The sequence below is a fragment of the Mirounga angustirostris genome, unplaced genomic scaffold (genome assembly GCF_029215605.1).
Source record: "Mirounga angustirostris isolate CCGP_5_RB_7025 unplaced genomic scaffold, mMirAng1.0.hap1 SCAF_8, whole genome shotgun sequence".
NCBI classification, from domain to species: domain Eukaryota; kingdom Metazoa; phylum Chordata; class Mammalia; order Carnivora; family Phocidae; genus Mirounga; species Mirounga angustirostris.
This window is the reverse complement of record NW_026991716.1, coordinates 20,541,510-20,613,598: the sequence shown is the minus strand read 5'-3', so window position 1 is coordinate 20,613,598 and position 72,089 is coordinate 20,541,510. Positions and strand designations below refer to the sequence as shown.

Genomic DNA, 72,089 nt, shown 5'->3' with positions numbered 1-72,089 from the left:
ATGTTCCTGTCCTTAGGGGCAGTCTGGATTCTTTGGGAACTTTGAGACCCAACAAGGCATGCATGTCTGATACACAGCCAGGTACAAGGAGTGCATGGCATGGGAAACCTGCCTTCTCACCTGTCCTGTGCTTTAACCCTCAGCACCCCTGAAGAATTTGAGGCCATGGGGAAGACGAGCACGTTTCAGTCCTACTGCTCCTCAGCCAAGAAGAGGGCTTGACTCTAAGTAACATCGGCATTCTCTTCTCCGTTGTCTTTTGTTTTCTTCGGGCATATAAGATAGGACTCAGACACATATGTCCCACCGTAAAATGTAGGTGACTCACCATTAGACAAGAACTGGTACTAATGCCTAACTGCTGACCCCGGATGAAGTTATAGACCCACATTTCTGAAACATCAGCCTGAAGAGGGAATGAAGCTTTACAGAGAGAACATGACACATAAAATGGGTCCCTGCCCAGAAGAGCTTACACACTAATACATATACAGGCAGGAGCAAAACATGTTTTTCCCATATGGCATGTTGTTGAGATCTTGCTCTTAATGGTATAAATCTTTGTAAATCCTCCAGATTGAAAGATGAATTGAGGGAAGCTGGTGTGTATAGCAGGAAGCATTTCAGGCTGCCTGTGGATAATGTGACAAGCCCAGAGACTCATGCTCAGAGTAGCTGCATGGAGGGTTCTGCCAGGAGGGGCAGGTGTTGCTACTGTGAAGGATGTCCTCTTAGACTGTCCTCTCTGAGAGCCACTAAGCCTAGGCAGCCACCTGGCCCAGCCCAGGCCACAGCCCACCTCCATGTATCTTCCCTTTCTAAGAAGAGCATGCCAAATGTGAGTTCTGTTGAGACCAGGCTTGAGTTATCATTGTGTTCCCAGCACCTGACACCAAACTGGGCACACACAGTTTGTGCTCAATAAATATTTGTTGTATGAAGAAATAAACTAATTAATGCATCTGCAGGAAATAGCCTTCCTCAGAGAACTTTCCTTACAGGACCAACATGAGCTGCATCCTTGGTCACCTTTATAAATGAGTGTCTTAATCATGGCACACTCACAATGTGTGATCACTGAGTTGTCATTGGTCAAGCGGAAAGAATCTTAGATACCAGCTAGTCTGTCCATTTCCTCTTCCACAGGAGAAACCTGATGGATTCCACCAAGCAAGGAACATCATTATTTGCCAAAAGAGGACCTTATAACCTGAAGGCAAATGATGTCCACAAGCTAGAGTAAGGACCACCAAAAATCTGGCTAAACCTGTTGATGGTCTTCGGTAAGAGGTTTTTCCCAAGTCTTTACATTGTAAATCCCTGTCTTGTGGTAAATTCTACAAGGTTAGAGAGCATATTCATAGGTGAGAAAGAGATCAGTTTGGATTTTTTTATTTTGGGGGGTTATAAAGATATATGTAGCATCAAGCAATTCTTTTAAATTCCTTTTACTTTTTTTAAAAAGATTTATTTATGTGAGAGAGAGAGAGAGAGGGAGAGATTGAGGAAGGGCAGAGGAGAGGGAGAGAGAGAAGCAGACTCCCCGCTGTGTGGAGCCCTACGTGGGGCTCAATCTCATGACCCTGAGATCATAACCTGAGCCAAAATCAAGAGTAAGTCACTCAACTGACTGAGCCACCCAGATGCCCTTAAATTTCCTATAAGCTTAACATTTACTGAATAGCTGTTATGTGTAAGGTGCTCTGTTAGGGACTCCAGAGGGATCCAAAGGTGGATCCAACATCCCTGCCCCCAGAGGCTCTTGATTTCATGAGAAGACAGACAAGTAGGTACAAATGATCCAGATACATCCTGATACAGGGTAGACAAGGGCAGTCACTATAACAGAGGAACAAGAGAGCAAACAAAGTGGATGGATATGGGCCCAACAGGTAGACAGGGAAGGTACCTTGAAGGGTGGGCGGAAATTCAACAGACAGATGGAAGAAACCAAAGGTATTGCACAGGAAGGAATCCACATTAGCTAAAGCAACAGACGGAGGGGAGTATTTTTTATTTTGCACCAACTGTGTGTTGGGCACTTTAAAGTAGAAGAATTTACGCCTCTAGCAAGCCAGGGAATTAGGTGCTTCCATTTTGTTTTCCTTGGGAAGATTAATAATGTGCCAAGTGAGGGTCAAGATTATATAACAATATGGGGCAAAGCCAGGATTTAAACCCCTGAGTGGCTGACTCCATGTCAGTGCTTTTTCTACCTCAGGAGGCCGGCTTGTAGGGGGGAGGGAGACAGTAGGCATATTCCAGGGACACTAGCTCAGCGTGGTTAGTTCCTGGGGACAAGGGGAGGAATCCCACTTGCGGGAATGAAGAAAATGATAAAGAAGGTTGGGGGGCAGGCAGGCGGAGGGCAAAGTCAGGGCTTTGTGACTGCTCGTTCCTTATGGCAAAAGGAATTAGGGTGAGTCTCAAGACTCAGGGCCCAGAGGAAATGGGGTTCAAGTTAGAAGACGTGATAGTGGAGCAAGATGGCAGAGAAAAGAGATGACACAGTGGGGGGCGCAGGTGGAAGGCTCAGCCTTGGAAAGAATAAAAACTGGTTCTTCCCCAGAGCGGGGGTGGGGGGGGCAGTGCAGGAAGAGAGGGAGACATGATCTCTGTTAAAAGGCAGAAGGGAAGAAAGAAGTCCCTGCAGCACGCAGGGCCAGATTTCTCAGCCAGTCCGGGGAAGAGGCCTGTCCCGGGGAGGCGAGGCGAGCGGGGTCAGTCCAGGCTGGAGCCGAGTGGGAAAGATTCGCAGCAGCTGTCGTGGCAATCTGATAGGGAGCTAAAAATGGAGCGAAAGGAAGATGGCCGAGGGCACAGAGTCCGACGGCAGCAACAGGCTGTGGGTCCGATTACTTCACGAGCTCGGCATCTCCTCCACAGAACGCAGGAGTTTGGGATCCGGAGGGGATGAGAAGACACACTGGAAGGTCAAGTGGGGAAGGGAATGGGGTACCTTTGAGAACTTCGCCAAAATGGCTCACCAGGCCACCAGGGAATCCAAAGGCAACAGGGAGGGAGGGAATAGATGCAACCAGGGTGGGTCCAAGATGCCCCCCGAAAGAGGGAGGGCTCCCGGGGCCCCAGTGCCAGCCAAGAAGAGGTTTAGTAGGAGGGAGGAAGTGGGATCACAGAAGGACACAGGTCCTGGTGACAGAGGGCATTTCAGAGATGAAGACTCCAAGGATGGAGCCTCCTGCGGGGAGATGAGGTCCAGGGTGTGGCTGGGCACTGCGGAGAGAGATGCAGGCGACAAGGAGGTGAGGGAAAAGGATGACCAAAGGATGCCCCACAGGCTGGGCAGGGAGGGAGCATGAGAAGGACCGGGAGCCACGTGTTGACACCATGTGCCAAATGCCCAGCAAGGGAAGTGGCTGAATGCGCCCTGGACAAATTCAAAAGGGCGAAAGAAAAGTCGCCTTGTTAAAAGGGAAGTTCAGTTTGATTTCTAGTGAAATAGTGTCATAACACCCCGAAAAGGGTAGGGCAAGTAAAATAGGCTTCCTAGGCGTCTCACAAAGCAGACGAGGTACAGTAGGAAACCACACAGTGCAAAGGGAGGTGAGGGGCAGTGAAGGTGGGGTGCAGTGACAAAGAACAGTACCGTGGGGGCCGCAGGGGGGCAACCGCAGAGCTGAGGTTCAGAATTGGAAGGTATCCATCCACTCGTCTGACACTCTGCCTTAAACAAAGCCAACCTATCCATCTCTGTGGTGTCCAGAGCTCAACTGAAAGAGCCCAGAGGCATACCAGCGGTATTCCCTGCAGGCATCCCAGACGCAGACCCTCCCACCCTCGTGGCTGGCTTCTCCATCAACTCCTGCCCCAAGCCTGCCTGGCCCAGCCTCACCTCCTTGACTCGAAAACAGGTTTGACTCCACCTGGTTTCACCTTGGTCCTCTCTTCAACACAGCTTTAGACTCACCTAGGACGTCCCCACCAACCCTGCACGTCCTCATCCATGGCAAGAGAACATCCAATAATGGCTGACATTCGGTAGTACTCAGGACATGCCGGGCACGGCTGGAGGAGGTCCTGGGGCGTCATGTAGTTCCATCGTGATTCCTTTTACAACATCTCCACCAAAAGCTCTCCCCCTCCTGCATGAATACTCCCAGAGTCTGGGAACTCACTCCCCATGACACAGTCCCACCTTGCTGCTAAATGGCTCTGTTGGAAACTTTCCGTTCCTGAATCTGTGTTCTTTCCTTCACAGTCATGCAAAACCAACCACATTCCTTTTCCATCTGATAGGAATCTGAAGACAACCATCATATTCCAACAAAGCCTCCTCCTTTTCAGGCGAAATAGTTCCAATTCTTTATATCTTTTCTCAGGTTCCCGCACCGTCCTGCCCATTCCACTTGAGACATGCTCCCCAGCATCGTAAATGGCAAACCCTTATAAAACCCTCAGTGCCTATTACCTCACTGAATCCTCGCACCAACCCTGTGGGCTCCTGCGGCTACTGTTATTATTCCCACTGCACAGATGAGGAGACTGAGGCAGAGAGCAGTCCCTAACTTGCCCCAGGCTGGTTCCAGCAGCAACAGAGCCAACGGTCAAGTCCAGGCCATTGGATGTGCTCATAACCCCATGCCAGCAACTCTCAAACTTGGCCCCCATTGGAATGACCCTGGGAAGTTCTAAAATCTCCTGAGCCTGGGATCCCCCCCTAAAGAGTCTGCTGTTATTGGGCCATGTGTTATCGGGCACCTGATGGTGCCTGGTGATGCCAGCGAGCAGCCAGGGTTGACGACTCTCCGCGGTGACACTACAGTACCCCGGGGCGGTCTGGCCGATTAGAGGGCAACGATGGAAACTTCCAAGTTCTCCTTATGAAGGATAACCCAGGGACAGGCCCAGACGTGAGTGACGAGAGCCAGCCTTGCAGGAAGGCTAAGTCAACAGTCACTCAGCTGGTGTGAGTTTGGAGGTACTGGGAGGCCCTTATTCTCAAAAAAAAAAAAAAAGACAAGGGAAAGAAGACACAAAAACCTCCCCTGACAGGACACTTGGCTTCAGGGGCTTCCTCTGGGAAGGACTTTGACCCATCACGAAGCCCACCTTGGGCACAGAGCCATCACTTTCTCAAAGGGACAGCTTCCTCCGTGGTCGCCAAACGACAACCCCTGACCTCCCTTCAAGAGCTGGAGGCTAGAGAGGGGCCGCCGGTCCTTCTTGCCCCCTACCCTCCCGTGCTGATTTCGTGAATTTGTTCAAGAAAGCACTGGGGCTGCAGGCTTCACAGGCTGAGGAAGAGCCTGACCGCAGCCTCCGGCCCCTGCCTCCCAGGGCCTCACGGGCCACTCTGCACTGGGGCTCTCCTAGCCCACCGCTCTTGGCTTTCCTGCCCCACCCCTGGTACTCTCTGCTGACCCTGAACTTGGATCATTGCTTTTAAAGCATGAGGGGGTTTCACTGGTTAAAGACTGGCCTCCACATGTTCTCTGGTTGCTGCTGGAAACTTCCATGTCTTTCAGTTCCTCGGACTTGCTCTTGATGGTCTGGGCCACAGTGTGAGGGCGCAGGACGGGGGCCTGAACCCTGAGCTGTGTGCAGGGGTGTGGCCGCCCTTTTCCTCCCTTCCACCTGTCTTCCCCGCTCCTCCCAGAGCCAGCCCTGCAAACCCCAGACAGCCATGGCAACCTGAGTGTGAATAAAAGAGAAACTACCCTCACCCTCAAGCCTGATTAATATTTAATGCAAACATCTGAATGCAAATTGACTCCACTTTTGTTTTATGCCTTTTCCTCCACATCCCTCTCTAATGTGAACCGCCTTTCTTGCAGACGGGGCGAGGTGAGGTGCTTCCCTCTGCTAGAAACGGGGAGTCCCACCACTGCAGAGAGAAGCATAGAGACAGGGCTGAATATGGTTGGAGCAGATTCGGCAGCTCTGGACTCCATATTTTTAGAATATTTCCAAATGAGAGTGCATCTCAGGGACATTGATTCTCTGTGGAGGTCACAGTGACTCCTAGGAATCTCAACCCTGGTGAGGAATTATGCAAACAGGGATAGAATATTAGTAGCCTGGAAGCCCCTAAAAATAATCTACCCCCAAACCTGTAAATCCTCTTTTTCTACCGCTAAGAAACAGCAGATGGTTCAGCAGACAGCTTTGTTCCGAGCCCTCCACAGCCTATGAACCAGGCTATTTCCTGGTCTGTGTTGCAAGACTGAGAGAGGTTCACAGGGTTTAAAAGGGGGGTATTAAATTTTTAAAGGAGCGCAAGAGAGGCAAATGTTGATATAGACATATTTAATTGCTTGGGATGGCAAAAGAATAAGTAGGTGCCTGAGGAATAAGAAAATTGAACAGATGTGGAGTATTTATTAATGAGTTACTTCAATTTCTTGGGACTGGCTAGAGGCAGTATTTTTGCAGAGATGGGGATGACAACAAAGAAGCAGCTCTGGGCAAAAGCCTGTTGACTGTTGATGCGTTGTTTCTGCGTGTCTCTCTGTTTATGAATACACCTGTGCCTGCCCACATGCACAGATCTGGGAGCTGAGAGACTAGAGCCTCTCTCATGTGAGGGGTGTGAGTTTGAAGAAACAATGTGCATAAGGAACAGAGACCAGATCTGTTAACAGAGTTCTTCCTACATCCTCACTGAACATCTATGGAGACAAAGAAGTAATCATTCTTTGGGAACGGCTTTCTAGATTTATAGCGGACGGGGGTACTCATAGCCAAGAGATTTAGCCAAACAGGCTAAATGGCATACCCAAGGTCACACAATGAGCCAGGGAAGTAAGCCACGGAGAGAATCCCTTCCCACTGACCCCTCACCCCAGCGGATGTGTTCACGCATTCATAGGAGGTGCTGATCACCCACTAGCATGAGCCTGGGATCGTGGTGGAGGACCTCACTTTCCAACGGTCCATCAGAATGGTTCCACAGCAACATGGAGCTAGGAACACAAAACCGGGCAAAGAGAGAGAAGGCTGGGGGAAGAACAAAATGAGGCAGAGGTAAAGAGGCGATTCTCAGATTGTTAGATCTAGATGCTCATTTTTAAATTAGAAAATATTATCAGTAACCAAAGCAACTTATGCAAATAGGAACTGAATGTACGTTCTGGATACTTTTTTTAAAGATTGGTTTTATTTATTTATTTTTTTATTTATTTATTTGTCAGAGAGAGAGAGAGAGAGAAAAGAGCACAAGCAGGGGGAGCGGCAGGCAGAGGGAGAAGCAGACTTCCCGCTGAGCAAGGAGCCCGATGCAGGACTCAATCCCAGGACCCGGGGATCATGACCTGAGCCAAAGGCAGACGCTTAACCTCCTGAGCCACCCAGGCATCCCCATTCTTGATACCTTTTTAATGGGAAGTGAGGGAGAGAGAATAAAACCAAAACACCTTGACTTACAACCATAGTAGAAAGGTTTTCTTGGTTGACATGTGCAAAATATGGTCATTTCGGTGGAAACGAAATGATGTCTGAAAAAGGAGGCTTTCTAATGGCATCGAGAATAGATGCCATTTCCTTCCATGGGAGGCTCGTTCTACAGCGAGACCCAGCTGACAGGGTGCCTGACTCAAGCTCTGAGAATCATGGAAACAAACAGCAAATGCTAACCTTTGGTGAGGACCTGTCTCCTCTGTGGTGTAGTGGAATCACACCAGGTCACCAAACATTATCTGAAACTCTACATTATCAAGGCCCTGCATCACCTCCACAGGTCCTTATAAAAATTCATGAAGTTGGGGGTGCCTGGTTGGCTCAGTTGTTTAAGCGACTGCCTTCAGTTCAGGTCATGATCCTGGAGTCCCAGGATCAAGTCCCTCATCGGGCTCCCTGCTCAGCGGGGAGTCTGCTTCTCCCTCTGACTCTCCCCCTCTCATGCTCTCTCTCTATCACTCTCTCTCTCAATAAATAAATAAAAATCTTTAAAAAAAAAAAAAAGAATTCATGAAGTTGGAAGGATTCAAGGAGAATTTTAAGTTTCTCACATGAAGATAGTGTGAGAACTACATGATGATAATCAGAGAAATAATTGTGACTTGGAAACAAAAGCAGCGGTAATCGTATGCGGTTTGAAATTCTTTTCCACACGATAATATTTATATCAGGAACACTAAAGGTATCATTTTTGGAATGCCTATTCTAAGAAAGGAAAATTCAGCCAGCTCTTTCTGGCTGGTAGAGATGCCCAGAAGATACTAGGATTCTCGACCAGAGGGCCAGCACTCTGTCAGAGGTGTGTCAGAATCTGGAGGCTGTGGTGGGTGACAAAGAACATGTAATTGGCACATTTGTCAACAGCAGGTATGTTTTAAAAGGTGTAAAAAAATAAAGAGCAAACAAATAATCCCACTGATTAATTGGCTATTCAGAGGGCGGTCAAGCCCAGCAAAGTTCCCATCTTCTGGGATGTTGTTCAGAATTGGAAGTCTTAGGTCCCTCCCAGACCCAGAGCAGCAGAATCTGCATTTTATCAAGATCCTCCAGGTGATTCATATGCACATGAAAGTTTGAGAAACTTTGAAGACCCTTTGCTGTTGTGTGGGCCAACAAATTCCTCCCAAAACCCACCACAGGGTATCGGAAAAGGAGTTTCATTACCAACTAAGAAAAGCCAAGCGGCTTTTCCCAGCAGACCCCCCTAAAATAAGCTGCCATCCTCCTTCTTTTGTATTATGCATTGTCCTAACTATTCTAGGTACTTCGCAGTAACATTTGTGACAAATTCAACCAGAACTTTGCTATTTTCTCTTAAATTCTGGGATATGACCTTTGGCCAGTGTTTCTTTCTTTCTTTTTTTTTTTTTTTTATAAATCACATTTCTTTTTTTTTTTTAGATTTTTTTATTTATTTATTGGACAGAGAGAGAGACAGCGAGAGAGGGAACACAAGCAGGGGGAGTGGGAGAGGGAGAAGCAGGCTTCCCGCTGAGCAGGGAGCCCAATGTGGGGCTCAATCCCAGGACCCTGGCATCATGACCTGAGCCAAAGGCAGACGCTAAATGACTGAGCCACCCAGGTGCCTCTTGGCCAGTGTTTCTTAGCTATTGTGAAGGTACACGACTTTAATCTCTCCCTTTATAGGACCCATCTACACTTTGTGACAAATTTATAATCAGCAGGATTGGCTTTTGTCACTTGTTATCCTGTGACCCCATTTACATGTGTAAACAGAGGCCACCCACACGTCCGGGGCAACTTGCTGGATTCCTGCCCTACTTGGGGGCATTTCTAATCCTCCACTATTATAAATGATGCTGTGAATTGCTGTGCACATTACTGACTTTCCCCCTTTTATGTTATTTCCTGGGGATAGATTCCCAAAGAGATAAGGCATGGTTCCCAATTTCAAGGATCTTTTGTGAGAGTGTGGGATGCACATATGCGGGGTCATACAGTTGGGCAGGGGCTGGACAGGAGAGGGCTAAATGCTGGACACTCTGCCCTCCAGGTGCACGCCCCTCCCCTCTTCACCCTGCTCTGAGCTCCAGGATGCTGGCCTTTCGGAATCCTGCCCTTGCCTCCTGGCTTCCATGGTGCTGATGAGCGGGAGGATCCCGCAGGAGATAGGAGAATGAGGAGAGGCCACGGAGTGTCAGCTTATGTGCCCCCCTACCAACGCTTCTGTCAGGAGTCTTCTCTGCACCCCAGGAACCCTTCTTTTCCTTTTTCCTTCAGGCTGACAGCCAGTTGTGGTTTCCCTTATGCTAGCCCGGAACCCTCTGCCTTCCCCTCTGGGTTTGCTGTCACCCTGAACGCAGTGACAGATACACAGGGACAGGGTGTATCTGTCACTGCGTTCTCCTCAATGACCTGTTTAGACTGCACCTTCTGTTTGCTGCCAGGAGCCTGAGTGATATTGCGAGAGTGCTACAGGACCACCGATGAGGGACTCGAATCAATGGGGGGTGGGGGTATGGCAGACTTGCTAGAAATGTCTGCTAAGCTAGACTCTAAAAGGCAAGGACAAGTTACTGAGGCGGGGGGTGGGGGGCAAGGACAAGGTACTGAGGCGGGGGGGCAATTTACTGAGGCAGGGGGTGCAAGGGGGCAGGGGGCGGAGGACACAGCAAGTACAAAACAGAAAGAGTAAGGAGAACCCGTGCACTCCGGGTCCTCCCAGACATTCAGGATGGTTGAGGCATGGGAAGACACGCAGCGGGGGAGGAAGATGGTCTCAAATGCTTCTGTAAATTAGGCCACGTCTGTAAGAACTTCGTGCAGCTATTCAAAGTTGTGCTCACAAAGACTTTTAATGACCTAATTCACACGCATTCAACAAATAAGCTCCTTGGGTATCTGCCAGGCATTGTGCTAGGTATATTCCTGATCACATACCTTAATCACACAAGAAAATGCCTATGGCATGACAACGATGAAGAAGGCAAAATAATTACTTATCTATACAGATTCTATATGCTCTCGGATCATGGGGGAAAAAAAAGGAAGAAAATACACTAAAAAGTCAATTGGAGTTATCCTGAAGGGATGGAATTTTTAGTTGTTCTTATTTATTTCTTTATATTTTTCTTTATCTTCCAGGGCAGATTTTTTTTTTCCAGGTCAGATTTTTGGGTCAACATTTTGTTTTTCTTTTTAAAATGAGGATTATTTTTAAAATAATAATAAAAAATAAAAATTTAAAAAGAATTATTTTTTAAAACTTTGGCTTAAGATGATTCTTCCTTTATAAAAGATGAGAGCACCAAATAAGAACTGAGAAATACTGTGGGCGCCTGGGTGGCTCAGTTGGTTGGGCGACTGCCTTCAGCTCAGGTCGTGATCCTGGAGTCCCTGGATCGAGTCCCGCATCGAGTCCCGCATCGGGCTCCCTGCTCGGCAGGGAGTCTGCTTCTCCCTCTCCCGCTCCCCCCTCTCGTGCTCACTCTCTCTCTCAAATAAATAAATAAAATCTTTAAAAAAAAAAAAAAAGAATTGAGAAATACTGTTGTGTGTCTTATTCAGTAGTTTTCACCCTGCTTATTATTCACAGATGCCTATCAAATTCTGTCTTCAAGACAAACCAAAAGAAGACAAGGAAGCAAGTTCTTGGGTTTTTAACAAGGAATGGTAAGCCAAGGGGATTACACTGGACCACCCATATCTGCTTCTCAAGCTCCATTTCTTACTACCTCACTCACCTGGTCTGGCCCATGACCTCAGCTGCAGTTTACCTCCAGATGCTGGTATCTGTTTCACAGGTTTCTACCCAAAGCCTGGTGAGGGATCTTACTGGCTTCCACTCTCAACTCCACCCTTGTCTTTCAGGCTCACATTGACAGTTTGATTGATGACAACTGGTAATCTGCTCTCCTCACCCTACTTCCTGGACTCTACCCGAGTGCTCGCCCATATCCTTCAGAAATGACACGCTCACCTCCACCCCTCATTGTAAGGCCCCAGTTTCCGTCTTGCTGTGCCCTGCCCCATGGTGTATAAATGACATCTCCAAGCTGACACCCTCCAGGGCCTCCAGAGGATACAACAGGTTATCAAAGTTGGACATCCATGGTGAACTGTGGAATTTTCATTACCAGCTGATAGCAACAATTTTAAAGTGGGGCTCTTAAGGGGCACCTGGGTGGCTCAGATGGTTAAGCGTCTGCCTTTAGCTCAGCTCATGATCCCAGGGACCTGGGATCGAGCCCCACCTCAGGCTCCTGGCTCAGTGGGGAGCCTGCTTCTCCCTCTCCCTCTGCCTCTCTCCCTGCTCATGCTCTCTCTCTCCCTCTCTGTATCTCTGTGTCTCAAGTGAATAAATAAAATCTTTAAAAAAAAATAGAATAAAATAAAAAATAAATTGGGGCTCTTAAAAGAACAATCTGGTGGTTACGAGAGGGGAAGGGAGTAGGGGGACGGGTGAAATAGGGGATGGGGATTAAGGAGTGCACTTGTCATAATGAGCACAGGGTGATGTATGGAAGTGCTGAATCACTCTACTGTACACCTGAAAGTAACATAATGCTGCGTTAACTAACTGGAATTAGAATAAAAACTTTAAAAATTTTTTAAATAAATAAAATAAAGTGGGACTCTTAAAGAGAGGTTTATCTGGAGAGGGGCATATACTATTAATATTGGAGAAAAACAAGCAGTTGATAAAAATCAGGAGCTAATCCTAATTTTTTAAAGTGTGATAAAAACCCACTTACCAAAAGCCAACAACAAACATTGAAAACAATGAAATACCAAAGCTACTCCATTCAGATCTGGACTAAGACATACACATGCCTCCCTCATCAAAATTATTCAATTTACTTTTACAAGTTGTCGCTAATGTAATAAAACAAGAAAATTAACTAAGGAGTATAACTATTAGAAAAAATAAGAATATATATAATGACTGTACACCTAGAAGACCAAGAGTCAATTTTTAAAACCTATTATAAGTACTAGAATTTGACAAGGTAACTAGAATTTGACAAGAGCACAAAATTCAAAAGCTCTTAATTATGCTAGCAATAACCAGTTTAAAATGGAAATGGAGTTGCAGGATATAAGATTAATATACAAAAATCAATCATTTGCCTATGTACCAGCAATGAATAAGTGGAATTTGAAATTAAAAACACAGCACCATTTATATTAGCTCCCCAAAAAGAAATACTTAAGTATGAATCTAACAGAATATATGCAAGATCTATATGAGGAAAACTACAAAACTCTGATGAACAAAATCAAAGAAGAACTAAATAAATGGAATGATATCCTATGCTTGTGAATAGGAAGACTCGGTAGTATTAAAATGTTAGTTCTTCCCAATTTGGTCTATAGATTCAATACAATCCCAATTAAAATCCCAGTAAATTTATTTTGTGCATAACAAAACAGATTCTAAAGTTTATATGAAGAAGCAAAAGACCCAGAATAGCCAACACAATATTGAAGGAAGAGAACAAAAATGGATAACTAACACTTCCCAACTTCAAGACTTACTATAAAGCTATAGGAATCCAGATGGTGTGGCATTGGTAAAAGAATAGACGAATAGAGAGCCCGGAAATAGACCCACATAAATATAGTTACCTGACCTTTGACAAAGAAGCAAAGGCAATACAATGGAACAATGATAGTATTTTCAACAAATGGTGCTGGACCAATTAGACAACCACAGGAAACAAAAAGAGTCTAGGCACAGACCTTAAACCCCTCACAAAAACAAACTCAAAATAGATCCCAGACAAATGTAAAATGCAAAACTATAAAACTCCTAAAAGATAACATAAAACTAGATGCCCTTGAACATGGTTGGATGACTTTTTAGATACAATACCAAAGGCATGATCCATGAAAGAAAGAACTGATACACTAGACTTTATTAAAATTAAAATTTTTCGGGGCACCTGGGTGGCTCAGTTGTTAAGCGTCTGCCTTCGGCTCAGGTCCTGATCCCAGGGACACTTCACCAAGAAAGATATCTAGTTGACTAATAAGCATATGAAAATATGCTCCACATCATATGTCATTAGGGAAATGCAAATGAAAACAATGACTTATGAGACTGGTCAAAATTCAGAACATTGACAATACCCAGTGCTGGTGAGGATGTGGAGCAAGAATTCTCATTCATTGCTGGTTAGGAATGCAAAGTAATACAGCTACTTTGGAAGACACCTCGGCAGTTTCTTACAAAAGTAAACATATTCTCACCATATGATCCAGCAATTGTACTCCTTGATATATACCCAAATGAGTTGAGAACGTATGTCCACACAAAAACCTGCACATGGATGTTTATAGCAGCTTTATTCATAATTGTCAAAAGTTGGAAGCAACCAAAATGTCCTTCAGTAGGTGAGTGGGTAAATAAACTCTGGTCTATCCAGAGTGGATAATAATGGCATATTATTCAGCACTAAAACGAAATGAGATACCAAGCCATGAAAAGATGGAGAAACCTTGGATGCATATTACTAAATGAAAGAAGCCAATCTGAAAAGGCTACATCTTATATGATTCCAACCTTATGATGTTCGGAAAGACATCACTGGAAATAGTAGTACTGGAAAGAGTAAAAAGATCAGTCGTTGCCAGGTAGGGGAGGGGTGAATAGGCAGAGCACAGAAGATTTTTAGGGCAGTGAAAATACTGTGTATGATACTATAATGATGGATCCACGTCATTACACATTTGCCCAAACCCATAGAATGTATGACACTGGGAGTGAACCCTAATGTAAACTATGGATTTTGTGTGGTATGACTTGTCAGTGCAGGTTCATCAGTTGTAACAAATGCACCACTCTGGTCGGGGATGTCCATGATAGTGGGGCAGGCTGTGCATGTGTGGGAGCGGAGTATATGGGTAATCTCTGTGCCTTCCTCTCAATCTTGCTGTGAACCTAAAACTGCTCTAAAATAAATAAATATATAAAGTCTTAAGGAAATGGAAAAACCACCTTATTCGTTATAGAGAAGAAAACACAAGATATCTTTGAATGAAGGTAACAAGAAACATGTGCAGCTTAAACTAAATAAGCTACAGAATTTTATTTTTTTTTAAGATTTTATTTATTTATTTGTCAGAGAGAAAGAGGAGATGGAGAGCACAAGCAGGGGGAGCGGCAGGCAGAGGGAGAAGCAGGGTCCCTGCTGAGCAAGGAGCCCCATGTGGGACTCGATCTCAGGACCCTGGGATCATGACCTGAGCCGAAGGCAGACACTTAACCAACTGAGCCACCCAGGTGTCCCCACAATTTTACTGAAAGACATAAAACAAAATGATCCTGGATGGGAAAACAATGAAATAATATGTATCTTCCAAAATTAGTATAATGATTTATTAAGAATACCCATCAGAACACCAAGAAAATGTTTACATGCTAGATAAATCATCTTAACATTTCTGTGGAAGAATACATGTACAGAAATTGCCAAAAATGGTTTGAAATAAATGGTAAGGGAGCTTGTCATTCCATGTATTAAAACTAATGATTAAAGCCATTACAAACACTGTAGAATTGGCACAGGAACAGATAAATAGATCAGTGAAAGAGAAGAGAGGGCGCCTGGGTGGCTCAGTCAGTTAAGCATCTGCCTTCAGCTCAGGTCATGATCCTAGGGTAGTGGGATCAAGTCCCTCATTGGGCTCCCTGCTCAGCAGGGAGTCTGCTTCTCCCTCTGCCTCTGCCCCTCCCCCTGCCCCCTGCTCATGTGCTCGCATGCTCTCTCTTGCACACATGCAAAAATAAATAAACTATTTTTTAAAAAAATGAAAGAGAACAGAAAGCCCAGAAGCAGAGTCAAGGGGTATATGGGAACTTACTATATGATAAAGAAAGTACATCAATTCAAATGGGGGGGGTGGATTATTTCATAAATGATATTGGCATAACTGGAAAGCATCTAGAAAAAAATTTAATTAGATGCCCCTTTCTCCACACCATATTAAAAAATAAATTCCAAGAGGGAGCCTGGGTGGCTCAGTTGGTTAAGCGACTGCCTTCGGCTCAGGTCATGATCCTGGAGTCCTGGGATCAAGTCCCACATCGGGCTCCCAGCTCAGCGGCGAGCCTGCTTCTCCCTCTGACCTTCTCCCCTCTCATGCTGTTTCTCTCTCGCTCGCTCTCTAATACATAAATAAAATCTTTAAAAAAAATAAAAAATAAAAAATTCTGAGAGAGAATAGAATTTTAACTTATTGAAAATAAGCAATAAAAGTTTTAGAATCAAATACCTACAGGGGAAGTTTGCTTGAAATAGAGAAGGTGTTAAGCAAAACAAAAATCTCAGAAGCCAAAAAAGAAAGATTGAGAGATCTGACTATGAGAAAATTTTGCCATGGCATCTGCATGACAGAAGACATCACAAAGTCAAAAGATGAACAAAGACTGGAAGAAAATATTTGTATCATTATGACAGCCTCAGGGTTAATTTCACTAATTTTTTTGATCATACAAATTAACAATAAAAATAGAAGCAACCAAAAAGTATGAAAAATAATATATAGGCACACAATTCACATGAGAGGAAATGCAAAACAACCCATAGTTGACAGAAAAAAATGCTCAATCTCACTAGTAATCAGAGAATTCAAAATGGAGCTGATAATGAGATACCTCTGACAAGCCGGAACAGCATCAGTCTTTGTGAGAATGTGCAGAAGTGGGCACTCTTGTACATTGCTGGTGGTGGTGTGAATTTCTCTATCTTTGGAAAATTAAACTGTTTCAGCATATGTTAAAGTTAAAATTGGGCATACCCAGCAATCCCACTTCAAGATATTTATTCTGGGGGGGGCGGAGCAAGATGGCGGAGGAGTAGGAGACCTGGATTTCGTCTCCTCTCAGGAATTCAGCTGGATAGGGATCAAACCATTCTGAACACCTACAAACTCAACAGGAGATCGAAGAAAAGAAGAGCAACAACTGTCTCAGCAGAAAAGCGACCACTTTCTGGAAGGTAGGACGTGCGGAGAAGTGAATCCGAGGCGATATTCGGGAGGATAGACGGCGGGGGAGGGGCCTCCGTCGGCCGCTTCTGGCAAGTGATAGAGCCGCGGAGCACAAAATCGGAACTTTTGAAAGTCTGCTCCGCCGAGGGACGTCACTCTGGTGGCTCAGCGGGGGGTGGAACCCTCCGGGACAGTGTGGTCTCAGGACCCTCGGGGTCACAGAAAGACCGGGGGTGCCTGAGGGCAGCAGAGCTCCCAGGTAACGCAGCAGGGAAGCCGGCTGCAGAGGCGGAGCCCAGGCGCGGGCTCTCAGCTGGGGTTGCCATTAACCTCGATCCGCGGCCCAGTCGGGCCCCTGCTCCTCCAGCAGGGACCCAACAAGCGGCCGATCCGGGGAGACTCACCTTCCTCCCCCGGGAGGAGCCGCGCGGGAGTGCACCGCAGGGATCTGCTGGGTTTGGAGACTCCAGACCGGGTCCGGTGCCAGAGATAGAAACGCGTGGTCACAGGCCGGTTGAGCACGGAGTGCAGCTGCAGACCGGGGAGACGGGAGTGACTGACGGCTTTTCTCTGGGGGCTCACTGAGGAGCGGCCCCGAGTTCTCGGCTCCTCCGGGGCGGAGATTGGGAGGCCGCCATTTTCACTCTCCGCCTCCAAAGCTGTACGGAAAGCTCGCAGGGAACAAAAGCCGCGGAGAGCAAACCCGAGCAGATTACTTAGCCGGGAGGGGGCAAGGGCGGGGCAATTCCGCCTCCGGCAGAGACATTTGGAAACCACGGCAACAGGCCCCTCCCCAGAAGATCAGCGAGAACAGGCAGCCAAGACCAAGTTTACCGATCAATGAGAACGGCAGAACTCCAGCGCTAGGGGAATGCTGCACATAGAATTCACGGCTTTTTTACCATGATTCCTTAGTCTTTTAAAGTTAATTTTTTTTTTTAACTGTCTTTTTGTCTTTTTATTTCTTTTTGAATTTTTCTTTTTCCCTTTTTCAAACAACATCTTATCAATCCCTTTTTTAAAAAAAAACATTTTTATTTTTCATTTTTAGAGTCATATTCTATCCCTTCATAGTAGTTACCCATATTTTTGGCTTATATATATAAGTTGTTCTCTCTTTAAAATTTTGAGATAGTTTCTTCTAACAGATTAAAATATACCCTAAATCTCTAGTATATGGTGTTCTCTATTCCCCTGCCTGATCACATCCTCTCCCTTTTTTTTTTTTCTTTTTCTTTTTTCTTTTTTTAAATCCTCTTTCTTTTTTCAAACAACTTCTTATCAATTCCTTTTATAAAATTTTTTATAATTTCCATTTTTACAGTCATTTTCCATCCCTTCATCATATCAACCCTTATTTTTGTACATATATAAGTTTTTTTTCTTTAAAATTTTGGGAGACACTTTCTTCTAAAAGACCAAAACACACCCCAAATCTAGTGTGTGGCACTGATCTATATACCATATAGATCATATTTGATCACATTCTGGTTTTTCTTTTGTTGTTGTTCTTTTGTTTTGTTTGTTGTTGTTTTTATCTTTATCTTTTTCTTTTTTTTTCTTTTTTTTTTTTTTCTCTCTTTCCCCTTCTTATCCCACTGCTTCAGGTCTTTTCTGATTTGTTTAGAGTATATTTTCTGGGGACGTGGTTACTCTGCTAGCATTTTGTTCTCTCATTAATCTATTCTCCTCTGCACAAAATGACGAGACGGAAAAAATCACCTCAACAAAAAGAACAAGAGGCAGTACCGACTGCCAGGGACCCACTCAATACGGACATTAGTACGATGTCAGATCTAGAGTTCAGAATCATCACTTTAAAGATACTAGCTGGGCTTGAAAAAAATATGGAAGTTATTAGAGAAACTCTTTCTGGAGAAGTAAAAGAGCTAAAATCCAACCAAGTAGAAATCAAAAAGGCTATTAATGAGGTGCAATCAAAAATGGGGGCACTAACTGCTAGAATAAATGAGGCAGAAGAGAGAATCAGTAATATAGAAGATGAAATGCTGGAAAATAAAGAAGCTGAGAAAAAGAGAGATAAACAACTACTGGATCATGAGGGCAGAATTCGAGAGATAAGTGATACCATAAGACGAAACAACATTAGAATAATTGGGATCCCAGAAGAAGAAGAAAGAGAGAGGGGGGCAGAAGGTATAATGGAGCAAATTATAGCAGAGAACTTCCCTAATTTGGGGAAAGAAACAGGCATGAAAATCCAGGAAGCACAGAGAACCCCTCTCAAAATCAATAAAAATAGGTCAACTCCCCGACATCTAATAGTAAAACTTACAAGTCTCACAGACAAAGAGAAAATCCTGAAAGCAGCTCGGGAGAAGAGATATGTAACCTACAATGGTAGAAACATTAGATTGGCAACAGACCTATCCACAGAGACCTGGCAGGCCAGAAAGGACTGGCAGGATATATTCAGAGCACTAAATGAGAAAAATATGCAGCCAAGAATACTCTATCCAGCTAGGCTGTCATTGAAAATTGAAGGAGAGATAAAAAGTTTCCAGGACAAAAAAAAACTAAAGGAATTTGCAAACACAAAACCAGCCCTACAGGAAATCTTGAAAGGGGTCCTCTAAGCAAAGAGAGACCCTAAAAGCAACATAGACCAGAAAGGAACACAGACAATATATGGTAACAGTCACCTTACAGGCAATACAATGGCACTAAATTCCTATCTTTCAATAGTTACCTTGAATGTAAATGGGCTAAATGCCCCAATCAAAAGACACAGGCTAACAGACTGGATTAAAAAACAAGATCCATCGATATGCTGTCTGCAAGAGACTCATTTTAGACCCAAAGACACCCCCAGATTGAAAGTGAGGGGGTGGAAAACCATTTACCATGCTAATGGACACCAAAAGAAAGCTGGGGTGGCAATCCTTATATCAGACAAATTAGATTTTAAACCAAAGACTGTAATAAGAGATGAGGAAGGACACTATATCATACTTAAAGGATCTATCCAACAAGAAGATCTAACAATTGTAAATATCTATGCCCCTAACATGGGAGCAGCCAATTATATAAGGCAATTAATAACAAAAGCAAAGAAACACATCAACAACAATACAATAATAGTGGGGGACTTTAACATCCCCCTCACTGAAATGGACAGATCATCTAAGCAAAAGATCAACAAGGAAATAAAGACTTTAAATGACACACTGGACCAAATGGACTTCACAGACATATTCAGAACATTCCACCCCAAAGCAACGGAATACACATTCTTCTCTACTGCCCATGGAACATTCTCCAGAATCGACCACATCCTAGGTCATAAATCAGGTCTCAACCGGTACCAAAAGATTGGGATCATTCCCTGCCTATTTTCAGACCACAATGCTTTGAAACTAGAACTCAATCCCAAGAGGAAAGTCGGAAAGAACTCAAATACATGGAGGCTAAAGAGCATCCTACTGAAGAATGAATGGGTCAACCAGGAAATTAAAGAAGAATTAAAAAAATACATGGAAACTAATGAAAATGAAAACACAACTGTTCAAAATCTTTGGGATGCAGCAAAGGCAGTCCTAAGAGGAAAGTATATAGCAATACAAGCCTTTCTCAAGAAACAAGAAAGGTCTCAAGTACACAACCTAACCCTACACCTAAAGGAGCTGGAGAAAGAACAGCAAATAAAGCCTAAACCCAGCAGGAGAAGAGAAATCATAAAGATCAGAGCAGAAATCAATGAAATAGAAACTAAAAGAACAGTAGAACAGATCAACGAAACTAGGAGCTGGTTCTTTGAAAGAATTAACAAGATTGATAAACCCCTGGCCAGACTTATCAAAAAGAGAAGAGAAATGACCCAAATCAACAAAATCATGAATGGAAGAGGAGAGATCACAACCAACACCAAAGAAATACAAACAATTATAAGAACATATTATGAGCAACTCTATGCCAGCAAATTAGATAACCTGGAAGAGATGGATGCATTCCTAGAGATGTATCAACTACCAAAACTGAACCAGGATGAAATAGAAAACCTGAACAGACCTATAACCACTAAGGAAATTGAAGCAGTCATCAAAAATCTCCCAAAAAACAAAAGCCCAGGGCCAGATGGCTTCCCAGGGGAATTCTACCAAACATTTCAAGAAGAATTAATACCTATTCTTCTGAAACTGTTCCAAAAAATTGAAACGGAAGGAAAACTTCCAAACTCATTTTATGAGGCCAGCATTACCTTGATCCCCAAACCAGACAAAGACCCCATCAAAAAGGAGAATTACAGACCAATATCCCTGATGAACATGGATGCAAAAATTCTCACCAAAATACTAGCCAATAGGATCCAACAGTACATTAAAAGGATTATTCACCATGACCAAGTGGGATTTATCCCTGGGCTGCAAGGTTGGTTCAACATCCGCAAATCAATCAATGTGATACAGTACATTAACAAAGGAAAGAACAAGAATCATATGATCCTCTCGATAGATGCCGAAAAAGCTTTTGACAAAGTACAGCATCCTTTCTTGATCAAAACTCTTCAGAGTATAGGGATAGAGGGTACATACCTCAATATCATAAAAGCCATCTATGAAAAACCTACAGCAAATATTATTCTCAATGGGGAAAAACTGAGAGCTTTCCCCCTAAGGTCAGGAACGCGGCAGGGATGTCCACTATCACCACTGCTATTCAACATAGTATTGGAAGTCCTAGCCACAGCAATCAGACAACAAAAAGAAATCAAAGGCATCCAAATTGGCAAAGAAGAAGTCAAACTCTCACTCTTTGCAGATGATATGATACTTTATGTGGAAAACCCAAAAGACTCCACCCCAAAACTGCTAGAACTCATACAGGAATTCAGTAAAGTGGCAGGATATAAAATCAATGCACAGAAGTCAGTGGCATTCCTATACACCAACAACAAGACAGAAGAAAGAGAAATTAAGGAGTCGATCCCATTTACAATTGCACCCAAAACCATAAGATACCTAGGAATAAATCTAACCAAAGAGACAAAGGATCTGTACTCAGAAAACTATAAAATACTCATGAAAGAAATTGAGGAAGACACAAAGAAATGGAAAAACGTTCCATGCTCATGGATTGGAAGAACAAATATTGTGAAGATGTCAATGCTACCTAGAGCAATCTACACATTCAATGCAATCCCCATCAAAATACCACCCACTTTTTTCAAAGAAATGGAACAAATAATCCTAAAATTTGTATGGAACCAGAAAAGACCCCGCATAGCCAGAGGAATATTGAAAAAGAAAAGCAAAGCCGGTGGCATCACAATTCCGGACTTCAAGCTCTATTACAAAGCTGTCATCATCAAGACAGCATGGTACTGGCACAAAAACAGACACATCGATCAATGGAACAGAATAGAGAGCCCAGAAATGGACCCTCAACTCTATGGTCAACTAATCTTCGACAAAGCAGGAAAGAATGTCCAATGGAACAAAGACAGTCTCTTCAACAAATGGTGTTGGGAAAATTGGATAGACACATGCAGAAGAATGAAACTGGACCACTTCCTTACACCACACACAAAAATAGACTCCAAATGGTTGAAAGACCTCAATGTGAGACAGGAGTCCATCAAAATCCTAAAGGAGAACACAGGCAACAACCTCTTTGACCTCAGCCGAAGCAACTTCTTCCTAGAAACATCGCCAAAGGCAAGGGAAGCAAGGGCAAAAATGAACTATTGGGACTTCATCAAGATAAGAAGCTTTTGCAAAGCAAAGGAAACAGTTAAGAAAACCAAAAGACAACCGACAGAATGGGAGAAGATATTTGCAAATGACATATCAGATAAAGGGCTAGTATCCAAAATCTATAAAGAACTCATCAAACTCAACACCCAAAGAACAAAGAATCCAATTAAGAAATGGGCAGAAGACATGAACAGACATTTTTCCAAAGAAGACATCCAAATGGCCAACAGACACATGAAAAAGTGCTCAATATCGCTCGGCATCAGGGAAATCCAAATCAAAACCTCAATGAGATATCACCTCACACCAGTCAGAATGGCTAAAATTAACAAGTCAGGAAACGACAGATGTTGGCGGGGATGCGGAGAAAGGGGAACCCTCCTCCACTGTTGGTGGGAATGCAAGCTGGTGCAGCCACTCTGGAAAACTGTATGGAGGTTCCTCAAAAAGTTGAAAATAGAGCTACCATATGATCCAGCAATTGCACTACTGGGTATTTACCCCAAAGATACAAAAGTAGGGATCCGAAGGGCTACGTGCACCCCGATGTTTATAGCAGCAATGTCCACAATAGCCAAACTGTGGAAAGAGCCAAGATGTCCATCGACAGATGAATGGATAAAGAAGATGTGGTATATATATTCAATGGAATATTATGCAGCCATCAAAAGGAATGAGATCTTGCCATTTGCAACGACGTGGATGGAACTGGAGGGTATTATGTTGAGTGAAATAAGTCAAACAGAGAAAGACATGTATCATATGATCTCACTGATATGAGGAATTCTTAATCGCAGGAAGCAAACTGAGTGTTGTTGGAGTGGGGGGTGGGGTGGGAGGGATGGGGGGACTGGGTGATAGACACTGGGGAGTGTATGTGCTCTGGTAAGCGCTGTGAATTGTGCAGGACTGTTGAATCTCAGATCTGTGCCTCTGAAACAAATAATGCAATATATGTTAAGAAAAAAAAAAAAGAAGAAGAAGAAGAAGGTAGCGGGAGGGGAGGAATGAAGCGGGGGAAGTCGGAGGGGTAGACGAACCATGAGAGACGATGGACTCTGAAAAACAAACAGGGTTCTAGAGGGGAGGGGGGTGGGAGGATGGGTTAGCCTGGTGGTGGGTATTTAGGAGGGCACATTCTGCATGGAGCACTGGGTGTTATGCACAAACAATGAATCATGGAACACTTCATCTAAAACTAATGTTGTAATGTAAGGGGATTAACATAAGAATAAAAAAATTAAAAAAAAAAAAAAAAAAAAAAAAAAAAAAAAAAAAAAAAAAAGATATTTATTCTGCAGAAATAAAAGCTTCAGTACTTATATATACAGGATTTCAGTTGCAGTATTGTCTATAACAGTAAAAAATGAGAAACAACTGGTAAGTCTATCCACAAGAATAGATAAATCAAATTTTTGCATGTAATGTTATGCAACTCAAATGATTTAAGTCTCAATATACAGATCTGGGAAGATAGCCAATATATATTGCTAAGTGAAAAACAAATTGCAAAAATAATAGGTAAAATACGACTCCACTTCTTTAAGATAAAACAATCTGACAGATGATTTGCATTTCTATATAATCAGAAATCAAAAGGATTCACATCCAATTCTGTGATGATGGGGGAGAAACCCGAAGAAAGGGAGAGGATTAAGTTTTTTATGCTGCTCTGTATTGTTTAAAATTGTATCAATCAACATGTGGTACTTTTGTAATAATAAAAACAAATTCTAAAAGGCGTAGAGGATTGCGTGGCAGGTAGAAAGAGGACTGCGTGGTTTTTATACCAATGGCACAAAGCAGCAACCCTGAACAGAGGGTAGCCCCAGCTCTGGTATGGGAGAGGGAGGCACTGAAAGCCCCTGGGCTGCTGTGAGGGTTCTGACTTAGAGATGGGAAGTGTGCGGTCCTGCGTGGTGTCATGAGTCAGTGCCCTATGGTGTCACACAGCACCAAGCCACCAGGCCACTAGGCCACCAGTCCCAAATGCACTATTATCTCCAAGGTCTGTAGGGCAGGGAGGGAGATCCCAGACCAGCACTTGAGATCCTGCTCTTCACTCCAAGGTCACTTATTCACTCCCAAGGTCACATTGAAGCCTATGCCTTTGGCCTCCTAGTCTACCTTTCCCATAACTTCTGTAAAGAAAAATTAAACCTGCGCCACCTGACTGGCTCAGTTGGTAAAGCATGCAACTCTTGATCTCGGGGTCATGAGTTCGGGCCCCACATTGGGTGTAGAGATTACTTAAATAAAATAAAATACCACCTTATACCCGTCAGAATGGCTAAAATTAACAAGACAGGGAACAACAAATGTTGGCGAGGATGTGGAGAAAGGGAAACCCTCTTACACTGTTGGTGGGAATGCGAGCTGGGGCAGCCACTCTGGAAAACAGTATGGAGCTTCCTCAAGACGTTAAAAATAGAGCTATCCTATGACCCAACAATTGCACTACTGGGTAGTTACCCCAAAGATACAAATGTAGTGATCCGAAGGGGCACCTGCACCCCAATGTTCATAGCAGCAATGTCCACAATAGCCAAACTGTGGAAGGAGCCAAAATGTCCTTCAATGGATGAATGGATAAAAAAGATGTGGTTCATATATATAATGGAATATTACTCAGCCATCAGAAAGGATGAATATCTACCATTTACATCGACATGGATGGAACTGGAGGGTGTTATGCTAAGTGAAATAAGTCAATCAGAGAAACAATTATCATACGGTTTCACTCATATGTGGAACATATAGAATAGTGCAGAGGACAATAGGGGAAGGGAGGGAAAATTGAATGGGAAGAAATCAGAGAGGGAGACAAACCATATGAGACTCTTGACTCCGGCAAACAAAGTGAAAGTTGCAGAAAGGGAGGTGGGTAGGGGGATGGGGTAACTGGGTGATGGGCGTTAAAGAGGGCACATGATATGATGAGCACTGTGTGTTATACTTAACTAATGAATCATTCAACATTATATCAAAAACTAATGATGTACTATATCTTGGCTAATTGAATTTATAATTTTAAAAAATTAATTAATTTCAAAAAATAAATAAAATAAAATATTTTTTTAAAAGAAAGAAAGATTAAACCTTAGGATCTTACAAACTACCCTAATAAACTCAAACCCATGCTATGAAATTCCCTTGGAGAAATAAATAATTAATATGTTGAGACTTGGAGGCATTTTGTTTACCCAAAGCTGTGTGTTGGTTAATGACCTTTGGCTTATCCTTGACTTGTTTGAGGACTTGCCAGTTAACCTACTATAGATACAGCTACTCATAAACTGAGGAGGGAGATCGGAATTCACAATAGCACTTAAAAAAAAAATACATATACATATATGTACATATATATATGTATTTTTTTTTTAGTATTACAATTTACCTCATCCATTTGATTATTCACTTGTTGAATTTTAATTGAAGGGAAATCTGAGACTCACACAAAGAGAGGAGCCTTCTATGGAGACTTCCATCTGGGGAGCAGATTTATGAGGCCTTTTGAGACCCAGAATAACTTTACTATGATGAAGAACAAGGCAGGGCTACCCGTCCTCTTCCACCCCAACAAAGCGCACTGCGGAACGATACCCAGATGGAAGGGTTCATGAGGCATTATGGTTAAGACCTGAATAAAGCCAAAGTTTTTAGAGTGAGTTCAACAGAACTGAGCTATTCTCTAAGTACTGATTTCTCTCTCTCTCTCTCTCTCCCTCCCTTTTTTTTTTTTTTTTTTTTTTTGGTTTAATGACTTCTCAACCAGGCAGCTGCTCAGGGCTTTGGAAGCTCAATCTGAAATACAGAGAAGGAAGTGACAGAGCGTGATAGAGCAGGGCAATTGCCAGGCTCAAGCGAACATGTGCAGAATGTTATAAAAGGAGCGAAGAGCCAGAAGCCCCACATCGCGCAGGAATGGACCACTCCACCCTCCACAAACCACATGGTGGCAAGTAAGCAAAAAGATCAATGGCTTGATGTGCCCTGAAGTGGAATTAAACGTGGACAATTAAATTGCAAGATTCAAAGCAGGACACAAAATAGCTTTTCCCACAAGTTTATTATCAGAAACATTTCTCCAATCATTTTTTTTGTTGGGCTTTACAAGAGAGCATTGAAAGAGGACACCCCCCCCCCCCCCCGCCAAGTGCTATTCCAGGAGACTGGAAAGAGTAGGAATTCTCAGGGTGAACGATGACACAGGATATGAAGATAAGCAGACAAGATGGAAAGCGGGGGCTTGAGCAGATATCTGGGCACCCACATCCATAGCAGCATTATTCACAACAGCCAAAAGGTGGGAACCCCCTGAGCGTCCATCAACCGATGAGCGGATAAACAAAATGTGATGGGTACATACAATGGAATACGATTCAGCCTAGAAAAGGAAGGAACTTCTGGCACGCACTACAATGCGGATGCATCTTGAGGGCATTATGTTCAGTGAAATAAGCCGGCCACAAAAGGAGGAATACTGGATGGTTCCACTTCTGTGAGGTCCCCATGGCAGTCCAATTCGTAGGGGCAGAAATTAGCGTGGTGGTTACAAGGGGCTGGGAAAGGAAGAGAAATAGGGCATATTAGTGTTTCACGGGTACCAAGTTTGGGATGATGAGAAAATTCTGGAGACAGATGGTGGTGATGGTCATACAACAACGTGAATGTACTTCATGCCACTGAACTGTAAACTTAAAACCAGTTAAAATGGTATATTTTATGATATTTTAGCACCATAAAAAAAAAAAAGCAGGCAAAGTGACATTCTTCAGGAGTTCAACAAGCCCAGCTTGATCATCTATTCCATGCTAAGCACATGTGTGTGAATAAAGCTCTACATTGAGGAAACAGGATTAATGATCCAATTCAGGTTTGCCTCCCTGCAGCCAAACATCCCAATGAAAACAGAAGAAAGTAAGTACACTCAGGTATTTGAATATCTCTATTCCAAGGTCCGGAGTCCCGAAGACAGGTTATATATTACAAAACTCTGACTTGCTTCTGCCTTAACTCAGTATCCCCGCTCTCATCGCATTTGCCTGTGGCCAAAAACATGTTTGCAAATAATCACTTCAAACGTTTTCAGGATAGCAAGCTCGTACTGTATTAAATATAACCTTGACCCTGAGCACCTTCAGAAGACGCCAAAGTGTAGCTTCCTTGAGCCCTCCTACTGTTCAATCCCAGGGAATGCGCCCCCAGGCGAGAGGGAAAAACCAGCAAGAGACTGAGAAGGTAAGACTCAGCTGAGGGTGATGCCCTAGCCAAAAGTGAGGTTAAAAATCAACCCAGTTCTCTTGAACTTTCAGTGCACAAAACAGCGTCTGGTGGTATCGGGTAGTGGGAAAAGCCAGACAGAGGTGAGTTTCAATCCTAACTCTGCCATGGAGATAATTATGTGATCGTGAGCCAGAGCAAGCAAGGGTCTGACCTTGTACTCTCAGACTTCAAGTGGGGGAAATCACTGTAACTGCATAGGGCAGAGTTCTCAGTGGGGAAGACTCGGGGAGGGAGGCTACCCTCTCACCCTCCCCGCCCCTTCACAGACTCCTGCTGGGGGTGGAGGGACAGATCACAGGTGACACAAGGGTACTTTTTCATTGCCTCTAGTAATTCTAATACACTCTGCATCCAACAGAGGGCCATTATCATTGTAGCTTTGGGAGGCTTTAATAAAGAAAAATGTTGAACTCATCTGGCAGATTAAGATGCAGTCAATATTATTAATATTAGCTTCCCTCAGGCCTCTAAACAAAGAGGTTTTGGGGGTGCCGGGGCGGCTCAGTCGTTAAGCGTCTGCCTTCGGCTCAGGTCATGATCCCGGGGTCCTGGGATTGAGCTCCGCATTGGGCTCCCTGCTCTGCAGGAGGCCTGCTTCTCCCTCTCCCACTCCCCCTGCTTGTGTTCCCTCTCTCGCTGTGTCTCTCTCTGTCAAATAAATAAATAAAATCTTTAAAAAAAAAAAAAGAGCCTTTGATTTAAGTCTGTTCAGATCAGGGTCTATAATTTTTTTGCATCCTTTGAAATCTTCGTCTTCAAAACTCCTACATATAACACGTAAAACACGGAGCTTTGCCTTTATCTTGTATGCATTCACTCTCGGATGCTATTTCCTGATTCCTGAGCATCTTCTATGTGCAAGGGAGGTGGGCCTGGCAGGCTGCTGTTGGCTTCTGAGGCCGTGGAAACTAGACCAGGAGCAAAAGGACTTGTTTCCGGGGGGGGGTGGGGAGCGGCAGGTGGACCCAGGTGTGCAGATGTGGCCTAGCCCCCAGCTGAGTAGGTGGAAGATTGCTTACTTGCTGAGGGCTGAAATGACCCCAGATCTGAGGGAAGAAGGCCCTGGGAGCTTGTCCACTGACTCTCTTGTAGCCACAACTCCTATTTCCTTTCAATTCTTGCATGGCCTGAAAGTAAGCCAAACTGTTGGAAAGTTACCCCAAGTAACTCCAACAGAGTCTGAGAAGTCGTTCCTGCCTGCCTTTAGATCCAGCGCAGAGCCTAGGCCCTATAGGGAGCAGAAGCACGAAGAACCTGGGGAGTAGCTCAGCATAACGGTGATAAGCACAAACATAAAGGTTAGCAAGACGTGGATGTAAATATTGGCTGTGTCACTGAACAGAGGGCAACCTTCATCAAGAACCTCACTTCTCTGGGTCTCCATTTCTTTTTTTTTTTTTTTTTTAAGATTTTATTTATTTAGGGCGCCTGGGTGGCTCAGTCGGTTAAGCGACTGCCTTCGGCTCAGGTCATGATCCTGGAGTCCTGGGATCGAGTCCCACATCGGGCTCCCTGCTCTGCGGGGAGCCTGCTTCTCCCTCTCCCCCTCCCCCTGCTTGTGTTAGCTCTCTCGCTGTGTCTCTCTCTGTCAAATAAATAAATAAAATCTTTAAAAAAAAAAAAGATTTTATTTATTTATTTGAGAGAGGATGAGATAGAGAGAGCATGAGAGGGGGGAGGGTCAGCGGGAGAAGCAGGCTCCCCGCCGAGTAGGGAGCCCGATGTGGGACTCGATCCCGGGACTCCAGGATCATGACCTGAGCTGAAGGCAGTCGCTTAACCGACTGAGCCACCCAGGCGCCGTCCATTTCTTTATCTATAAAACAGGGAAGAAAAAAAAAAAAACTTGCAGTTTTGTGAGGATTAACTGGGCCAAAGCAGGTAACACAAGGCTTACCATACAGTAATTGCTCAATGCGTAATAATGAATAATATCACGTGGGAGTAAGTCTCAGGCTTTCTGCTCACAGTAATAATGCCTACCATTTACTGAGCATTGGCTAGATGAAAGGCACTGTGCGAAAGGTTTTATATATATATATCAATCATACATATTCTCTCAGGTCTCACGATAACTGCATGTTTTCGTAGATGAAAACCCCGGGTGTGGAGAACCAAAGTACCCTGCGTGCAGAAGGCCATGGATGGAGCGGCGAGCGGTGCCGGGATCCCAAGCCGCTGCAACATAGAGCCCAAGCAAGGAGTTTAATCCATACCTACTAAATGGGTATGTAACAGCACAGCCCACTTCGCCTCCCTCCCAAAGTGTGAGGGTCCCCCGGTGTGATGTCTGTCTAGGAAGATGGCCAAGTACAAGTCAAAGTTGTTATTAAAAAGCACGGATCCTGGGGTGCCTGGGTTCCTCAGTCGTTAGGCATCTGCCTTCGGCTCAGGTCATGATCCCAGGGTCCTGGGATTGAGCCCCGCATCGGGCTCCCTGCTCAGTGGGAAGCCCGCTTCTCCCTCCCCCACTCCCCCTGCTTGTGTTCTTTCTCTCGCTGTCTCTCTCTCTGTCAAATAAAAAAAATTAAAAAATAGATCTTTAAAAAAAAAAAAAAAAGCACGAATCCTGCTTAGAGACACTGAGCCCAGTGGGGAAGACAGCAGAGTATGCAAATCACTATAACCCAGCATAAGAATTGATCCTCCACGAGAGCAGTACCACTGCGGGACAAAGGGACTTTAAAAGAAGACATTTGCTTGGCCTTTAGTTCACTTCGGTATGAGAGGTCATATAAGAAATAGCTATGACCTACACATATAATTATGTTGCATTCAGACAATTGTGCATCCTAAATGAGTTGCCATTTACCTACAAGATAGCAGGGAACTCGCCAGGACTCTTGTGAGGCCCCTCCTGCTCCTGGCAGCCTGGGAATGGTAGGCTTGATAAAGGCAGAGGCCAGAACCTCTAAGCCATGTGGTGTCAGACAGAGGAGGGGCCTCCCAGACCCCAGGGTCCAACCCCTACCCTGCCTGCAGCCAATGCTTGCCACCCCTGAGCAGGACGGCTGCTCGGGGACCCTTCAGCCTCTGCTGGAATATTCTCAGGGGACTCACCACCCACAGGCACCCCCTCCTATATTGTTATCCTGTGGCTTCTGGCGATGAACCCCACTTAAATCCCCCGGGAAGGAGTCTCCTCTGAAGTGGCTTTAGGAATACGTTCACAGATCAGGTGCTTCTGCCAACACTTGGGAGTTTACAAGTGAGAATGGGTCCCGAAAGCATGTGGTATGTGTGAAGGCCCCTTCTCCAGGCAGACATGGTGGTTTTTGTGGTTTGCTGCATGTGGGTCCATCTGGACTTGTCCCCTATGGCCTCGATCAGCCCATCATGTCCCTGGCCTGCCTATTGTCACAGCTGAAGCCTGCAGACCCTTCCCTGCAAGCCCAGCCCAGCCTCGGTATCCAGGAGCAGGACCGACCCCAGCAGGAGGGGGTTCGGGCCAGTTAGGCCAGCCATCCGACATGTACCACCGTGCCCCTCGACCTTACCGACTCCACCTAACATGTCACCCAGCTATGGTCTTGTGGGTTGCTCCAGATACCACACCCTGACCCTGCCTTTCAGGTCTGGAAAATGAAACCTCATCTCACTCCCCTTGTCTGGAAATCCTGGCAATTTCTGGAAATCTGCCTAGTATGTCAGTTCTTCTCCAATCCCCCTAGGACTGGGGGGTCTGCTTGGCTTTTGCAAGGGATGGGGCGTGCAAGGGATGCAGGCCCTCTGAGGGCCAACCACGCCCACAGGTAGCTCCAACACCTGCTCGGCACCAGATCGCCTGGCCACCTGGGTTTGCTGGATTAGCCTGAGAGGTGGATTGTGACTCCAACCCTTGTGCCCATGCTCAAACTAGGTCGTTATTTTTAAGAATGCTTCATTATAGTACACATGAGGAGCATCACAAGGAATGGAGCAATACGTAAAGTCAGGGCAGGAATCAGGAGCCACAGGACGGCAGAAAGAAGGGCCAGTCTCAGGCAGCGAGAGACCAGAGGCAGACACAGGTGGAGCACCATAATGGTGGGAAGTTGGTGCAGGAAGCCGGGTTCCCAGCCCCCTCCCCATTTTCAAGGGGAGAACAACTGGTTGCTAGAGTAACACTAGACCTTGAAGAGCCTCCCTGTTCTCCTTGAGGCCTATGGAAACGTTCCCCACCTCTCTTCCTTCTCTGGGTCCTCCTCCACCAAACCCCCATCACCTGAGGCAATGCACCTTGGTCTCCTCTCTTCACTGAACTAACTCAGCAATGAGCCCTTCCAGGAAGCCGGTCCCTCCCTGAACCACGGCAGGTCCTTTCCATCCCGCTGCATCCCCTGAGTCATGCCCAGGCCTGTCCTCAAAGCAAGACAACCTGAGGCCCTCACCAGCTTCCAGAAACAGCAGGAACCCCAGAATAGTTCTGCCTAGTTCTGCAGCTGCCCCAGTCTCTTCAGGCAAGTTATATAATTTTCTCTGTGGTTATTTCCTTATCTATAAGCCTGAAGTGAGAGTACCTTCTCCACATACTCACAGGGATGCTGGAAGGGCCAAATGAGGTAATAGAAAGAGGAGTTATTTGAAAGACCAGTAATTATAGGCAAGTGGAAGGAAGCACTACATTTATGATCACTTACTAGCCACTTGTCAGTAGGGAGTGCTGGTCTACCCATGCTGGCGTCATGCTCTGTGCATCTCCTTCTTATCTTGTCCTCCCCGCTGCCCTCTCTGGGGCTCCTGCCCTGCACCTTGGACCCACAAGGCCAGCCCATCCCGCCCTGGTGTGTGCAGGCCCTTCTGCAGCTGCCTTTTTGGACAGTAACCCCTGCTCCATTTCATCAGGGCAAGATCCCAAACCGTGTTTCTCACTGCATCCCTTTTGCAGAAGCTGACCTTTCCCCAGAAAAGTCTAACTTCCCTGGGGTCATCACCATCACTCCAAGAGCTAGCAACTTCTCCCACTCCCGATGGATTCAAAAGTGAACAAGAGGACAAGGACTCAGACTTTGCCAATTTATACCACACTGAGCCCATCAAACTACCTTTCCCCTCTTTTAAACTTTCGCTCCCTGGACTTCATCACAAAAGGCTCAACAGCCCACTCTGGCTCTAACTGACCTCGTTGACTTTCAGGGGATCTATAGCCAGGGAACTGCTCCATTGTTTCTCAAAGCGGGGTCCTGGCACCAGCAGCATCTACATCATCTGGGAACTTGTTGGAGATGTATATTCTTGGGCCCCACCCCAGACCCCCTAAAATTCAGAGGGCGGGGCACACTCTGTGTCTAACAAGCCCCCAAAGTGATTCTGATGTTCACTCAAGTTTGAGAACCCCTGTCCTAGATTATAAACCTTCTCGTCTCCCTGACTGCAGGAAGTCCACCCATGTGCCTTCTCAGCTTGCGTTTAGGGCACAGTTGGAGCCGTCCCCTTAATGGAACAGAGGCTCTCATCCACTGCTGACTTTGAAGGGCCAACAGCAAGTTGGCTCTAATGCCTGCCCAGCCTCTTTCCCCATCCCTTGGCTGATTTCCTATAACAGTGTCTCCAGATGCCCTTCTTTGTCCCTAAGCTCCTATTCCTACTCACTCTCCCTTTCAATAACAATGTTCTTTTATGTCCTGGAGAAGGCTGCTGGAATGCAAAAGATCAGGCGCTGTGCTTGGAGTCAGAAGTCCTGGGCTCACCACTTACAGGTGTGTGGTCTGAGGAAATTGGTTAAGTGAGGAGCAGGTGTAAAGTATGTAGCCCGGGGCCCAAAAGGATCACCAAACATCACTGCTCAGGGCCCCTCTCTGCGCCTCTTCCCTTCTCTTGATCTCTGTGTCCTTGTCTGCATAATGAGGATGCTAAGTCCTGCCTGATATGAGCCTCATATCATAATTCATCTGCAAAACAAGATGGTCAACACTTCGTAAACCTTATGCCTTGCCAACCAAAGCGTGGTCCAGGAGCAGTGACATCCCCTGGGAGTGTGTTGGAAATGCAGACTCTCGATCCCCAGCCAGCCTTACTGAATCAGAATTCATATTTTACTAAGATCCCCAGGGGATGCATCTGCACTTTAGAGTCTGAGAAATGCGAAGAAAAGAACTAGAAAAATACATGATATTATGTACGTATTACTATCTTCAATTTCTCCATCAGCCCTCTCTTCCTCTCCACCTCCACTGGAAATAGCAGCCCCTCTCCTAAGCCCAAAGCTGTCTTTCTTAAGCAGCTGGTACATTAGAATCACTCAGACCAATACCTGGACTGAACCCCAGGCCAGTGGGTGAAAGGCCCAACATCAGTCTATTTTTAAATTCCCTAGATGACTGATGCAGGCCTGGGGATGAGACTCCTACGAGCCACCCACACTGCTCTTCCATATCTTCCACTCTATCATCTCTTGGGGAATTTGCTGTCACTCTATTTGCCTAACCTCTTCTCTTCGGAATTGTCCCTCTCTGCCTCTCTACCTGCTCCCCATGCCCCACTTCATCCACGGAGCTCCCCTTGCCATGCCCAGCCCCTAGCTTGCTTTTTCCTTTGGCTCCTGTCACTGTGCCCTGTGGCTTTCACTTCACCAGAGTTTCAAATATTTACTGACATGGGTTTTTAACCTGACAAAAGGACAAAGCCCTCCACCTGGAGGCAAAGTCTCCCCTTGATCTCAACCTCCTTCCAACTAGCACTCTGCCCCACTCTCTGTATTAGCCAATCCCACAAACAAGATGTCTCCTCCTGCAGCCTCCATCTCCTCAAAGGGGTGACACCCCACTCTAAGTCAGAGAGCCTCTCCACCACCTCTCTTCTATGCTGGAGAACTCTGGTAAGAAGTGTTTTTTTGTGAAGAGTTCATTGCTATTGGGTAAACAAGGGAGGATTCTTCAAGGGACATCCAGTATCCATGAAACAATAGATCAAAGAGGAGCCCAAATATGCCAAGGGAGGCCAAGGAAAGAAGAAAGGGTTGGTTGTGTCCCACCTGGGAAACACATGCCCTAAGAGGAGGGATCTGAAGGGACCTTTCTCTTTCCATGGCAAATGAGCTAGAAGGGGGCTCTGCCTGGACCTGAAGCAGAAGCCAGACAGAAGCAGAAGAACATACTTACTTCTCCAGGGAACATGGAGAAAAGCCCATAGGCTGGCCTCTGGCTCTGAGCCAAGGAATCAGGAACTTGCAGCTCTCAGAGTCATTGCCGAGACTAAACAGAGCTGCATGGACAATCGCCGCCCCATGTTGTACCCTCACACACACATACCTGTAGCCTGCAGGTGGTGTTGAATTCGAGAAGCCAGACTTGAAAACAAACCACTGTCCACTCTATGTCAGCTTTTCAATCATTCACTCATCAAGTATGTGTTCAATGCCTTCTCCGTGCTTGTTGAGAGAAACACACACGGTCATGACACAGCCCCTGACCTGAGGACCCCAAAATCTAAAGAGGAAGGGCAAAACAGATTACAAAGTGATGCCAGTGGTTTACCAATGTTGTGAGACACAGGGGAGGGACCCACCTGTGGGGTCAGGAGATAAGGCGAGGTTTATGGTCCTGAGGCCACCGAAACCTCCAGGATTAAAGCAGGGACTCCCAGGGGCTCCCGCCTTAGGAAATGTGATCTTTTTCACCTCTTTTTCTCCTTCCACACACAGTTCACTTCCCTGAAATTGGGAAATGAAAGACCACCATTTTTTTAATTTTTTTTTAATTCAATTTGGTTAACATATAGTTATCATTAGTTTCAGGGGTAGAATTTAGTGATTCATCAGTTGCATATAACACCCAGTGCTCATTCCATCAAGTGCCCTTCTTAATGCCCTTCACCCAGTTACCCCATCCCTCCACCCACCTCCCCTCCAGCAACCCTCAGTTTGTTTCCTAGAGTTAAGAGTCTGTCATGGTTTGTCTCCCTCTCTGATGACTTCCCATTCAGTTTTCCCTCCCTTCCCCTATGATCCTGTGTTCTGTGTCTTATATTCCATATATGAGTGAAACCATATGATAATTGTCTTTCTCTGATTGACTTATTTCACTCAGCATAATACCCTCCAGTTCCATCCACGTCAATGTAATGGTAAGTATTCATCCTGCCTGATGCTGAGTAATATTCCATTGTATGTATGTGTGTGTATATATATATACACACATACATACAATGGAATATATATATATATATATATATACATATATATATATATATCACATCTTCTTTATCCATTCATCCATCAATGGACATCTGGACTCTTTCCATATTTTGGGAAGACCACAATTTTTAAAGTTTCTCATCAGAACTGTGAAATGGTCATGTAAGAAGTTACATCGATTGCGCTGGAGAGCCTAAAAATTGTCCACTTCCCCAGACCCTTAAACATCTCAGGCACGCTCACTGAAATGTGAGAAAGTCACGCTGATTGGTGAAATGGAACCAAACAGTTGCGCTGGTTACTAGTAAAATTAAATCAGTTGAACTAAAATGTTCGTGTTCAATGGCATGGAATTCATCTTTAATTTGTTTCTTCCTTCTTTGTCTTCCCACTCCAAAGCCATGTTGTTTGTCCCTGTCTCTCCTTCTCTGATGTCCCCAGTCCAGTCCAAGAGACATCACTGCTGCCCTAGTTTCCTGGCCTGACTTGTCCCCCTGCCCCAGTCACCCCTCCAGCAGCCCACTGCGTGCATCATGCCTATCTTGGTAACACATCACTTTCACCAGACCGCTCCCTCCATTGAGTCCTCTGCTAGCTTTCCATGTTCTCTGCAGAGGCCCCTCCCTGTCCTACTGACATCCTGCCACGCAGCCCTCTTCCCGTCCCTGACACCCCCGCCAACATAGCGCTTCTTCAGAGCATCATCCTTCTGAGCGCCCCGCTGAATCTTTTCCTAGTTACTGGATGGGAAATCTACAACTTGTCTTCCTACTCTGCAATGGAGTCAGCCATTTGTCACTAAGAACCCAGAGTCCCATAGAAACATGTGAAATGTTGCTAGGCCACCTCACTAAAACAGCCGAAAACCAGGACAGAGCCGAACCACATCATTGACGGTCCTCCCTGACATTCAGGGTTTGGGGCGGGGTGGGGAAGATACTTATAGAAACAATGCATCACCTCCCAGAGTCCACAGCTCTATCACCCACTAGACCATGACCCTGGGAAGGCTATCTAACCCTGTAAACATTTGTTTCCTTGGCATCGCAGGTTGGGGTTTCCAGGATGAAGTTGCTCAGATGGGGTTTGGCTTATAGGGTATTTATTAAGTAATCAACACTTACAGAGGGGGAAGGTGGAGGAATCAAGGTTGGGCAGAGGGAGAAGCAGAACTGCAAACAAAGCCTCTTCCAGGGCGCCTGGGTGGCTCAGTCGGTTGAGCAACTGCCTTCGGCTCAGGTCATGATCCTGGAGTCCCTGGATCGAGTCCCGCATCGGGCTCCCTGCTCGGCGGGGAGCCTGCTTCTCCCTCTGACCCTCCCCCCTCTCATGTGCTCTCTCTCATTCTCTCTCTCTCAAATAAATAAATAAAATCTTTAAAAAAAAAAAAAGCCTCTTCCAACTCCATGGGGAAGTCTGGAGCATGTGTGGCCCATCAGAGTTGGCCCTTGTTGGGATGTGTCATCAATGTAGACAGTGCAGAAGACACATGACATTGAACAAGAGGTCGATGGCTGGTGGTTCCCCGCTGACAACACTCTCTGCCCCAGAGCCACAGCTTTTCCTTGAAGGAGAACCTCGCAGCGCATGCCTGCCACACTCGTTTGTAGAAGGCAGCTGATAATAGCAAGACCTACCCTCTGTTACGGGCATGAAATAAGCTGAGCATTTAGCACGTGTCATAGCCGGTGGCCATGGCAGGTCTCAGCAAGAAGAGAAAATTTGAGGGACGCCTGGGCAGCTCAGTCGGTTGAGCGTCCGATTCTTGATTTCTGCTCAGATCATGATCTCAGGGTCGTGTGATCGAGCCCCGTGTTAGGCTCTGCACTGAGCGCTGAGTCTGCTTGAGATTCTCTCCCTCTGACTCTCCCTCTCTCAAATGTATAAATTCTCAAATATATAAATAAATCTTTTTTAAAAAAGAAAGGGAACATTTGATCAAAGACTTGAAGGAGGTGAGAAATAGGGCACAGGTGGACAACAGCCCTTCAGAGGGAGCATGTCTCGAACATTTAGGGCCAGTGGGGCAGAAACAGAATGAGCAAGACAGACGGGGGTAGGTGAGGTCGGAGAGGGGATAAGACCACTTCCCAGCTGGGGTTGCGGGCCAAAACAGGTCAAACTCGAGTGTAACCGAATCTCACCGACTCAGAGGTTCAGGAACATAGGTAACAGAGCAGCGTGATAAACAACACCCCAGGGATATAATCAGCAACGTTAAGAGTATGGGAAACTCCACAGGGAAAAAAAAGACTTCATTTCTTCAAAAACAACCAAAAATTGGAAAATCACAAGGGGAAAAAAAAAAAAAGTAAAGGGGAAACCAGAGACTTAAAAAGACAGGCACTTCCACCAACCCCACTGTATAAACTTATATAAACCTTCTCAGACCCTGATTGAAAAAAAGTAACTGTATTATAATTAATAATCATCATCACCATCTTATAATTGAGAAATGGTGAACCCTGGGTGGATAGTTGATGATAATAAGGAATGACTCTGGATGGTTCTGGTGGCCACATGACTTCGGGAAGAGAGATCGGTAAGCTCTAAGGGGACCTCCGGTCCCAGTGCTGCAGACACGTAATCAGATAATAACTCTGTCTTATGTTCCCAGATTCCTGTACGCTGTGTGCAGAAAACTCTGCCTGGGGCTATGCTGGACAGTATGGCCAACAGGCCCGGGAACATTCCTGATCTTGCCCATCTTGCCTCTCTTCCTTGTAATATTGTGTGAGAACCAAGAAAACTCGTCCACCTCAAATTCCAGCCATGCGGGCAGCAGAAAACCTTGCAGTGACTCTCTCTGCCTTTAATACCCCATACTTTTTCCCCAGCTCTGAGGAAGCTCTGTCCTCGTGCTCAGGTCCTGAAGGGAAGTCCCTGCCTTGTCTCTAACTTGACTTGAAGACTGACTCTTCACGGATCCCTTCCTACATTTTCTTCCTTAAAAGAAGGTTCCCACTCAGTCTTCTCTGCAAGCCAAATTCATTGCATGTGGGAAAGCACACCCCCAAAATCATGTGCAGTATTTTCTCAAGTATTGTAGGAAGGTTTCTGAATCCGACGATTTCTATGGATCCTTCGCAATAGATTCTGAAAGCACCAGGAACCAGAATATACACAACCACTGGAAGCTTCCCATGCAGGCAATGGGCCTACCAGCAGCCTCTCTCCCTTGTTCAAGCAAGAATCCTTTTTCCTTCATCTGCACGTGATACCCCTTTCCCACAAAACCTATTCGCTTCACTCTCTTGATATACCTAAGAAACCAGTCTTGGCTTTCTGCCTTGTAACATGGCTCTCAAAAGCCATTCCCATGTGGCTAATAAAGCTCACCCTCTCCCTCTTATAAACAGATTTGCATTTGCTTTCTGTTAAGTTAATAAAAATTTACTTGGAAAACACAGTACCCAAGAAAAGAGGAACCAATGGTATTCTTCATAAACACTGTTTCATGGAGGGCAACAGGCAGGAAAAAAAAAAAAAGAAATACTTGAACTAGAATCCATTTTCAGACCTGCCATGAACCAGCTACGAGATACTTTTTGCCTCCTGAAAATTTTCATTTTCTCCTCTGTAAAATAAGGCATTTGGACAACATAATCTCCGTGACCCCTTTTCTGCTCCAAAGCACTTGTGATCTTTCTGATTTACTGCATTGTCTCTCACTCGGCCTTCATCGTTTATTTCCAGCGCAGCGTTAACAGGAAGTTGGTGTGTGTTGAAAACAAAATAAGGTAGTAAATGATTACAATGCATACACAGTAAAGATTAAACAAACCAACTTAGAAAACACGAAGGATAAACACATGCATGGCCACGAAGAGGCACAAATGGCTGATAAATACATGAAATGAGGCTCCATCTCAGGAGCATCATCACCTGGGCAGGTGCAATGAAGGGAATGCTGTAGCTAGAGCAATATGGAGGTGAGAACTGACCACATGCAAAGGCATCTGGACTAAGCATCTGGAAAGGGTTCAAAAGGTCATGGGGAGCCCCTGAGCCCCTGAAGGACATTAAGTAATCAGGAAAATTAAAATTAAATGACATGCCATTTTTCCTCCATCAAACTGATAAAAATGTAGAAGATTGATAATGCCAACTATTGGCGAGGACGTGGAGAAACAGGAATATAATTCAGCTCAAACTTTGGGGGACAATTTTGCATCATCCGCCAAAATGTCAATATCTAGGACCCTTTAACCTGGTTCTGTGAACCTATACCTACTTATGTTACATCACTGTGTGTAATTTAAAAAAAAAAAAAAATGGCACCCAAACTAAATGTCTTTCTATAAAGGAGCGGTTAAACCCAGTACAGCCATGCTATGAGAGAGCAGCCTCTAGAGAGAATAATGCAAAGTTATATAAACTGAGGAAATTGTATCCAAGATCATTGTCAAGGGGGAAAAAACAAGTGACCAGGGGCGCCGGGGTGGCTCAGTTGGTTAAGCCTCTGCCTTCAGCTCAGGTCATGATCTCCGGGTCCTGGGATCGAAACCCGAATCGGGCTCCCTGCTCAGCAGGGAGTCTGCTTCTCTCTCTCCCTCTACCTCTCCCCCTGGTTTGTGTTCGCTCTTTCTCATTCACTTTCTCTCTCGAATAAATTTTTTTTTTAATTTTTTTAAAAAGTGACCGAACAGTATGTAAAATATGGCCCCATTTCTATAAATCTCTTGATTCTCCTCTCTCTCTATATGAGCATGCATGTCAGCGTGTAAATATATGCACATGTACACATACGTGCATAGATAAAGATCTGGCCACCTCTGAAGAGGGGAGTGGACTGAGGGAGGCTTGCAGAGGCACAGTGGCCACATATGGAAGACTAAGCATGGGGACATTCCTACCGTAGACATCACAGATTTGCATGTGTGTTGCTAGGCAATTTTTTGGCAGACAGCAAGAGTGGCTTTTACTAATTCATGCAAACGTTCCCTATAGCCAATGACAATCTTATCAAGGGAGACTTCATTCTGTATGTTTGCGTATTATTTTTACAAGCACAAATCGTTCTTACAATTAAAGTAATTGGAAAATTTGAACATTGCCCTTGACTTCAATCAGCTAACAATCTACTGGAAAACTGAAGAAGAAAAGGACCCCAAATTAGAAATTAGACTCTAGTCTTCCAGTCTGATCACTCTTAGCGATCCACCTTGAAAATAATTTCTGCTTTCTGAAAATCTGCTCTTCTAGTTCTGGTAACTAGTGTGATTTTTCAAATCACAAAAACCCAAGAGAGCTCCATCTTGAAATTCCACATATTCTCACAGTATTCCAAAGTCTTCCCACATCGCTAGATACCCCTTTTCTTCAGGCTTCAGGCTGTCTTCCATTGCCCACCACCCACCTTCCCTCCTAGAGGCTCCCAGTCCATAGTCCTCCGTCAGTGACGAAAAAGCTTCCTTGAAAGGACTCAGGTTCAGGGACACCCTAGCTTGGGCACCAGCCAACCCGAGTAAGTACGCTTTCTAAGTTTTGGCAGGCGTACCCAAGGCACCCCCCATTCTAAGGAAACACTTTTACATTTATGAATGAATCCTCCCTTCCATGCTGCCCCCATCCCATCCCATTCACCGATTCACTGATGCAGCACAAAATTATTGGTCACCTGCTCTGAACCAGACCTTCAGTTGAATCAGACAGGTCTTGACCCTCTAGTCCCCCAGCCTAGGTAGGGCACACAGAGGTGTCAGGAAAAAATCATGAGTCGAGATAGTAATGCAGGCATGGTGTTACAGAAGCCCGGAGGAGAGACGCCCTATTTAGAAGACACAGAGGGCTTCAGAGAAGAAGGACTGCATCCTGAACAGTAAGTAGGAAGGCAAGAAAGGGGATCCTTGGCAGGTGCAATGAAGGGAACGCTGTAGCTAGAGAAATATTGAGGTGAGAACTGACCACATGCAAAGGCATCTGGAAAGGGTTCAAAAGGTCATGGGGAGCCCCTGAGCCCCTGAAGGAGATTAAGTGGAGAAAAAACACAAGAGGCCCTGGTTTGGGGGAAATATAGCTCTGGCAGTGGTTCAAAGATGACCTAGAGGAAGCTGGACTAAAGTCAAGAAGACCAGCTAGGAGGCTGGTGCGCTAGTCCTGACACACATCCCTTAAAAACTGACGGGCTCGGGGCACCTGGGTGGCTCAGTTGTTAAGCATCTGCCTTTGGCTCAGGTCATGATCCCAGGGTCCCGGGATCGAGTCCCGCATCGGGCTCCCCGCTCGGCGGGGAGTCTGCTTCTCCCTCTGATCCTCTTCCCTCTCGTGCTGTCTCTCATTCTCTCTCTCTCAAATAAATAAATAAAATCTTTAAAAAATAAAAAACAAAAACTGACGGGCTCGGGGCACCTGGGTGGCTCAGTTGTTAAGCATCTGCCTTCGGCTCAGGTCATGATCCCAGGGTCCTGGGATCGAGCCCCGCATCGGGCTCCCTGCTCAGCGGGAAGCCTGCTTCTCCCTCTCTCGCTGTGTCTCTCTCTGTCAAATAAGTAAATAAAATCTTTGAAAAAAAAAAAAAAACTGACGGGCTCAAACCAGAAATGATGCTCCCAGGTGAGCCAATCTCATATAGTCTGAAATAAACTGCATTATATTGAATTTCCAATGTCCTCTTTGAAACCAAGTGTGGGTTTGAAGAGCATACAGAAAGTTAAAATGCTGGTTCCATTTACACATCCTTAAGACATCTACCAGAAGAACAGGAGTTGGCTTGATTAGGCTTCATGCAAAGACTGATGAAAGGCACTTAGCTTCCCTTTAGGACTCCGCACACTGGACTCCAGGATTAAAGAGAAGAAAAAAAAAAAACTGAGTTAATTATTCTCACAGCCACAAACTATACTTTGCATTTGGCATCAGTCACTTTAACCTCTTTCCTTGCATCAAGCACACAGCTCAGTTTTACAGTGGAAATTCATTTCTCCACCTTCCATGCCATTCCTCAGTGAGATATAGGAAGGAAATCAGAGAAGTAAAAGGAGAAAGCCCATGGAAAGGCTCTCTGTCTCTCCAGGTTAGAAGTTTCTTTCATGTCTGCAAAACAAACCTGGGAGTCAGCCTGAGAAATAGAACATCCGAAACAATTAGAAAATTCAGTATGTCCTGCCTACAGGTAACTTCAGGCTTTACTATGTCCTAGAGTCAAAAAATCCAGAGCAGGGACACCTGGGTGGCTCAGTCAGTTGAGCATCTGCCTTCGGCTCAGATCGTGATCCCAGGATTCTGGGATCAAGTCCCGCCTCGGGCTCCTTGCTCAGCGGGAAGACTGTCTCTCCCTCTGCCCTGCTTGTGCTCTCTCTCTCTGACAAATAAATAAACAAAATCTTCAAAAAAAAATCCAGAGCAGAAGGGAGGAGATGCAGGTCAGCTGTAGCAGGAGGAAGCCTGGCCAGAAAACCAGTCCATTGGGACGGAGGATGTTAGTGGGTCTTGTGTTTAAATAAGACCCTCGCCCTTTCAAAAGGGGCACCGCCTGCTGACGAAAGAAGCTGGGGAACCTCAATAGTTTTAGGAAAAAGTGTTTCAAAGAGAAAGGGAAGGGCATTCAAAGAGTTTTTGAGATGATACATACTTCTCAACCAAAACACAAACTCTTTAGCTGAAAATGTGTAGCTTTTCCAAGTATAATTAAAAATTAACCTAGAAGAGTGGTGTTCGGCCCATTCTCTTTATATTTGAGATGTCTTGTGAACCTGAAGTTTGATCTAGAGAATGTGCTATTCTCTATATAAATAAAATAGAAGAAAGTCTTTATAAAAGCAAGCTGCAAGTATTTTTATGGAAATAAATTAAATACAGGGCGCCTGGGTGGCTCAGTTGGTTAAGCGACTGCCTTCGGCTCAGGTCATGATCCTGGAGTCCCAGGATCGAGTCCCGCATCGGGCTCCCTGCTCAGCGGGGGGTCTGCTTCTCCCTCTGCCCTCTTCCCTCTCGTGCTCTCTCTCATTCTCTCTCTCTCAAATAAATAAATAAAATCTTTAAAAATTAATTAATTAATTAATTAATTAAATACAGATTCTAGGCTGAATAATTAATCATTAAGTACACACACACACACACACACACAGCATACCCAGTGACCACAGCCACACCAACTAAATGCCTTTAACAATCAACATCCTGGAGGTTTGAACTTTTCCTCCAGGAGCCCACTGTTTTCACAAACACCATCTTGTTTCTCTACACAACATCCCCAGGATGTGCTCAGAGGCAGAGACTATCCCCATTTTGTAACTATAAAAAAGTGGGGTGCCCACAGGGGACCTGGCTGGCCCTGGGTCACAGGGTCATTCATCAGCACCTATGTGCCAGGCAAGCCAACCGAGTTCAAGAGGAAATTAGCTGTGCCTCTCTGGGCTGAAGCCATCAACACTAAAACTGTGTTTTAGTATTTCCACAACCATTTTGGACCCGATCATTCCCCCAACAACACTGTAGTAGAGTTGTCGCTTTTGTTCCAAGAATGCCCTTTCATGGTGAAGAGCTCAACAAGCTCCTTCCTTGATCCAGACTGGTCTGCCCGGAACTCCTTGTTCCACAGGTGGGAGGAAGTACAAATCTGGGAACGGGGACCTGCACACAGAGCCAACTCCACACAGCATCCAACCACCGCCACCGTGAGTTTCCCCAAGCTGGGCCTAAGGCAGAGCCTTGACACGCGCTGTAGATAGCCACCAAGCAGGGAGACCCCTAAGACATGTTCTCGGTGTCCCCAGAGTTGTTCACTCATCCCCGCAAGGCCTTCAGGATTGGGGCCCCTTCAGCAACTGTAACCATACATGCTCTCTCTCACCTCTGGGCCTGCACCTATGACATGCCTTCACCACTCCTTATCTACCCCACTCGCACCCCATGCTATATGTCACTTCTTCCAGGAAGTCTTCCTGACCTCTCTAGGTTATGTGTTCCCATAGCACCCGGTCCCACTCCTAGCATAGAATGTAAGACCACCCTCTGCATGGGAATTACCTACTAATTTGCCTGCATCCCCTATTTAGACCATCAACCCCATGAAGGGAGGGGCCGGGTCTGTCTCCTTCGCCAGAAAGCTCCAGCAGCCGGCACAGTGTCCAGCTGCGAGTAAATGAGCGAGCGTATATTTGAAATCAACAAGCATGTGGGGCTTACCATTACAGCAAGCGTGTGCCAGACACTGAGATAGGAAGACAAAGCTATGTCGTCAGCCCTGGGATAAATTACAATCTAGGAATCTGCGATGGCTTTGATCCTTATTCCATGTAGAGAGAGATTTGTACAAAAACACAACTACCCAGGGGGTGACTGGTAAGAAGGGGCCCAAAGAGCCAGGGGAGCTGGTTACAACTAGAATAAGAATGTTCTTCTCTTTGGTGACAGTGATGTTTCCGAAATGTTTCGACTGAGGTCTGGCCTTTAAACTGCTGCTTTGTGAGAACTAACAGATGAGAGTACTCTCGGCCAGAGCAGTGCCCTGTCTTCAGGCCAACTGGACAGCCAGCCCCCCAGGGCAGGGAGATTCCAAATGTTGATCTAGTCAGGGACAAAAGCAGAGTGAGAGGTGAGGGAGACCAAGTCTTCCGTTTCTTTGCAGCTGTCCCTTCTACAATATAACAAAACAAAACAAAACAAAAAAACCCGCAGATAACAACCAGCCTCCATCCTCTCTGCCCCCAGCTGACTAAAAGGAACTCTGACCCCATCTTCCTGAGTGCTGTTTCTAAACCAGCCCCCACCCCATCCCTTCCTACCCAGAGGGAGTCAGTGGTTCTCAAAGTGTGGTCCAGGGACCGGCAGCATCAGCATCCCCTGAGAACGCATTAGAAAGACAAATTCTCTAGCCCCTCCCTGGACACTGAACCAGAAACATCGAGGATGGCGCTGGGCCATCTGTGTTTTAACTGGCCTGGCCAGTGAGTCTGAGACTCGCTCAGGTTTGAGAACCACAGTATAGTTCTTCATCATCCCAGCTTACTGCCCACCAAATGCTCTTGTTTATTTATTTAAACACCCGTTTACTTCTTGTCCTCCCTCCGTGAAATGAGGCTGCCTGCAAATAAGGAACCTGTCCGTTCAGCTCAGGGCTCTCTGTATCTTCTGTGGTTTAGAACGGGTCGTCACATAATGGTGCTCAGTAAATATTTGCCAAGAAAATAAACAAATCTTCCTCTTTTTTGTGTGTTCCCCAACTTCCTAAGAGCTAGCCATGAACCATCCCAGAAGGAGTTAAAACCACCCTTGTGAGTCAGCTGGCTAAGACTCTGGTTATCTGTCAGTGGATGATAAGCCTCCAAGGACAGGAGATGCAATGCCCGACTTCATGACCCTTTTGCCCACATCCCCAAGGCTGCACAGTGCTTGTTCACGGGCTTTCTGAACTCACCTTTCCAAATGCCGGAGGTCCGATGACATTCCATAATCAAGACATCTTGGGCCCACGAACGGATTTAGGATCACTAAGGAAATCCCCACTAGGGTGAATCAATGATTTACAGCCCCCACCCCAGCACCTGTGATGAGTCAGTGCGGCCCCCACCCCCTGCGTGGTTCCCCCCACCTCTGTGCCCACGGTCACCCTCCTCGGATCACTGAGGGCAGCAGAAACCAGCTGCTCCTCGTGGTGCATAAAACCCCAGCTCCAGGTTTCACAGCAGAATCGTTTGAGAAGCTTTCCTCTGGGCTGTTGCGTCAGGAAAGCCAGAACTTGGGGAAAGTGTCAAGGGAAACAGCCATTCATAAAAAAGAAACTAACAGGTGCCTCGGTGGCTCAGTCAGTTAAGCATCTACCTTTGGCTCAGGTCATGATCCCGGGGTCCTGGGATCGAGCCCCGCGTCCTGCTTTTCCCTCTCTCTCTGCCTCTCCCCTTGCTTATGCTCTCTCTCTCTCAAATAAAATAAATAAAACCTTAAAAAAAAAAAAAAAAAGGAACCTAACAGCTGCCACTTACTCAAGTTCTCTCCCGTGAAATGTACATGCAATGAGGTCTTTTTTCCCCCAACGAGGAGAGCAAGACTTAGAGGGCAACCCTTCCACAGTCCTAGAGCCATCAGCGGTGGACCTTGAACCTCTAATCCAGCTCTGGCCCCAAAGCCCTTCCGAACCTCTAAAAACTCACGAGTGTGCTATGGCCCTCGGCCCCCTCCCTACATGGGCCACACCAGTTGCAATATCTCGCCCAAACACACGGGCGGTAGGGTAAGAGAAACCAACTTTCAGGAGGGGGATAAACTGGGCAATTTGAAGGGCCCAGGTTGAGAGGACTCTTGGCTCCTCCGCCCGGTCCATCCACCCTGAGGAAACCACGCCTCTCTTCCTGGATTTGCCTTGGACCTGCCTGGACAGTTAATATTAACCCGAGGTGATGAGCACCCTTGCGGCGTTCCCAGAGCCTCTTAGAAAGGTGGGATGCTGACTCACTGCCGATGTGGCAGCCACGTGTTCCCACAGTTCCCAGCCAGCGGGCAGCCTCCTGTGCTAAGCAGAAGGGCCCCTTCATCCGGGCAAGGAAGGGGAAACGCGGCTGGTTCTCAGTGTTCCTCCCTCGGAGGAGGAGGAGGAAGGGTGGGGGTGCGTTAGCACTGGAGGGAGAAGGAAGTTCTGGGCAGCTGAGCAAGAAGCTTCCCCTGCCTGGCACCCTTCTGCTCTGTCTGCCTTCTCCCTTTCCCGGGTGTTTACCACTCTCATCCCAGCACGCCCAGTCACGTGCAACAGGAAGCTGGGGGCTGCGGAATGAAGATGTGCAGAAAGATCACAGGCACACACGGGGAAGGGTTAAAGGCTACCTGTGAACACACGGCCTGCAGAGTGCTTAGCCCCTCCAACAAGCCCCCGCGGCTCCCACGCCAAGGCCAGTTCTCCCTGTCTCTCCGCTCCGCCCCCACCTGCTAGCCCACATGCACCTCTGCCCCAGAGACAGAGGCACCCGAGGCTTTCGCCCACCTCGAGTGCTAAGGATAGAGAAGCCGGGCTTGGCACACCTTTCTTTTTTTTTTAAGATTTTATTTATTTATTTATTTATTTATTAGAGAGAGAAACAGCATGAGAGGGGGGAGGGTCAGAGGGAGAAGCAGGCTCCCCGCTGAGCCGGGAGCCCGATGCGGGACTCGATCCAGTGACTCCAGGATCATGACCTGAGCCGAAGGCAGTCGTTTAACCAACTGAGCCACCCAGGCGCCCTTGGCACACCTTTCTTTCTGGCCCCGTGTGCCTCTCAACAAAAATGAAATGAAAAAGCCACGGGCAATTGACACGTGCAGCCGCGGACAACTATAGACTCGGCACACACACGTGGAAAGACTAGGAGAGAGCGTAGGACCTACAGATTTTAAATTCCATTATTCTGAATGGAGGTGCTCTTGCCCAAAGGAAGCTCGCCCTGCTGTTTGTTTCTCTTGACACCTTCAGCCCTAAAAACAGTGTGACGACGCTAAGACCGATTTGGGTATTCGGGTGAGTGCGCATCCATCCAGCTGCTCAGCTCTGATACCCTCAGGAAGGCTTGAAACCCCCAAGAAAGACACTCTCCACCCCTGAGCGCTTGGATCTGGGGAGCTGGAAACGTGGCCTTCCCAGCCACAGCAAATCCAGCCCTTGGCCACAGCCCCGAAATAAAGCCCTGTTGAGCTGAAGCATGCCTGGGTGCTACATGCTTGTGGGTGCTGGCTAATCACCCTCTCTGATTCACACCATTATTAAACCGGCAGCCGGGGCAAGAAGCCAAATCGCCCAGGGTCCAGCGCTCTGGGCAAGATCTGAAGAGTGTACGCAGAACACACAGATGAGTAAGTCAAGAAATGGGGTCCCTGCGCCAGACGGGGCTACTCCATTTCCCTTCCCGGGGGGGAAGAAAGCCTTGAGTAGAGCAGCGTCACCCCTCTGGACCACATCGCCCCCGGCCGTCACACCCCGTGTCCACATAGCAGAAGGAGCCCGCTGGGCGCGGACACCCCTCACCAGCCCAAGCCCCGCGCGCAGCTCGGAGCGCGCAGGGGACATCAGACCCCAGTCGGCCTCGGCAGCGCTGGGGGCCCAGATCCCATGGCTCCTGCGCATGACCCCAGTTGCAACAGCGGGTTAAAGTGCACAAGCCGCCTGGCGAAACCATCGGCGGTGATAAGCTGCACCCTTCTTGGCAGATAACCCCGGCAGGAGAGAACACATTTTACAATACCTCTGAGCTGTGCTTCCAGCGGCCTGGCGTTCAAAAGGCCCCTAACCGGTCGTTCTGGTGCTGACCCCCGATTACACGGCATTAACAGAATTTTAATATTTTTCCCAAAATAAACAGTGAACCCAGTGCTTGGCGTTTCAACATGCTACTTCAACATCCAGCTTGTTTTTAGCAAAATAAACACCCGGTTTTCCAAGGGGTGTTTTCAGAGGTGAGGCCAAGGAGGTTCTTCTCCTTCCGAGCCGCACGTGCAATCGGGTTTGGGATCCACCAAGCAGACCCGAGAAATGTTGACTCAGTGAGTCAGCCCTGAGCCCCAGGCACCGGCAGGAGGGACACGGGTGTAGGGCTCTTCGAGAACTGAACTTTGTCCTCTAGTGGAGTGTGCAGCTGGACCGAGGATCTTCAACTAAGGATCCCAGGGCCCTCTGAGTGGGGATCGTTACTGGATTGAACTGATGTAGAGTAAGGTGGGGGAGAAGATACAAAAATGGAGCCCTTGCCTGAATGAGCTTACCGTGGAGTCAGGAAGACAAGAGAGAAACACAGAGACATTACCAGAAGTACAGAGACTTGTCAGACCCCAAATGTTTCCAGGATGGTGACTGTTTAGCCAGGGGTTTTGACTGCAAAAGGAGGGCTGGTTGGGGGGCACTGCCGGTGGGTTGCAGGTTTGGAAAGGATGCTGGGGGAAGGGCACGCGAGCAGGATTTGCAAGGAACGGAAAACAGGATTCCGTCCTATGAGCTCCATTCTTTCTACACACCCCCCTGGGTAATCTTACCCACAGCTCCAAGCACCACCTCAACACAGTGACTCACAGATATATGTCTGCAGCCTGGTCCTTTCTCCCCAGCCCCAGATTCCAATGGTCCAAGAGGTCATTTCCCCGCCGTCCCAACTAGGGACTCTAGCCATCTTTGTCTTCTAGCTGTACCTGCATTGGTTCTTCTCTTAGCTCCCATCTCTGGGCACCTACAAAAGGGAGATACCCAAACCAGACAACCCCGGGTTTCTCCTGCACCGCCCCTTCGCCTTCCCGGGCTCCCGGGCAAGCCTGGCCAGTTATGCCTTCGAATGGCCCACAAGCCAGCATCCCCTTTCCACCCTGGGTGCATTGTGTCTTTGTCTCAGGTCTTCGTTGTTTCTGTTGCCTTCTGTCTGGTCTCCAGACTGCAGCCTCCGTGCCCTCCGATGTTTCTCGGGAGGTTGTCTTGCTATGACAAGGGCCTTCTCATGCAACCTTCCACGCTGGCTCCTAGCGAGAACACATGAAGTCCTCCCTCCAGAGCATGACCTGGGCTTTACCCCAAGGCACCAAACTTTAGGGTGCAGTATTTTAAAATGAGGATTTTTAAAGCTTCGAGGGTACTTAGCAAGACACATTCGTTGTAATAGGAAGCTGCCAGATGGTGCATATTGTTAATGACACCCATTGTGGGCTACCCAACAACACCTCTAGTTGACTATGTAGTCCCGTGCCCTGTTGCCAGAGCAGAGTTTGTGCTCTGCCGGTGAGACTTTCAAAAACAGGCCCATTTATCTTTTAGCCTCCGGGTGTACGGAGTTCCACCCAGTTCCAAAGCACTAGAGGGTGCCTGGATGGGCCGGGCTCTCTCCCACTTCCATGCTGTGCACAGGAAACCCTTTTCCTCTCCGATTCCACTAGTGACTCCGTGAATCTCAACCAGGGGCAATCTTATTCCTCAGGGCACAGCTGGCTGTGTCTGGAGGCATTTTTTTATTGATACAACCTGGAGAGAAGAGGGTTGCTACGACCGTCACCCGGTAGAGAGGCCAGACTCCACATCCCACCCTGTAGAGGACAACGAAGAATGATCTGGTCCAAAATGCCAACAGTTCCAAGGATGAGAAACCCTGGTCTAGATTCAGCTCAATCCTCATTCGCCCCGCTTCCCAAACGCTGTCCTTTCCTCCATGAAAGAGAGAGAAGCAGTCTCCCCAAATCTCGTCCGAATCTGTACAGTAACAATTATCACGTTGCATGTAACTATTCACTTCTCAGCCTTTTCCCCAAGCTTCTTGAAGGCAAAGAATTTGTCTTCTTCTCTTTACGCCACCAGGACATGGTAGGAGGGCAAGGTCTCAGGGAATGATAGGCCAAAAGAGATCCGAGTCAGATCCAGGCCACAAAGTATTGTACAATGCACCAGAATAATGTCCCCCGCCTCCCCAAGAGTCACATAATCTCTTATTGACACCACCATTGGCGGCATTTGATATACAAACGCCACAGTGTGCTAAGTATCACTGAGAACTAGAATGTAGACACGGGTTGTTTGCTTCAGCTTACACAATAAAATTTGCTGGCAAACCAGTACACCAAGGTCAAAAGAGTATTTTAAACACCAACAATTACCCTCAACCAATCACAAAAATATACACATGTGCACTCTGGGTACTTGAGCTACCTTCTGAAAAGTGAAGAAGTAGAGGAAGGAACATCAGTCAGAAGAATAAATTCCTGGAGAGATTGTAAAAACAGAAAGAGCCCTCAGAAGCCCAGGAGGTATGACCCTCCTTCTTGGCCACAGAGCTGTGAACACTTAGGTATAAAATGTGTGACAGAAAAAGGCAAAATCTCCTTCAAGCAGAGTTCCTCCACCCAGCTAACTCACCCAGATTCCAGAAAGCTAATGAAAGTCAGTTGGTAGAAAAGCAAATGTGTGAAAGTGTATGAAAAAGCAAGGAAAACATTTTCGAAAATCTGCTTTGGTCCCACCCAGCTCAACCAACTGTCTTCTGGATGCCACCCCGAAGGATGCTCAAGAGGCCAGGCACCCACACACCCCCATCACAGACACTGTCATTGTCGGAAGGTTCTTTATCCAAGAGCTGGGCAACCGCTCAGCCCGCTGGAGGAATGGAGCTCACAATAAGAAAATACATTAATATCAAAATGTGAAGCCAACAGGCTATAAGAAAAAGAAAAACAGACTCGATACCAGAGAAGCACATTGGAAATCATGGACCCCTCAACTTTACCGCAAATGGATTTCCTGTTCTGTTTGCAAAGAGATCAAGAAAGATGTCCATGCCAAAAGTGTGTGTGTTGAGAGCCTCAGGGTCACTGCTGACTCCGAGTGGCCCACATGGGAGCACACAGAAGGGCAAAGAGTGGGGGCACATGCTCTCCTCCCTGAGGAATGCAGCTTCTTCACAGAACTCTGCTCCTATGGTAACCACCACATATCACCAGGAGTCCCTTCAAGATGAATGGATGTGTTAGCAAGAGATTGATGTTGTGCTGCGACGATTGTGTTGGATAGAGTGTCACATAGGAAGACTGTATCAGATAAGAATATCCCTTGTGGATTAAAATCGTAAATGAGCAGGGTTGCACCCAGCATCAGGGTTGCATGGAGAACAAGCCCATGCCCAATGCCCGGGGCAGGGCAACAGGTGCAGGGAAGGGTTGCCCTGCTCCTTCTCCCCAGCAAGCCCAGGATTAGTGTTTGTTCCTCGTGGGTCTTCAGTCCTCTCCCACTGGCTTCCAGACTATCTTGTCAGGGTACAGAAGGGTCCCTCTTAGGGGCTGGGCCTCCCCAGGGCTCAGCCAGACAGGACCTGCCAATCTCCATCTAGTCCAGGAGGAGAGTCAGCTGCTTCACTGGACCATAAACATAGTCGGTGCTCTGGGCAAAGCAGAGAGTCACTGTAAAGACTAGCGTTCTGCTTGTCACTGGCAAGTACTACAGCAATCACACTTCAAAATCTAAAACAGCACATGGAAGTAAATTCTCCCGCCCCACACCCTGCCCAGATTTGCAAGGGGGAGAGTAGCTGATACACCAGTGGTTGTCAAACCTAGGCAGAAAGCATCTGTTTCATTCTGGAAAACACTTACTGAGCATCTTCTATATGCTACTCTCCAAACTTGGCACAGTTTATAGAATTTTAAGTTAAAGGAAAAGGATATACTTATTTGATTGCAAGCACAAAGAGAAAAAACTTAAGATTTAGGAAGAATTTTCCCTAATAAGCTCAACAAACTCTTGTGGAATAAATCAGGAAATAATAGGTTTTGTTCCTGGATGTGTAAATGGAATATCATGTTTGGGCATAAGGACACAGTCTTTCTTTATCAGAAGAGAAGCTCACTTTCAATAGAACATAGAGTTTGGTTGTCTTTGATCAAATATTTTTTTAAATTTAAATTCAATTAGCCAACGTATAGTACATCACTAGTTTCAGATGTAGTGTTCAATGATTCATTAGTTGCGTATAACATCCAGTGCTCATCACATCACGTGCCCTCCTTAATGTCCATCACCCGGTTGCCCCATCCCCCACCCACCTCCCTTTCCGCAACCCTCAGCTTGTTTCCCAGAGTCAAGAGTCTCGTATGATTTGTCTCCCTCTCTGATTTCTTCCCCTTCCAATTTTCCCTCCCTTCCCCTATTATCCCCTGCACTATTCCTTATGTTCCACATATGAGTGAAAACGTATGATAATTGTGTTTCTCTGATTGACTTATTTCACTTAGCATAATCCCCTCCAGTTCTATCCATGTTGATGTAAAAATATCTGTATATTTACGTATTCGATTTCCTAAACCCAAAACTATTTTACTTCCTATCTGGTTGGATGTGAAAACAAGAAGAAAATACATCTTTCAGGGCGCCTGGGTGGCTCAGTCAGTGAGGCGTCTGCCTTCAGCTCAGGTCATGATCCCAGGGTCCTGGGATCGAGCCCCAAGTCAGGCTCCGTGCTCAGTGGGGAGCCTGCTTTTCCCTCTCCCTCTGCGCGCCCCCATGCTCTTTCTTGCTCTCACTCTCTCAAATAAATAAATAAATAAAAATCTAAAAAAAAAAAGAAAATATATCTTTCTACGGTGCATAATGGCTCATGTGCTGTGGTATTTTTAGAATGCGTACCTGACATTTAATTACAGCTTTAATTGAGCATCTGAATGTGCCAAATAAATCACCACACCCATGACAAAGATGCCTAGTATTGCTGGTAAGAAGATAAAATGATTCAGCCACTGGGAAAAAGTTTGGTGGTTCCTGAAAAGGTTAAACCATCGAGGTTCCCTATGACCCAGCAATTCCACTGTTGGGTATCTACCCAAAAGAACTGAAAGCAGGGACTCAAACACTCATACAGATTTTTATACACCAATATTCACAGTAGCATTACTCACAACGGCCAAAAGATGGAAACAACCCAAGTGTCCATCCACAGAGGAATAGATAAACAAAATGTGACATACACATACGATGGAACATGGTTCAACCTGAAAACAGAAGGAATTTCTGACACACGCTACTACATGGATGAACCTTAAGGACATTATGCTCCGTGAATAGCCAGACACAAAAGGACAAAGCTTGTCCTTTTCCCACAGATATGAAGTACTTAGAAGAGTGAAATTTTCAGATTCATAGAGACAGAAGATAGACTGGTGGTGGCCAAAGACTAGAGGGGGAGCGAGGGGGAGTTAGGGTTTAATGGGGACAGAGTTTCAGTCTGGGAAGATGAAAATGTTCTGGAGACAGTGGTGGTGATGGTTTCATAACACTGTGAATGTACTTAAAGCCCCCGAAACATATACTTAAAAATGATTAAGATGGTAAATTTTATGTATGTATATTTTACCACTAAAAAAAAGAGAGAGAGAGAGAGAGGAAAAATGGTGCCTACCCTGAGGATAATCCTCCCTCCCGTTGAGAACAACCCACCAAACCATTAATGCCTGTGGCCACACTGGCCCTCATCTTCCCACCCAGACCTTTAAAACCATCACTCTCAAAGATAGGTGACAGGTCAATGCTCAGAAAGAGGATGAGATCTCACCCCAGCTAGGTCAGATTAACATATTTCATCACGGAAAGAGAAAAGACCAGAAGAGGGCTCATTTTCCATCACTGAATTAGTAACCCCAGCAGCACTGGTAGAAGCCAAAGTGCTTGAATACCTAGTATAGACCACCTCCAGGACAAAGGGGATGCTCTCTTCCTAGCTTCCCAAGGCCTTTCTGGGTTAAGACAACATGAGGCAGTCCCTCTTGATCTCAACTGTTAAAATTACGAGGGAGAGGTGGGGTGTCGGTGTGGGGCTGGGAGAGGAAAGGGGTTAGCAGGGAGCGAAGAGGAGAGGCAGAAAGACAGATAAACTCATGTCAACCCCTGAGAACAACAAACTGGAAGCAGAGCATAACCATTGTGTCCGTGACTTACTGGTCCAAGAAGTCAGGGTCGCAGGAAGGAAGGAGGGCATTCGTGTTTCTCCGAATCCTTTCCACAGAATTGTAGCCTCTTATCTTCAACCAGCATTGGACACCACTTATCACAGCTGGGAAAAAAAAAAAAAAAAAAAAAGTTTGTATCAGCCCCAGAGGCTCTAACAACATATAGGGAGAACGGATGGGGCAGTTCAGGGTGAGAAGTACAAGGAGTTTTTTCCAAAGACTACCCATCGTGGTGCACTTGTACCTTTTCTGCTGAACTCTCTGGCATTTCCACCTGCTTCTAGAATGCAAAGCAGCAGGAAGACAAGACCCAAGCCTATTCTCCACACTTCATGATGCAAACAAATGTGTGCACTTAATTAAAACAAATTTCTACACGCTGTTTTTGTTACCCCTTCAACAAAAATATAAAAATTTATAACAAGAAGATGCCCAAGAAAGCATTCTCTAAGTTGTACATTGCCATGTAAACCTTGATTTTCTTCTGTACTGGTCTGCTGGAACTGCCATAACAAAAGACCGCAGACCAGATGACTTAAACAACAGACATTTCTTTTTTCCGCACTTTCTGGAAGTCCAAGAGCAAGGAGCCAGCAGGGTTGGTTTCCAATGAGGCCTCTCTTCCTGGCTTGCAGATGGCCACCTTCTCACTCTGTGCTTAGATGGCTTTTCCCCGTGCTTATGCAGAGGGGGAGAGAGATCTCTGCTGGTTCTCCCTCTTCTTACAAGGACACTAGTCCTATGGAATTGGGGCCCACCCTGATGACCCCATTTAACGTTGATTACCTCCTTAAAGGCCCTTTGTCCCAATACAGTCACACTGGGGGTTAGGGTTTCAACATCGGAATTGGGGAACATAATTCAGTCCAAAACAACTTTGCATAGAAGTCTACCACTTTCAAAGCACTTTCGTGTACATTATCATTTTTAACCCTCACCACAAACCTGGAGATAGGCAAGGCAGGTGTCACCCCATGGTACGGAGGAGGAAGCTGGGTGTTGGGGGTTCCACACCTCACCTGGGGACATGAAACTGCTAAGTGGCAGAGCTAGAATTCAAGACCAGGGCTGCGGGACTCCAGAATCCTTAACTGAAGTAAAGAATTTCACTGGTTCAATTAAAAACATATATATTTAGTGCTTTCTACGACACTTTGTTGGGGCAAAGTCCAAACACGAGAGGCCTCTCATAGAACGAAAAGCACGTGGCCTTGGAAGACAGAAATGTGTGCATGTGCATGTGTGTCCAAGGTGTATTTCACTTTCCTGCCCATTCACCTCTGTTCGTATACTACTTTTCCTCCTGGACCTACTTTATGTGACCTCTTCTCCCCCAAAGCCTTGTAGCCCATGGTGAACTTGCTCTCCTCTGAGATATTGGTCTCTAACACTCTTTTGAGAACAAATCCCTTTCTGTCTAGAAAGGGATTCTAATTTGCACGTCTTTATAGCCTGTTTCCCCAGCCTCAGCCATTCCCGCCTGGATGTAAGACTGACTCTGCTCTGCAGCTTGCCCAATCACAACAGTGCAGATTTGTTTTTAAAAGTTTTCCCTGAGGGGCGCCTGGGGGGCTCAGTAGGTTAAGGGTCTGCCTTCAGCTCAGGTCATGATCCCGGGGTCCTGGGATCCAATCCTGCATCAGGCTCCTTGCTCAGCAGGGAGTCCACTTCTCCCTCTCGCTCTCCCTCTGTGGGCTCGCTCTCTCTCGCTCTCTCTCAAATAAATAAATAAATCTTAAAAAAAAAGTTTTCCCCGAATCTCAGATATCTGCTGAGAATAAATTATTTTATTGCTAACAGCCTAAATCTCAGTGACATAAAAATGTCCTTCTCCCAAGGTCGAAAAAACACAAAACAAAGGGCTATAAATCCCCACTGTCCCTGAATCAAGATGCCACCTTCTCCACCATCCAGGACATGCACTCCCATATGAGAAGTGTTGAGAGTGTTCTTTCTCCTTGTTTTTGCTTTCTTCTAAGAGATTTTCCAGAATGAAGAGTTCCTGCAAGCTGGAAGCTCCTGAGTGTGCACAGAGTAAATGTCCCCTCCCATAGTGCATTATTGTGTAATTATATACAGTCCAAGAACAAAGTGCCTGAAGCATTAGTGATCTGACAATGTGTTCAATTCCAGACACGAACACATGAATCCCTGATCTCCTCCAGGGAGGTAAGCCCTGTGTGCGCGTCCTCGCTCTGGCCTCTACCAAACGCTGGAGCACTGAAGAAACAGATGTGCAGTTAGCTAATACTGGAGTTGGGCATGCTCTATAAAAGCTATCTCTAAAAGTTTATTTCCTTTGGGTTAATAAATGCTCTTTGAGAGGGACGCCTGGGTGGCTCAGTCGGTTAAGCGTCTGCCTTTGGCTCAGGTCATGATCTCAGGGTCCTGGGATCGAGTCCCGCATCGGGCTCCCTGCTCAGCGAGGAGCCTGCTTCTCCCTCTGCCTGCCGCTCCCCCTGCTTGTGCTTTCTCTCTCTCTCCCTAATAAATAAATAAAAATAAAAAAATAAATACTCTTTGAGATTATAATATCATCAGGTAAACGAAATGCAACAGGTTCTTCTGATTAAAACAGGTTATGTTTTCAAAGTTGTTTTTAAGTTTTAGGTAAGGCAACTATCCTGGTTTGCCTACAACCGTGGAACATCCCAGGATGCAGGAATTTCAGTGTTAAAACTGGCGAGAGTCCTGGGCAAACCGAGATGGTGGATCACCCTATTAAATGATGTGAGACTGGGAACCTATTACAGAAAGCATAACCTTTGTGTGTGGGGGGGGGCGTTTTGTGGTTATTTCATTTTTCTGTACTCATTCCTACGTTCGTCCTGAGACAAGGACACTATCAGCAGCTTCGTAACTCTGTAGTGAGAGCTTAGGTATTCGGTGTGAGTGTATAGTCAGTGGAGCGTTAGGAGGGGCACCAGGCAAGTGACCCCTGGGGTCAGAGCAGAGGGGAATCTGGAGCCCAGAGACCCAAACTGTGCCAGAGGGTACAATCTAGGAGCCATTCCAACATCTGGAACATGGCTGAGAACCTAGAAATATGAAGGGAAATAAAAGACCTCGGGGGAACCAAAATCAGTATCACAGTCTCACGTAAAAGAGCTCCTGCCAGACCATTCCTTAGAGCCTGATTCTAGGACAGTTGGTTTATCTATGTTCCCCTGAAACACAGAATCCAAAATCAGCAACAGAAATGCCACAAAGCAGGCACAATGTGGGCAGAAAGGTGTGTCTACCATCAATCTAATGGCAATAGAGAGAACATAACGATAAAAAGAAAGGATCGGTCTGGTGTCATTTACCATAAGTAACGCCTTGACCTTGTGGGTCCCTGATAAGAGTCAAATGTTCTGCTCTCACAGATGCCACCCTCCAAGGTCACAGGATGCCTTAATGCCTCTCAGATTTTCAAGGTCACTCACTCATACTTGGAGAATAGATGTACGAATTGTCCTACATTAGAATACTTCTGAGCAATGAAAGGAACAAACCATTGCTAAGCGGATGATCTCAAAAACATTATAACATGAGGGGGGAAGGCAGCTACTGAAGAGTTCATACTATATGGTTTCATTTATAAAAAATTCTAGAACAGGCAAAGTTAACCCGTGATGATAGACATCACAAAGTGGGTCATTCTTAAAGGCAATGGGCCTTTCTTTGACTGGAAAGATGACATGAAGACTCTTTCTGAGGTGACAGAAACATTCTGTCTTGGTTGGGGAGGTGGTTATACAGGTGTATACCAATTGTCTAATGTATCAACCTAAACACTTCAGACCTGCACATTTTATTATTTATTAAGTATACACCATTTAAAAATAGTTTCTGAAACACATTTATTGATAGCATTTTTTCTAAATCAGAAATAACACATACCATGTCAACTATCTGCTTAAAAATCAAAAATCAAAACAGTTTCTTAAAATAATACAGTCAGGGTGCCTGGATGGCTCAGTAGGTTAAGTGTCCGACTCTTGATTTCGGCTGAGGTCACGATCTCAGGGTCGTGAGGTCAAGCCCGGCATCAGGCTCCATGCTAAGCGTGGAGCCTGCTTGAGATTCTCTCTCTCCTTCTCCCTCTGCCCCCTCCCCACTTGTTCTCTCTCTCTCTCTTTGAAAAAAATAAATAAACAAAAATAATACAATTACTCAAGGTTCATTCACAAGTACATAGTATGTCTCATCAGCCCCTCCTACATGCCTGGCATTGTGCTCGCCCCTGGGAATACAAAGAGGAATAAATATTATCCCTGCCTTCCTACTACTGACAGGTAGATGCAAGGCCAGATGCTCCCAATATAACGTGATAAGGTGTGAATAAGAAGAGAGAGGTAGGGAAGGAGGTAGTTGGGAATCTGGGAAGATTTACCAGCACCAGCAACATTTGAGCTGAGATGTAGAGAATGCAGTTACCACCAAGAGGATGGAGAAGTGTAAGATGAAGAATTGCAGGCAGAAACGGCATTTGCAAAGAGAGGCACAAAGGGTAGTTTTATTGGAGAACAGGGAACCCAGGGCAGCTGGTGCATGGAGTACAGGAGAGAAACAAAAGATGAAATTGAGAAGACACAACGGGGCCAGACAGTGAGAGGCATTTGGACTTTATCCGATGGCCAACAGGGAGCCCGTGAGAGTGAATGATCGGGATGGTTTTATCATTAGATCACTCTCTGCAGCAATGTGGAGGGTAGCTTGGAAGGGGCCAATGATAGGGCAAAGACACTGGTTACCCTGTGCCAGGTGATGGATATTAACTGGACTAACTGCGGTGATCATTCCAAGGTGTAGACAAATACTGAATCATTATTGTTGTATACCTGAAATTCATATAATATTACATGTCAATTGTACCAAAAACATAAAAATAAGATTATAAAGGTCCCCTCTTTTTAACACACCAATTAAATTTTGTAAATGTAATTATAAGAGAGAGTGTTACTGACTGAAAACGCCAGAGACACACAGAGATGAGTGTGTGTGCCCAGTGAGCACCGCTGTGAACTCCAGGAGAGCTAAGGGAGGAACACACTAAGGCAGTAGGTAAGGGGATGGGGCTTTTCTGGCAGAAAACAAAAATCCACAGGATTTAGCAACATCGAGAATAAGAAAAGGGGAACAGCTGGAGACAACTTTAAGACACTCAGCTAGAGCATTTAGCCCAGAGGTGACTTTTTTTTAAGATTTTGTTTATTTATTTGTCAGAGAGAAAGAGACTGAGCACAAGCAGGGGGAGTGGCGGGCAGAGGGAGAAGCAGGCTCTTTGCTGAGCAGGGAGCCCGACATGCAGGGCTCGATCCCAGGCCCCTGGGATCATGACCTGAGCCGAAGGCAGACATTTAACCTACTGAGCCACCCAGGCGCCCCAGCCAGAGGTGGCTTCCTTTAACGAGATCACAACTACGGGCAGAAGGGTTCGCCGTGAGAGCGAGGAGGGCTTGAGGTGCCTGCAGGACTTCAGCTGCACCTGTCTGGCTGATGTCCGGAATAAACATCGGAAGGAGTTTGGAAGGCAGTGATGGACCAGACGAGAAGCTGGAGATTCATCCCCCCAAATGCCACCCAGTCCAGCCAGAGCTCAAAATGTTGATGAGGGTGGGGTGAATCTGGCCTCATCAAAGTCTTGCTGGGGACGCCTGCATGGCTCAGTTGGTTAAGCAACTGCCTTCAGCTCAGGTCATGATCTCAGGGTCCTGGGATCGAGCCCCGCATCGGGCTCCTTGCTCAGCGGGAAGTCTGCTTCTCCCTCTACCTCTGCTCTCTCTCTCTCTCTGACAAATAAATAAATAAAATCTTGAAAAGAAAAAGAAAAAGAGAAAGACTTGCTGAAGCATTTGGAACTGAGAACACCTGTCCGTGCACAGGTAGGGCTAGCAAGGAGAGCATGGGCTTTGGAATCAGGAGACCTGGGCTCCAATTCTAGCACTCCACTGGGAGTACGGGGAAGGCTAGCAGAACAGGGGAGGAAGGGAAGAGCAGACAGAGAGAAAGGAGAAGGGTAAAGCCATCCCCGAGAGGGGTGCTCCTTCCACTACTGTCCTCCACCTGAAACCACTCCTCCTCCGGATGCAGGAAACACAGCAGAGTGGCCCCGCCAGCTTGTTGAGCACTAGGGAGTTGAGAGCAGTTCACGGGCCCAGTAAAAAGAGACACGGGCATTGGATAAGCCCAAGCCTTAGTGCTTTTGAACAAGAAAAGCTGCCGAATTTCTGGGATCCGCTACAAAAAGAAAATGTGAGGCTTTCTGTTAAAAAAAAAAAAAAAATTCAGAATTTCAAGCTGTTAATAGTGCATTAAACCAAACACGGGGCTTTTCTAAGCTCAGAGATCAGTGCAACCGCACAGACCACACATCCATGAACTTGGACAGTTTAATAATCTCTCTGAACATTAAAATACCCCTCTCTACAGCAAAGATAATGGTCCTTACTGCACGACGTGCTGAGGGGGGATTCGATGTTAACCATGTGTGTGAGACGAGCCTGACCCCATCAGTGCTCAGTACCTGGTGGGATTTTTCTCGCCACTGCTCAGCTCCATTTGCCCTCAGAACCAACCGTGGTCTCTAGGCAGCAGGCTTCCTAGGGCACTTACCCCACATCTCCTTAGAAAGTAGTCAGTGGTAGTCCTGGCTTGCCTAGGGAAAAAAGTTTGCAGACGAGGCCCTCGTTAAATGATACGCGTCAGACACTCTTAGCAAATATAACTGCAAAAACAGGAAACAAGGCAATGTTCAAGGAAGCTTCCCTCCCCGAGGAGACACCTCCATTTGTCATGTTTCATTGCCCACACTGTATTGCCAGGCCCTGTGTGTCGTGCTATAAATAACATATTCTACCAGGAGCCCTTGGCTGGGACAGAAACGAGGAGTCCGTTTACCGAGAAGAGCAGACAGATGTCGTACATCGTGAAATTGTCCGCTTCCGCTGCTGATTCAATCCTCATGCGACTCGGGCCACGCAAGGATGGAAGAGAACGGTGTTCTTTTTTTGGTTTTGTTTATGTTTATCATCTAGAAGCTTTATTGTTTTGTCTTTAACACTTAGGATTTTTTTTGGCAGGGGTGGGGGGGTGGTGGAGGGTTATGGCAAAGGAGGGATCTAAATTACATTTTTCTGTGTAGATATCCTGCAGGCCCAACCCTATTTATTGAAAAGACAGTCTTGCCCTGCCCGGCAGGAATCCCAGTTTTTATAAATTTGAGCATTAATTGAATCTTGGGTTGGATGTGCTAATATATTTTTCTCCTGTGATCTTCCAGGAGTTTTATAGTTTCCTGTTTCACATTTAGTCTGTGATCCATTTGGAGTTCATCTTGGAAAAGGGTATCAGGTCTGTGTCTAGATTCATTTTTTTCTTTTTTTTGTATGTGGATGTTCAGTTGCTTCAGCACCATTTGTTGAAACGAATTTATTTTTGTAATATATGTTAAAATAAACATATTCTGGGCACCTGGGTAGCTCAGTCGGTTAAGCATCTGCTTTCGGCTCAGGTCATGATCTCAGGGTCCTGCGATTGAGTCCCACATCGGGCTCCCTGCTCCGCGGGAAGCCTGCTTCTCCCCCTCCCGCTCCTCCTGCTTGTGTTCCCTCTCTCGCTGTGTCTCTCTCTGTCAAATAAATAAAATCTTTAGAAATAAATAAATAAACAATGAATCATGGAACACTACATCAAAAACTAATGATGTAATGTATGGTGATTAACATAACAATAAAAATTTAAAAATAAATAAATAAAATAAACATATTCTTATGGAAACAAGACACATTTAATCAGCATTAAACCACCTAAAATCATGTCACATTCCAGGCTTTCGGATCCTCGCAGCAGTATGGCAAGGGAACAGCAGTGGATAAGGGAGGTTTATCTGAAGGAGTGAGTTTTCTTAAAAATCTTCAAGAATTTATTATACAAGAAGTTCTTAGGGGCACCTGGGTGGCTCCATCAGTTAAACGTCTACCTTCGGCTCAGGTCATGATCCCAGGGTCCTGGGATAGAGCTCCCTGATCAGTGGAGAGTCTGCTTCTCCCTTTCCCTCTCCCTCTGCCTCTCTCTCTCTTTCTCTCTCTCATGAATAAATAAATAAAATCTTTTAAAAAAGAGATTTATTTAAAAAAATAATAATAATCCTGTTTTGTACTTTTAATTTTTACTTGATATGTTCCTAACAGCTCTTTGTGTCAATAAGTGATATTTTTACATCATCATCTTGATGGATGCCGACACATGATATGCTAACTGGCCTACACCTCCTCCCTTTCCTGAACACAGATTCTCTCCACCTCTTTAAGCTTCTGCCTTCCAGATTCCTGTTTTAATGGTACCCACCACTATGGCTTAAGAAATAAATCCAAAGTCCTCCCTTTGTGTTTCCTTTCCTAATCCCATTTCCTTTCCTACCTCTGAGTAACCATTATTCTAAAATTAGTGCTTCTCATTCCCCATGCATGAATCTACCCCCATTACTATCTCCAACTGTATCCATTTAACAATGTATTGTATGGCTTTGTAGACTTTAAATCTATCCTACTGTATACATTCTTCTGCAGGTTGCTTTCTTCACTCACAATGATGCTGCTAAGTTTTATCCATGTTGTTGTATGTAACTTTCATTTATTCATTTTTAACTACTATCTGGTATTTCATTATATGAGTTGACTCATTCATTTCCTACTGATAGTAAAGATAAGAATGATGCTATCTTCTGGTATAATCTGTAGGAGTTTCTTTAGAGTCCATACCCAGGACCAGAATTGCAGGGTTGAAGAGTGTATGTATCTTTTTTTATTATTCAATTTAAACTAAAACTAAAACCAGAAAAAAAAAAACAGTTCACCCATTTCTCCCACCCCAACCTCGTGCCTCTGGCAACCACTCATCTTTTCTCTGTATCTATGAGCTTAGTTTATTACAGACCTATTTTTTTCTAGATTCCACATGTAAGAGAGATCATATGGTATTTGTCTTTCTCTGTGTGAGTTATTTCGTTTAGCATTATGCCCTCAAGGTCCATCCATGTTGTTGCAAATGGCAAGATTTCATTCTTGTTTTGTGGCTGAGTAACATTTCATTACATATGTATATGCCACAAATTTTTTTTATCAATTCATCCATCAATGGACACAGGCTGGAGGTGCCTGAGTGGCTCAGTCAGTTAAGCATCTGACTCTTGATTTTGGCTCAGGTCATGATCTCAGGGTCATGAAATTGAGCCCTGCGTCGGGCTCCATGCTCAGTGCAGAGTCTGCTTGAGATTCTCTCTCTCCTTCTGCCCTTCTCCTATTCTCTAATATAAATAAAATAAATCTTTAAACAAAACGGACACTTAGGCTGTTTCCACATCTTGGCTACTGTAAATAATGCTGCAATGAACATGGGAGAGCGTATATCTTTTGGAGTTAGAGTTTCCCTTTTCTTTGGATAAATACCCCAAAGTGGAATTTTTGGATCATATGGCAGTTCTATTTTTAATTTTTTGAGGAAGTTCCATACTGTTTTTCATAGTGTCTGCCCCAATTTACCTTCCCACCAACGGTGTGCGAGGGTTCCCTTTACTCCACATCCTCTGCAGCATTTGTGATTATTCTAGTCTTTTCAATACTAACCAATCTGACAGATGTGAGGTGATACCTCACTGTGATTGATTTGCATTTCCCTCATAATTCGTGATCCTGAGCTTCTTTTCATATACTTTTTGGCCATCTGTATTCTTCTTTGGAAAAATATTTATTCAGATCTTCCACCCACCTTTTAATCAGATTGGTTTTTTGCCATTGAGTTATATGATTTCTTTATATATTTTGGATATTTGCCCTTTAAGAGATACATGATTCACAAATATTTTCTTTCATTTTGTAGGTTGCCTTTTCATTTTGCCAAGTTTTCTTTACCGTGCAGAAGGTTTTCAGTTTGATATAGTCCCACTTGTTTATTTTTGCTTTTGTTGCTTTTGCTTTTGGTGTCAGATTCAAAAATCATTGCCAAGAACTATGTCAAGGAGCTTACTGTCTATGTTTTCTTCTAGGAATTATATGGATTCAGGCCTTGCTTTCAAATATTTAACCCATTTTAGTTAATTTTTTTGTGTGGTGTAAAATAGTGGGTTAGTATCATTCTTATGCATGCAGCTGTCCAATTTTCCCAACACTTTTGAAGAGACTGTCTTTTCCCCATAGTATATCTTGGGCTTCTCTGTTGTAAATTAATTGGCCATTTTTGTGTGGACTTAGTTCTGGGCTCTCTATTCTGTTCCACTGATCTACATGTCTGTTTCTATGGCAATACCACACTGTTTTAATACTATAGCTTTGCAATATAGTTAGAAATCAGGGAGCATAATATCTCCAGTTTTGTTCTTCTTTTTCAAGATTGCTTTGGCTATTCGGGATATTTTATGGTTCCATACATATTTTAGGATTGTTTGTTCTATTTCTGTGAAGAAATGCCACTGGAATTTTTATAGAGATTGCATGGAACCTGTATATTGTTTGGGATAGTATGGAACATTTTAACAATATCAATTCTTCCAATCCATGACCATGGATTTCCATGTATTTGTGTCTTCTTCAATTTCTTTCAATAATGTCTTATAGTTTTCAATATACAAACCTTTTACCTCCTTTGTTAAATTTTTCCTACACGTATGTTATTCCTTCTGATGTAATTGTAAATGGGATTGTTTTCTTAATTTCTCTTTCTGAGAGTTCATTTTTACTGTATAGAAATACAACAGATTTTGGTGTATTGATTTTGTATCCTGTAACTTTACTGAATTTATTAGTTCCAACAGTTTTTTGATGGAGTCTTTCAGATTTTTTTTGTATATAATATCATGACATCTGCAAATAGTAATAGTTTTATTCCTTCCTTTCTCATTTGAATGACTTTTATTTCTTTTTCTTGTCTAATTGCTCTGGCTAAGACTTTCAACACTATGTTGAATAAAAGTGGTAAGAGTGGGCATCCTTGTCTTGTTCCTGATCTTAGAAGGAAAGCTTTCATTGAGTATGTTAGCTGTGGGCTTATCATATATGGTCTTTATTATATTAAGGTATATTCTCTCTATACCTGCTTTGTTGAGAGTTTCTATCATAAATTGATGGTGAAGGGCACCTGGGTGGCTCAGTCACTTGAGTGTCTGGCTCTTGATTTCGGCTCAGGTCACGATCTCAGGGTCATGAGATGGAACCCCACATTGGGCTCTATGCTGGACATGCAGTATGCTTGAGATTCTCTCTCTCCCTCTGCCCCTCCTCCCACTCCTCACACTCTCTCTCTCTCTTTCTCTAAAGTAAATAAATCTTTAAAAAAAATAAATTGATGTTGAATTTTGTCAAATGCTTTTTGTGAATCTATTGAGATGATCATATGATTTTTATCCTTCATTTTGTTTATGTGTGTATCACATTGACTGATTTGCAGATACTGAATCATCCCTGAATCCCTGGAATAAATCCCACTTGATCATGGTATATGATCCTTTAATGTACTGTTGAATTCAATTTGCTAATATTTTGTTAAGGAACTGTGTTCTTTAATTAATGGGCAGACGTGTAAAGATTTTAAAGCTGTTTTGTTTTTGGTTTCTTTTCCCCCAGAATGCCTTGATTTATAAGCTGTAAGAGTTTCCTCCAAAATACACTAGGATCTCTGTGGCAGGCCAGTGGGGAAGGTAAACAAGGTGGGACATGACAGAAAATGGTCAAAATCAATTGAACTGTAGTAATATCACAAAACATGGTGCTCAACAGTATAATACATAACACACTAAGAGAGGGAGCAGACTGTGGCTTCTTCTCACTCTATAGAAATATCCAAAATGGCACAACAGTAAATTTGGTGTGCTTCTGTTGAGCTCTGGAATCAAAAGCTCCATGCACACACACAGCCAGTTCATGATGATGAAGTCAATCGAAAAAACCAGTAGTAATTCAAATGACTGGTTTGTGAGATAAAACAACCAGTTGTCCAGTCCTCTGATCAGATAAACCGAATTAAACTCCCACATATCAGAGCTTTATGATTAAAATGAAATTTGGAGTCTTTAATAGACAATCTCTCTATCCTAAAAGTCACTCTAACGCCCCTCATTTCTGGCAAGTCCTTATGATAAATATTTCAGGCTGTTGAGACCTGTGAAGCCCTTGAAATGACATTGCAAAGGCATCAACCTGGCTTATCTGTGTAAAAGCCAGGCTTTAGCATGTAGATCCACAGTGGATATAGTTCACGTGATATTCTTCCTATGTTAGAGCATTTGCAATCTTATGAGTTCCACGTTCACAAGGATAAAGTCAGAAACGACTTTCCCAGCCTCCTCTGCAACTAGGGCAAAGACACGTGACTTAACCCCAACCAATCACGTGCACCTTCATGAGATTGTTTTTTTCACTTGTGTTAGGAAAAGTCTCGAAAAGGAATGCGTATAGAGGGAATTCTGGAAAGATGAAGGCATGGCAGTTTTTTAATCCCTCTGAATTCTCATATAAAAAGATAAAGCAGCTAGGTAGCAAAACCACATTGTCATGGACAACATTTAAACAAGTGGATGACAACATTTCCTTCTCAAACCTCGAAATATAAAATCATCCACTGTCACACGGTCTACAAGTTCTCAACACCTGTGCAAGAGGAAGCAGATTGAAGCAAAAGGGTGTCTGCTGGACTTGAGAGTTGGAAAATTCCCAAATGCCCAACAGGTATGCAAAGGAGAGCTCAGTGGGACAACTTGAGACCAGCAGCTGAAATCAGAAGGGCTTTGCCCAATCCAACAGTGAGTGAGTACAAGAGACTTTCAGTAAGGACTAATGGGTCTGGAGAAGTCAAGCTCCTGCGAACTCCTGAAGCCATTAAGGTGGGCCTCCCTTTCAGGACAGGCCTCCACACTGAGGAGAAGCTTCTGGAAAATGAATCAAAATTCAGGTGGATAGAGACAGACAATCCAGTTAAAAGTGAGGGAGAAGAACAGAAACAACACTGTCAACCATGCCTCCTTCTAAAAGTTCAGGAGAATTGATTTTTTAAATAAACTACATAAAAATATCAAGATGAAATCCCATATGAAGTTATTATAGGAAAAAAGAGATAAAGAAGCTGAAAAAAACCTCTATAAATCATGAACACCCACCAGAAAGGCATGTGTAAAACCTGTAACCTTCTATTAAAAAAAAAAAAAACAACCTAAAATAGATTTTTAAAGGATACAAGCCATAAAAGAAAAACATAAATCAAAACTAAGAAAAACTCAGAAATGAGATGCCAGAACTCTGGAAATACTGTATATAAAGGAAAACATCATCTCAAAAATTGGAAATGAAGAGAAAATTGAAATGAGTAAGTACAATAGCTAATGCTTTAAGAAAACTAGAAAATGTTTTAAAAGGAAATTTTAAAATAAAAATTTTTAATTTTAATTTTAATAAAAAACCAATTCTTGGTTTTGGCTCAGGTTATGATTTCAGGGTCCTGAGATGGAGCCCCGCATCAGGCTCTGCGTTCAGCAGGGAGTTTGCTTGAGGATTCTCTCTCTCTCTCCCCCCACCCCTCCCCCTGCTCTTTCTCTCTCTCAAAATTAATTAATTAATTAAAAAAGAAATGAAGAAAAATAAAGAGGATATGAAAGAAATTAGCAAATATGGACAATATGCAAAGAAGATCCGAAACCGGATAATAGGAGCTGCTGAACAAGAAAACCAAAGCAAGAGAGCAGAACAAATACTAAAAACTTTATTTCAAAAACTATTCAAGGGGCGCCTAAGTGGCTCAGTCGTTAAGCATCTGCCTTCGGCTCAGGTCATGATCCCAGGGTCCTGGGATCGAGCCCCGCATCAGGCTCCCTACTCAGCCAGGAGCCTGCTTCTCCCTCTCCCACTCCCCCTGCTTGTGTTCCCTCTTTCACTTTGTCTCTCTCTGTCAAATAAATAAATAAAATCTTAAAAAAAAATTTTTTTAATAAAAAAAAACTATTCAAGAAAGAGGAAAAAGTCATTGAAACTACATATTGAAAGAGCCCACGGAGTAGCTAAAAATACCAACCCAGAATAATGACCAACACCAAAATGTATTCTAGAAAAAAATTACTGAAAATGAACCGGTGGCGAGCTTTATGATAAGGAAATTTTCTCATCAGACTTTTTGACAGCAAGACTCTATGCCAGAAGAAAATAAAATAATGTATTAATAATGTAATAATTAATGTATTTTATTTTTAAGATTTTATTTATTTATTTGACAGAGACACAGCGAGAGAGGGAACACAAGCAGGGGGAGTGGGAGCGGGAGAAGCAGTCTTCCCACTGAGCAGGGATCCCAATGCGGGGCTGGATCCCAGGACCCTGGGATCATCATCTGAACCGAAGGCAGACGCTTAAAGACTGAGCCACCCAGGCGCCCCATAATTAATGTATTTAAAACTGACTTTAAAGTATAAAGGGCACAAACTGTTAACATGCAAGAAATCAGGGAATACCGTTGCCATCCACAACCCTTTCTAAAGAATCTGCTAGAGATCAAGCCTCAGACAACCAAAATGGCCAGAGACATTGACCTAAGGATTGATGAAGAGCTTTCGACATACTGATATTTGTAGAGCTAAAACTCAGTAAGGCTTACGGGGAGAGTGTAGACTATTCGACGACTATATGCTCAGGTCAAGTGGATAGTACAGCACAGCTACTTAAATGGGGGGAATGAGAACATCTGAGAAAGTAATTCCATTTGTTCACAACAACTCCATTTGTTCACAGTAATTCCCTTTGTGGTGGTAGTAGTAGTAGTAGTAGTCTGAGACTTTATATGAGATAAAATAAGTGAGTAATTGTAAGATATTCTGATTATATCATCCTTTGTGTCTAGGGATTAAGATCATCAGGTCCCTCTCCCTCTGCCTGCTGCTCTACCTACCTGAGCCAAAGGCAGACGCCCAACTGACTGATCCCACCCAGGCACCCCTGACTAGGCTTTAAACTTAACCTTTTGTTTGTTAAATTTGGCTCGGGTCATGATCACGGGGTCCTGGGATCGAGCCCCGCGTCGGGCTCCCTGCTCCGCGGGGAGCCTGCTTCTCCCTCTCCCTCTGCCTGCTGCTCTACCTACTTGTGATGTCTTCTCTCTGTTTTAAATAAATAAATAAATCTTTAAAAAAAAAAAAGCCTAGTCATAAATTTGAATTAGAAGTACCAGTTATAAACTCATGAGGTACTTTTTCTGTTTTGTCTTAAAAACACATATAATATTACATGAATATTTATATATATCCTACTTCTGTCCACTGAAGAGACCTAGAAACAGCGGCCAACCCAGTAGCAATAAACACTGTGAGTGGCCAGATCGTGGTCTTGAAATGCCATTTCGCACTAAAAGAAACCAAGGCTTCTTGGAGAAATGACTGATTCTGGTCTGAGGCACAAAATTCACAAATGAGCCTGTCATGCCAGACAGTGAGGAAACTATTAAAGACCACGAGGGTCATGTCGAAAGGACTCAGGGACCAAACCGAAGAGGCTTCCACTAGCAAAAGACCAAACAATTAGAGCTTTGAAAATGGAATCTGCAATTGACTGAAATATCACTCATGTTTTAATCAAATATGTTTTGACCCAGGAAGTCATGATAATATATACATTTTATAACTAATTGGTCACCTTTAGAGAATGATAGGGTAATAGGAACCAATTTATGGTCTTGAAAACTACTAAATAAAGGGAAAGGAAAATATCAAACAGTTATCCTGCCTTTCAGTGCCTTTCTGATGTGAACAATAAGGGTAACCCAGAAGTAGATAAGGCGAAGAGTATATCTTTATTAAATTATTCCAACTAAAAATTTTTAGAGAAATAGTAAAATGAGAAAAATCACCATTTTGCCATTCCCAGTGAATGGATGGATCTGGGCAATAACTACTGCTAGCTGCTGTCACCACAGAAATAAAGACAATCAGACACTATGTGCATCCTAATAAAAGAATATCTCATAGGTGATGAGGTACATGTCATAATGCATCACATGCTGTAACAAACCATCTCACTACTGGGATGCAAAATTCGATCACTTGGTGAAGGTGGTGTAGGCATGAGATTTTGATTTGGAAAAGAAGGTTTTAGGGCGCCTGGGTGGCTCAGTCGGTTAAGCGACTGCCTTCGGCTCAGGTCATGATCCTGGAGTCCCGGGATCGAGTCCCGCATCGGGCTCCCTGCTCGGCAGGGAGTCTGCTTCTCCCTCTAACCCTCCCCCCTCTCCTGTGCTCTCTCTCTCTCATTCTCTCTCTGTCAAATAATAAATAAAATCTTTATTAAAAAATAATAAATAAAGTTTCATTGGGCGCCTGGGTGGCTCAGTCGGTTAAGCGACTGCCTTCGGCTCAGGTCATGATCCTGGAGTCCCCTGATCGAGTCCCGCATCGGGCTCCCTACTTGGCGGGGAGTCTGCTTCTCCCTCTGACCCTAACCCCTCTCATGTGCTCTCTCTCATTCTCTCTCTCTCAAATAAATAAATAAAATCTTTTTAAAACAAAAGGTTTTTAAAAATTAAAAATATAAAAGAGGAAGAAGTCACCCAGTATTCACTGTAGCAAGGGGGCAGAGCACAGAGAAGGGAGGCATCTGGCTTTCATGGGCAACTTGGTAGGGGTTCTAGTAACAGCACCTCAAACCCCACGTTGGCAGCGGTCAATTTCCTCCTGGAACAGTCCAGCAGTGTAATCAATGTAATTCAGCCACCGTTTCTAAGTGCAAAACTCTCTTGGAAATTCTCTGAGCTAACCTTATTGCTCTTACTAGATTCCCCCACCCCCAAAATGGATTCTGTTGTTTATAATTAAAGGACCCTGACTGATACAGGATCCAAAGGGTAGACAATAGTGTGTTGCACGATGGGCGCGCACGTGTGTGTGTGTGTGTGTGTGTTTAAATTAATGAGTCTCCATGCATTGCCATTAATTTCTCCAAATTCATTTTAAAAGCCTAGAGCAGCTGACAAAAAGGAGCTATTTGCTTTGATCAGTGTTTGCCTCTGAAAGCCTGCAAGAAGATAAGCAGAAGCTTGGCTTTCAGAGAACTCTGTGTATTTGACAGCCATTGGGAGTGTATGTACAGTAATCTTTGGTTTTATATAAACCTGACAAGAGAGTGACAATGACAAGCCTTTCTCGGAAAATTCTGAAAGAATCGTTTATGCTGGAAGCAATTAAGGCTGAAAGCGCACTCCGTGTTCATGTTTATTCAACATCTACATGTCTTTTC

The 72,089-nt window shown here is 44.9% G+C and overlaps 1 long non-coding RNA gene across 1 annotated transcript; it reads right to left on the bottom strand.

Annotated features, from left to right (window-relative positions):
• Nucleotides 1-26,137: 26,137 nt before the first annotated feature.
• On the bottom strand, nt 26,138-61,655 carry LOC123836897 (uncharacterized). Its single transcript, XR_006789113.3, has 3 exons — nt 61,447-61,655; nt 54,836-54,950; nt 26,138-26,647 (listed from the first exon to the last, which is right to left on the bottom strand). It is a non-coding gene; the product is annotated as an uncharacterized LOC123836897 (long non-coding RNA).
• Nucleotides 61,656-72,089: the final 10,434 nt, after the last annotated feature.